At 40.5% G+C, this 72,089-nt stretch overlaps 3 protein-coding genes across 3 annotated transcripts; 1 reads left to right on the forward strand and 2 right to left on the reverse strand.

The window, feature by feature from the left end:
• Positions 1-21,271: 21,271 nt before the first annotated feature.
• On the forward strand, positions 21,272-23,194 carry LOC131641557 (uncharacterized). The gene has a single exon (XM_058911862.1). The coding sequence runs from the start codon at positions 21,272-21,274 to the stop codon at positions 23,192-23,194; it is 1,923 nt and encodes a 640-aa protein (XP_058767845.1).
• Positions 23,195-26,879: 3,685 nt separating this feature from the next.
• Positions 26,880-27,685, reverse strand: LOC131641558 (uncharacterized). The gene is made up of 2 exons (XM_058911864.1): positions 27,447-27,685; positions 26,880-27,309 (listed from the first exon to the last, which is right to left on the reverse strand). Exons 1-2 carry the CDS (start codon positions 27,683-27,685, stop codon positions 26,880-26,882), a joined length of 669 nt encoding a protein of 222 aa, XP_058767847.1.
• Positions 27,686-34,543: 6,858 nt separating this feature from the next.
• LOC131641559 (uncharacterized) lies at positions 34,544-43,503 on the reverse strand. Its single transcript, XM_058911865.1, has 2 exons — positions 43,392-43,503; positions 34,544-35,238 (listed from the first exon to the last, which is right to left on the reverse strand). Exons 1-2 carry the CDS (start codon positions 43,501-43,503, stop codon positions 34,544-34,546), a joined length of 807 nt encoding a protein of 268 aa, XP_058767848.1.
• Positions 43,504-72,089: the final 28,586 nt, after the last annotated feature.

The raw sequence follows: 72,089 nt of genomic DNA on the forward strand, positions 1-72,089 counted from the left end.
TCGAAGTTATCAATCTTTGTAGATGCGTTGAAGCTGAAATCTTCAGTAATTTCAGGTTGCTGTGAAAATTGAGAGCATTGGTAAGCCTCTTCTGGTTGACTGTTATATTCAAAGGGATCTCCCCATCCAGTTGGTTGGATGTCTTCAATCGCAATCTTTGAACTTTCAGGTGCAGTATATTTCACCATATAATCATATTTGCCACTTGGTTGTCCCAAGGTGTCCCAGACCTTTGCAGGAACAGGCTCAGTTTCTTTGCCTTTGGATTTCTCTGAAGGAGGATAGAACGGTGCATACGGTTCTTCCTGAGATATGTATCCCGAGTCATTGAGATAACATTTCCATTCTTCTTCAGGATCGCGCAGACCTTCTTCGATGCATTCTTCGATAAGGACATTAACCTCTTGAGGAATCGGGTTAAAGAACCCTCCACTAATGAAGGTTTCTTTGATCGGACGAAGGGTTTCATCTTTCTTGGTGCAGTTCGAGAACGTTGGTGAACATCCGAGTCCTGCTCCGGTTTCATTCTTGGTAGGGATCACAACTTGCCCCCAGCCAGTGGTAGTTCCATCTTTCACTACTTTCACTGCCTCTTTGTAAGAAGAGATTGATGCTTTCTTTTTGGAAGATTCTTCTTCTAAAGAGAGACCTTGGAACTGCGTTCCTTCCACATCATCAGCACTTATGAAAGAGAAATTGGATAAATGGCTCACCATCAAGGCTTGTTCCCCACTTATTGTTACCAATTTTCCATTTGTTACAAATTTTAACTTTTGGTGGAGCGTAGAAGTTACTGCCCCTGCTTCATGGATCCATGGTCGTCCCAACAGACAGCTATAAGCAGCTTGAATGTCCATGACCTGGAAGGTGATTTGAAATGTATGTGGACCAATTGTCATGGGAAGGTTGACTTTGCCGATAGCAGATTTTCGCGATCCATCAAATGCTTTGACTACTACACCACTGAACTTCATAGGCATTCCTTGGTAAGATAAACGAGCAAGAGTCGTCTTTGGCATCACATTCAAGGAAGATCCGTTGTCTACCAGCACGTTAGACAAAGAGTCTGACTGACAGTTCATAGAAATGTGCAGAGCAAGATTGTGATTTCTACCCTCCTCGGGGAGTTCTTCATCACAGAAGCTTAAATTGTTGCAAGCTGTTATGTTGGCTATTATCCCATCAAAGTGGTCAACAGTCACATCATGATCTACAAAAGCTTGATCTAATACTCTCATCAGGGATTCCCTATGGGCTTCTGAATTCAACAGTAATGAAAGTATTGAGATCTTTGAAGGAGTCTGCATAAGCTGATCCACAATTTTGTATTCGCTTCTTTTTATAAGCTTCAAAATTTCATCAAAGTCAGGATTGACATTGGTTCCACTGGATTGACCAACGTCAGTGCTTGTATTACTAATAGGAGTTTCCATAGGATTCCCCACTGGTGTATTAAAATGATTTTGCCTGGTTGCAGGGGCAATAGGCTACTTTGGAGGTAGTGGAGTGTATACACGTCCACTTCTTGTTACTCGACTCACATCAGCGATGTTCACGACAAATGAAAGAGTAGGTAAAGGAACTTCTTGTCCATTCTTTATCATTGTTGCATTGTAGTTGTAGGGAACTGCCTTGTCAGAGTCATAAGGAACAGGTCCAGGTAGACAAATGATCAAAGGAGCAATAGGAACCCTTGGCTTGTTGTAAGTAACTTCTATGCGCTCAGGCATTTCCGAGTTGATATCTGAGACTAAAAGCTCATGCGGATAACATCCTATCATGTTAACTTCATCTTCATTCCTATTTCTGTAGATCTAAATAGTACCATTATCTAGCAAGACTTGCAGATCTCTTCTCACAATAGAACATCCATGAGGATCTACACAAGATATGCTACAGGAACCGTAGTGATGCTGGCGGAAATTCTGCCCTTGACAGAGAGTAGCGTGCATTTGTACCAAATCTGCTCTTGAGAAGTTGATATTATAGACTCGATATGGACCAGGACATCCATACACCATGTTTACAACCTGCCCTCCATGATTGGGGAGCGGATTTGCTTGCACATTAGGATTCAAATTTCTAAAAGAGAGAAGATTAGATCTAACCAACCTCTAAACTTCATATTTCAAAGCTATGCAATGCTCAAGATCATGGCCAGGTGCTCCTTGATGATAAGGGCATGAGACCTCAACTTTGTACCACCATGGGAGTTTCTCAGGTACTGGTGGTGGTGCTTTAGTTTGAACAAGACCTCTTTCAATCAATGCAGGGTACAACTCTGTGTAGGTCATTGGAATCGGATCAAACTGTGGAGCTCTTTGAACACGATTCTGATTATTGTTGTTAAACTGTTGAGCCTGTTGTCGAGGCTGGTTTTGTTGAAACTGCGGAGTAAATCCCGGATTCGGTGCTGTATTAACGGCTGGTGCGATAGCAGCAATCTGTCGTTGACGATTGACATTTCCTCTTGGCTTTCCTTGGGATACCATGTCAACACTTTGTTCTTTCTTCTTTGGGAAACCACTTCCAAACTTTTTGGTTCCGCTTGAAGATCCACCTTCTTTAGTTAGACGTCCGGTTCAGACTCCTTCTTCTAGACGCATCCCCATGTTTACCATTTCAGTGAAATCACTTGGAGCACTAGCAATCATGCGTTCATAATAAAACGGACTGAGAGTATTCAAGAAGATCTTTGTCATCTCTTTCTCTTTTAACGGTGGATTAATCTGAGCAGCAGTTTCTCTCCATCGTTGGGCATACTATTTGAAAGCTTCATGGTCTTTCTGAGCCATGGATCGAAGCTGATCTCTGTCTGGAGCCATATCTGAGTTGTATTTGTATTGTCGGACAAAGGCCTCACCTAGGTCGTTGAAAGTTCGAATGTTAGTGCTATCCAATCCTGTGTACCACTTCAGTGCGGCACCAGTCAAACTGTCTTGAAAGTAATGGATGAGCAACTAATGATTATCTGCATAGGTAGACATCTTCCTGGCATACATCACGAGATGGCTTTGTGGACAAGAACTACCTTTGTACTTCTCAAAGTCTGGGACCTTGAATTTAGCTGGTATTTGTACACTGGGAACTAAACATAGCTCCTGGGCATTCTTCCCAAACAAATCTTTCCCACGAATAGCTTTGACTTCTAGCTGTATCTTGTTAAACCTTGGAGATCTTCCACAAGGTTTCGCTGATTTGTGCTATCACCTTGATCATGATAAATCTCATTGCCTTCATAAGGAACAGTGTGAACCATAGGAGTCGCAACTGTCATAGTGGGTTGAGAGAGTGCCATAGTGATCTGAGAAAAAACTACCCCCTGATTTGGAGTGAACAGTGAACTTTGTGCAGCGGGCGCTTCAGTTGTGGATGTTGGAATCCCAGAGAAATTATGGCGAAAACCCGTACCAAAGCTGAAAGGCGTGCCCCAACCTTCTGACATGGAGAAAGATGGAATGCTGAATGCAACTGTAGAAACTGGAGTAGTGACTTCAGATGTTACTGTTGCTTGACTATTGGGTGGCGGCGGCTGATTCTGTGCGGCCATTAAGGAGTCAACCAGAGTAGTGAGACTTTCCAACTTTTCCTGAAGGGTGGCAACTGTACCACAGAGCTCAATATTCTCTTGTTCAGAGTGTTCCATTACTCTTCTTCTGCTTGATCGAGTATTGTATCTGTGATCTGATTGCGAGTGCGGTCGAGAAACTTTGAGACGCGACAGCTTGACGATCTAATGGAGGAAAATCCAAAAGATAAGACTCTAGACAACAGACTCGGTATGCAGAATGATGCATGCAAAAAGAAATTTATGATTTTTCCAAACATTTTAAAGATTATTTTCTTGCAAACATTTGAACACAAACTATTCTTTTATTGAAATAATGGGAAATGTTACAACATTGGAGCATAGCTCCTTACAGAAGCAAATGATAAATAAAAGCTAAACAATCCTAAGCATCCTCATCGGATGAAGAACCAAATGCGTTGTGCAGCTTGAGCTTCAGGATTTCTTTCCCATAGTGAGCTTTCAATTCGGCCTTTTCGGTCTTCAGCTTGTCAAAAACATTCTTCCAGTCGTCAGGAGTTGGAGCGTTGCTTGTTGAGCCTTCAAGCTTTTTCTTGCTTTCTTTGATGTACCTCTTGATTGCAGCGTCTTTCTGACGGATCTTCTCATCTTTACTCATGAGCCATCCATCTTGACAGTAGAGGGTTTCCTCGTGATCTTTCACTCGTTTCTTCAACCTTCTGTTTTCCACATCAGTTTTACGAAACTTTTCTTCCCAAGCATCTTTTTCTAACCTCATCTTGGCTAAAGTGTCTTGGTATTCCTCCATAGTGTAAATGGGAATGTTGGGCAGTTGAGATACCACAGGAAACATGGGTTTTTCATAAGCATAAGGCATTTGAAACTCCTTTGCTCTTTTCTTTACCCAGCAGGTGTAGGCGTCCATGGCAGTGCAATTTCTTGCCTCACCTTTTTCTTTCCATCGGACGTCGTACCAAGCTCTCACCATTCTTGTTTTCAACCTTTGAGGATTATCCCCTTCTCGGTAGAAGTAGCCTTCCACTGTGGGACCAATGGGTTTAGTTGAATTTGCATACCCGAGTTGTCGTCGGGCTAAGACCGGATTGTAGTTAATTCCTCCTTGTGTACCAATGAGGGGTACGTTGGCGAACTCTCCACAACTGTCAATGGTTTCCGTACCACAGCGAGCCAAGGTATACCAATGAATATCATTATTAGTAAGAGACATAAGTCTTCGAGGCCAACGCAAACCTTCTCGGTTTTCCGTGAAGATAGGAGACTCAGGTAAGTGTGAAACAATCCATTTGAACAACATAGGTGCACAACATACAATGATTCCACCGCCTTGGCGATTCCTATGATGGACAGAGAAATACATGTCACCAAGCAAAGTCGGAACAGGATTTCCATTCAAAAAGATTTTTATGGCGTTGATATCAACAAAGTCGTTGACGTTGGGAAACAGAACCAACCCATAGATGAGCAAGGCTAGTATAGCTTCAAAAGCTATCATGCTACCAGTTTCGATGAAATCAAAGGCTTTCTTTATTAGGAAGTGTGAAGTTAAACCCGGGAGGTTTCCTTTGGTAGTCCAATTACTCTCTACTTCAGATTTCTTCAAGTGGATACTTGCTGCAATGACGTGTGACTTAGGAATGGCTTCCAAACCATTGAAGGGTATTTTGTCAGACATAGGAATACCCAAAAGATTGGCATACTCTTCCAAGGTCGGTACCAACTGGTAGTCTGGAAAGGTAAAACATCGGTAGACGGGATCATAGAACTGAACCAGAGTCTTGAGAAGTCCTTCATCAACATGAGTGTTCAGGATAGGCAAAAGCTTTCCATAACTTTTCCTAAAATCGGAAGGATCTTGTACAGAAGATGCTAACTCTCTTAGTTTTTCCACATCAGGCGCCTTGAAACCGTACTTTTTGGTATGCCTTTTTACCCCTTCCATAACTAAATCCTATGATGTTTGCAAAGAAAATATTCTAATTTTTTTGGAAAAATCATGTTGTTTTCATGGAAAAAGATGGGTTTTTTAATGAATGTATGAATGCATGGATGCATGGATGCCACATATTCAAACATGGTAAAGCAAACATGGTAACACAAACATGGTAACACAAACATGGTACACACAGGTTTAAAGGTCCAGCGTCACGAGCATGAGGTCAGAGAACCAAACATGGGATAGTACTAGGGGTTAATCACCTGCACAACATGTTCTACTGATACGTCAGAGTCTACATTTTTCTTTCGGATATTACCGGCTTGCACGACTGAACTTGTGAGCCAGCAATATTCTCAAGAAAAACTCGTCTGAGTGTGGCTCTCCGCATGACAACTAATCCAAGTCTACACCTGAATAGTTTCTGCGCCACAACCTAATAAGGCCAGGATAGGTTGGGGTTCTGCGGCCAACTCAGCTTCTACAGTTCAATGAAAGCAATAATGTCTTCGCTACGAAACATGCTAAACATACATTACCAACAAGGAACCTCCACTGAGCGGAAGGATTCTCACGTACGCCTGTACATGACTATACCCTCCACCTAATTCATATGTGTACTTAATCCGGGTTAGGATTTGTCCATAATGTATCACTTCTAACAGAACCACACATGTAACAGAACCAGAACCACACATGTAACACAAATAAAAACATAACAACTAGAATTAACCCTTCCTTTGGAAACAATAAAAAGATGGTCCCCAGTGAAGTCGCCATTTTTCTGTCGCGGGGAAAAATCATATCTTTTTGTGGGATGAGACACCTGATGCCTTCTTTGGGCTCGAGTGCTCATAAAAATGATTTTTCTTTTGTTTCGACCAAACTTTTTATTGTTTCCAAAGTAGGAAAAGGAAAAAAGCTGCAATAACCTTAAAAGTGGGGGAGAGATTCCGGGTAAGAGGGTTGGTTATACGAAGGGAAGGTATTAGCACCCAACGTATCTATAGTACTCTATAGGTTTCTTTGATATGTTTTTTCATTCTATGTTATTGAGAGGTTCTGTTGTGAGATAGGTGGGACCTAAGGTGTTTGTTTGATTATGCTCGCAAAGATCATCGCGATCCTCTGCATACATATCCCTTAGAGGGAATCAGAGCATCTGTAGCTCGGGGTCTACGGGTGCTAAGGTTTGAGTGGTTTGAGGGAGAAGTTTTGCTCGCCAAGGATACGACCTTGTGCCTACGTATTCTCAAAGGGACGTTGAGAAAGTCAGAGCAATCGTAGTTCCCACTTATGCTAGTGGAAGCAAAGGAAAAGAGACAAATGTCATCTCAATGTTCGATGTATCTAATCTATATCATCACATACATCTGTTTGATTTTTGTTTGAAAATCTTTTCATTATAAGCCCTGGGCCATGCCACTTATGGTGCTTAGAATGATAAAGATGTTTTTTAGCCAGCCTTGTGGCAAAAACTTTCAATGAAGTCATCCTTGTGACAAAACGTTTTGATTAATCAGCCAGCCTTGTGGAAAAAGTTTCAATGAAGTCAGCCTTGTGACAAAAACTTTGATTAATCAGCCAGTATGGTGGCAAAAAGGTTTGATTGATTAGCCAGCCTTGTGGCAAAAAAAAAAGGTTAAGTTGATTGATTGATTGATTGATTGATTGATTGATTGTGATGATATAGAAGAGATACTCCTATCATAGAGATGATAAATGTCTAATCTCCTAGGGTATTTGATTTGGATATTGGGGATGCTTATAAGAAGCCCGTGGGTCCTTGTACGAAGCCCAAGAGGAGGCTATTCGAGGGTCCTTGCATTGTAAGCCCAAGAGGAGGCTATGGGAGGGACAAGTCGTTTGTACGAAGCCCAAGAGGAGGCATGGTATAGTTGGTTTGAGCTCTTAGAGCGATTTCACCGGGAAACCATACTCTATGTCCTAACCTAAACTAGGGAGGTTCTTTGCACGAAGCCCAATATGAGGCTATGGGGAACCTAGTGTTGTACTAAGTTGAACAAGTATATATAACACGATCACAAATATGAACAAGTATGAACAAATATGAACAAGTACATGAACAAATATGAACAGTTATATATAACAAGGTGTGTGTATACAATGGAGTTTATGAAGGAAATATACCTGTAAGCATGATCCGTTTGTATGCACGGGGCTCGGGACTTATACTCGGGGAGAGGCCCATTGAGTTTATTCAAAAGCTATGTAAACAAGTATTTACAAAAGGGCTCGGGACTTATACCTACATGGAGGCCCATGGTATTTTTGGGAAGATTTAAAGAAAACCTTCATTTTTGATTTGTTATTCGAGGTTAAAAAACAAACTGATCGAGGTATCTACAAAAAAGTGCATGTACAATGAAATACCTAATTTCATGTAAAGGAATGGTACAAGTGTATGTACAAACTGATGGAGGCCCATATTGATTTTTGTAGAAAAACCCTAACTTTGATCTTGTTATTCGAGGGTTTAAATCAAATTGATCGAGGTATAAAAGATAGGTATATATACAATAAAAAAACCTAAATTTATACAAAGGAATGGGACTTATACCATAAGGGATGCCCAGGAGGTTTTGAAAATGATTTGATCAATCAAAAGATTTAATCAAAAGTTTTGAAAGGAAAACTAAAAAGAAATGATTTATCGTTTTGGAAAAACTGTGATCGTTTGTTTTAAAACAAAATTTGAAATTTTGAAAGAAATCAAATTAATTAAGATAAACACAAAGATTACCCTTAATTAAGACCTAAATGATTAGGGTTTGATCACAAAATATTTACAAATGATTAAGTTTGAAAAATCAAATGAAAAACAATATTTAAAATATTTTAAAACACTTAAAAACATGTCATTTTAAACCTATTTAAAATGTATTAAATAAATATTTTTTTTGTGATTTTTTTGGATGTTCATAAAATATGTATATTAAATAGGAAGTGTACAAAAAATGAAGAAAATAAGTGTTAAAAAAAAAGTTTGGTCCTGCCAGGGTTTGAACCCACGCCCTCACTCTCACCAGCCAAAACACTTACCAACTGAGCCACGCTTGTGGCTTGTAAGTAACACGCGTTCATCTGATTATATTTCAAACTCATTTTTCAAATTTCCTTCACAAAAAATGGCGCCAAGAACACCATCCCCATTTGAATTTGAAAATCTTCAAAACTGGATTGTTTTGATCGAGTAGATAGTCTATCTTGCACGATTTTTCACAAGGAACATGATGGTACCATTTAATTTCATTTATTTTCACTCTAAGATCATCAATTTTCTAGAAATCGTGAAGAACCCTAATTCTATGATTCAATCTGAAATCGTGTATGTGCAAGTTATGATGCAATTGATTGAGGGTTAATGATCCATATGTATGCATAAACATGATGGTAAACCAGTTTTTCATTTATGATGCATGAATGATGGAGTTTGAAGTTCAAGAGAGCTTACCTTAAAAATGCCAAAACTGAGAATCGAATTCTACAAATGAGAGGTTCCAGATGTTGTTTCTTGATCTGGACAGCTTCAATGGACCTTATGGAACATATTTGGATGATTGGAATGAACTGAAAACCTCTGAATCAATTGGTGATACCCGATCTGCAGTAGGGCTCAAGTGAGAATCAAGCTTGGTGATTTTGGAGTTACAGGTCAGGGATGATGATTGGGATAGTTCATATATGGTATATGGGATGTGTTTGGATGATTAACTTGGACAGAAATGAGCTAGAATGAAAATTGGCATGATAAGGCTAGTGATATGCATATTTGGGAAGTGAAGTAGTGATTCTGAGATTTAGGTGTTTTTGGGGTATGTGAGTGGATCAAACAACTTCCATATGATGTTTAGGAAGTGTTAGAAGCAACACTTTGCTCAGAAATTGCAAGAGATGGAAATTGCAATTCTTCCTCTTTGAAACTCATGAAACTTGCAACTTAAGAAAGAAGAGAGAAAACCTATGATTATGAGGTTCTGGTGTGATTTGAAGAGTGATTTGAACCTCTATTTATAGGCCAAGAGTTCTGAACTCAGACCTTTGCAAGTTGATCAAGAAGTGATGATTTGGCTTAAGAGATAAAATGGAATCTTTTACATTTAATGCAAAATGGTTAAAGTAACTTAACCATTGTCATTCTTCCAAGCTTCTTATCCTCTTCCATTATGATCTTCAAATCAGAAAATATCTTTCAATTATTGCTTTGATGTGTCATTACTTGCATTGGAGGCCATATAGCATTGAAACTTAGTGAAAAAATGGTGAAAATTCAAGCATAATGGTCACTAATGTCAAAATTCAAAACCATAGCTATGCTCCATATTTTTTCATGCTCTTGGTCATTTTGGAAATCTCATGTTACACACTTCAAAACCCTAATTGAAAGTTCCTTCAAGACCTTTAAGGAAATGGGTGAAAAAGATCCATGAACTTTGAAGAAAATGAGATTTTAAGTGAAATTTTCACAAGATACCAACTTTGAAGCTCCATATCTCTTAAATGGTTGATCTTTTGGAAAATCATTATATGTGACAAAGTTGTTTATTGGATCAAAATCTACAACTTTCATGTTGGAAGTTTTTTTCAGTTTGTAGGTGAAATTTTGAGTTATTCCCTTTCAAAGATTGGAAAAAATCATTGAAAAACACTTAGAAATTTTTCTAAGTATGAAAGTCAAACTTTTGACTTTTTGATTCTTGATTGATTTTCTTGTTTTTTCTTGATCAAATGACTTCATATATCATATATTGATGATTTAAAACTTCAAAAGTCATGGTTGACCAAAATTCCCCAAAAGTCAATGGTGATCTTGTACAGTTGACTTTTTCAGACGAATCGCGTTTCTGGAGATTTCAAATGAACCAGGCTATCCTCACCAAATGAGTGGTATGAATGGATCACATTGAGTTATTGGAGGACCTTGAGCCATGGTCTAAGTTGTGGCACCATGTTCTGATTAAAAAGTCAGTTGTTCAGGTGCATTAGGTTAAAAACCCTAATTGTCGACCTGATGGAATTGAAGACTGTGGATCTTGAATTGAGATACAATTTCCATTGGATATTGTCATAGGGAATATTTGAAGATGATTGAAACCTTTGAGTGATTCCCTGGAGCTTTTTAGGGTTTCCCAAATGTGATCCCTGATTTTAGTCCCTGATAGCTCAAAACCCTAATCTGATGATTTGAAATTTCACTGTTGATCAATCCTTGTGTTGGAGATGTCTTGAGTCAATAGATTAGGTCAAAATGATGTACTTGGGGTCCTGAGGTCATGTCCCAAGTCATTAGGTCAAATCCTGAGCAAAAGTCAGGAGTATACTGTCTTCAGTCAAAACCCTAGTCTGATTGATTCAAAGTCTCTGAGCTTGTTGAAATGGATTTTTGAGGACCAAATGTTGATTGTTGATGAAGATAGTTCCTTTGAGATGAAGGGAGAACAAAACCCTAATTGGTTGTTACCAGTACTGATGAGTGATTTCTTGATTAAACCCTGTTGAGCACAAGTAGCAAACACAAGCTATGCAATTTGTTAGAGATGCAAATGATGCATATGCAGATGATATGAGGTGGTATCTTAGGTCAAAAATTGGGGTATGACACCCCCCCGCGGAGGCACTACCGATCCCGCTCCTCCTCGTCCTCACGCTCCCCACCGAGGAGGCACCGCCGGCGTTCCCCCTTATGCTCACTGAAGGATAGAAAAACACTTAGAAAGGGGGGGTTTGAATAAGTGTAGTCTAAAAACTTGAACGATAAAAACAATATGCACAGTTATTTTTATCCTGGTTCGTTGTTAACTAAACTACTCCAGTCCACCCCCACGGAGTGATTTACCTCACCTGAGGATTTAATCCACTAATCGCAACAGATTACAATGGTTTTCCACTTAGTCCGCGACTAAGTCTTCTAGAGTATCCTGATCACAACCTGATCACTCCAGGAACAAATGCTTAGACACAAGCTAAGACTTTCTTAGAGTATCCTGACCACCACGTGATCACTCTAATTACAACTGCTTAGACATAAGCTAAGACTTCCTAGAGTATCCTGATCAACACTTGATCACTCTAGTTACTTACAAATTAATGTAATCAAATAAGAGTTTTACAATGCTTCTTAAAAGCTATAATCACAACAGTGATATTTCTCTTAACGTTTAAGCTTAATCTCACTAATATATTACAGCAGCAATGTAGTGAGCTTTGATGAAGATGAAGTTTCTGAGCTTTGAATTGAACAGCGTTTCAGCAAGTTAATATTCACAGAATTTGGTTCAGAGTTGTTCTACTTGCTTCTCATCAGAACTTCATATTTATAGGCGTTTGAGAAGATGATCGTTGGGCGCATTTAATGCTTTGCGTATTCCGTACAGCTTTGCATTTAATGTTTCACGCTTTTGTCAACTACCTCGAGCCTTGTTCACGCTGTGTCTACTGACGTTGCCTTTAATAGCTTCCAACGTTCCTTTTGTCAGTCAGCGTAGCCTGCCACTTGTACTTTCTTCTGATCTGATGTTTGTGAATATAATATTTAAATATCATCAGAGTCAAACAGCTTGGTGCATAGCATCTTCTTGTCTTCTGACCTTGAAGTGCTTCTGAGCGTGATACCATGAGAACTTCAGTGCTTCTGCTTCTGATCTCAAGTTCTTCTGATGCTTTCATAGACCCATGTTCTGATTCTGCCTTGACCATCTTCTGATGTCTTGCCAGACCATGTTCTGATGTTGCATGCTGAACCTTCTGAGACAAAGCTTCTGAGCGCTGATTTGTGCATACTCTTTATATATTTCCTGAAAGGGAAATTGCAGTGTATTAGAGTACCACATTATCTCACACAAAATTCATATCCTTGTTATCATCAAAACTAAGAATATTGATCAGAACAAATCTTGTTCTAACAATCTCCCCCTTTTTGATGATGACAAAAACATATATAAATGATATGAATTTGCGATCAGAAAGAGCAGACTGCTAAAGACAAATTACACAGCTATAGCATAAGCATGTGAATATGTCTCCCCCTGAGATTAACAATCTCCCCCTGAGATGAATAATCTCCCCCTGAAATAAATACTCGAAGAACTTTTAATAATAAAAGACTTCCCTGATTATTTCGGTAGAGACGATCACATAAGCTTCTGTCTTCTGATAATTCATAGCTTCTGACTTCTGCTTCCATTGGACAGCTTCAGAACTTGGATTTCTTTAGATCCCTAGAACACTCATAGCTTCTGATTCCTGCTTCCATTTAGGACAGCTTCAGAACTTGAATTTCTTTGATCTTCAGAACATTCACAGCTTCTGATTCCTGCTTCCATTTAGGACAGCTTCAGAACTTGAATTTCTTTGATCTTCAGAACATTCACAGCTTCTGATTCATGCTTCCATTTAGGACAGCTTCAGAACTTGAGTTTTCTGGATCTTTAGAACATTCACAGCTTCTGATTTCTGCTTCCCTCGGATAGCTTCAGAGCTTTGAATTTCTTCTTACATCACTTCATGCTAGATTGTATCAGAACATTGTTGAATGTACCAGAGCATCATCAGAGCATCTCTACATCCTGAAATGTTACAGAACAAAACTAAACGACAAAAGTCAGCATGAATGAGTTAGAACATAAAATGTGTATCAGAACACAAAATATGTATCAGAGCCATATAAGCCATATAGAATATATCAGATCCAATAGACAATGTATCAGAGCAAATAGACAATGATTTGGATCATATTCTATTATCAGAATTTTTGATCATTCTTCCTTCTTGCTTCTGATTCTGAAGCTTCCTAGCACTCAGCTTGCTTCAATAATCCAAGAGCTATTTCTGATCATTCTTCCTTTTTGCTTCTGATTCTGAAGCTTCCCAGCACTCAGCTTGCTTCAAGAATCCAAGAGCTTGATTCATTTTGTTGCTTCTTATGTTGTTCTTGAATCTTTGATTCCTGCAACAACACAACTTAAAAACATAGAACTTTGCAAGTTCTGTTAGTAAATGTGGAGCCTTTTTACTCGGTAACTGATAATATTAATCAGATCATTTATCATATATTTTCTCCCCCTTTTTGTCATAACATCAAAAAGCATAAAAGATTCAGATGTTAAGCAAGAGACAAAAGGAAAGAAACATAAATAACTTTTCATTGATTTCAACAAGAAGGATTACAAAAGAGGAATGCAGGAAAACAGATGCAACAAGGAAAGAAAACAACAAAGACTTAAAGACTACAACCCTAGCCTAGTCCTAATCTAAGCCAGCATATCATGAATCCCAGCGTTGTTCTTGTTCTTGCTTGGTCATCAAATCTTGAAACTCTGCATGCCTGAACAGCTCCCAGAGAAAGAAGTAAATGAATACAAGGGAGGAACTGAGAACAGTTCACCAGGAGAGATTGTATTCTCAGATGGGCTTTCCCTTAATATAGAAGTTAAGTCCTTATGGAACCTAACTTCACCCAATATCTCAAGAAAGTCTTCTTCCTTTGGACAGATGTTGATAACAACATCAAAGAAGAGATCTGATGAAGGGAACTGGGCAAAGGATTCATGATGAATGCTAGATCGATGAAGAATGAACTAGGGTTTTCGCAAAAGATATTCATAGAGAAGTGAGAAGGAGCACAAAGATTGATTGAAGAATGCAAAGGAATGGAGAAATAAATAGAGGGAATGTGGGGAAGGAAAACGTTCTAGGGAAGGGAAACGTTTGACGGATAAAAAAAAACGTAAAGAACAATAAAAGAAATGATGAATGGCATTTAATGTTGCATGACATGAGGAGAGATAATAATGACAAAAGCAAGATTTGCACAGTTACCTAAGTAGACGTCCCCTCAACTGCACGCACACTTGTCCAGAAATAGTGAACACGTGTTTACCATCTAGATAGCCAGTTACAGCTGTTTTGCTTTTAAAGAGATTCTGAATCAACTTAGACAATGAAACGTTAGTAATAACAGAATCATAATTTCTAATTGATTTCAATCAGAACTTCTTATATAAAAAAAATCAATTTCATTTCAGAAGATACTCATACATAAGATCTTCTCATCTTCTCATTCTGGGCATAAATCCATACTGATATTCTTCAGAATGAACTTAAACCTATCTTCAGCAAGGGGTTTTGTAAAGATATCAGCCCATTGATGGTCTGTATCCACAAAGTTTAAAGATATAACACCCTTCTGAACATAGTCCCTTATGAAATGATGTTTAATCTCAATATGTTTAGCTTTTGAATGTAAAATAGGATTCTTAGATAAACATATAGCAGAAGTATTATCACAGAAAATAGGAATGTTACTCTCATATATCTGATAATCTTCCAGCTGACTTCTCATCCAGAGCATTTGTGTGCTACAACCAGCAGCAGCAACATATTCTGCTTCTGTTGTTGAGAGGGCAATAGTAGCTTGCTTCTTGCTGTACCATGAGATCAGATGACTTCCAAGAAATTGACAACTTCCAGAAGTGCTCTTTCTTTCTATTCTATCTCCAGCATAGTCAGCATCACAGAATCCTACTAAGTTGTAATCTTTAGATCTTTTGTAAACTAAACCAACATTAGTAGTACCTTTCAGATACCTTAGAATTCTCTTAACCGCTGTTAAATGAGATTCTCTTGGATCTGATTAGAATCGAGCACACAAACAAACACTAAAGAGAATGTCAGGTCTAGAAGCAGTTAGATATAGAAGAGATCCAATCATACCTCTATACAACTTCTGATCTACCTTCTTACTTACCTCATCCTTACCCAGTACACATGTTGGATGCATAGGAGTTTTGGCTTCTTTGCTTTCAGAAAGATTAAACTTCTTCAGAAGTTCTTTCACATACTTCGTTTGATGAACATAGGTTCCATCGGAAGTTTGGTTGATTTGAATCCCAAGGAAATACTTGAGTTCTCCCATCATGCTCATTTCAAATTCAGCCTGCATAGACTCAGCAAACTCCTTTCCAAGTGTAGCATTAGATGTTCCAAAGATAATATCATCAACATATATTTGACAAGTTAAAATATCCTTTTTAAATGTTTTACAAAAGAGAGTAGTGTCCACTTTTCCTCTAGTGAAATCATTTTCCAGAAGGAAGGAACTCAAACGTTCATACCAAGCTCTGGGAGCTTGTTTCAATCCGTATAATGATTTCTTTAATTTGAAAACATGATTTGGAGACATGGAGTCTTCAAAACCAGGAGGTTGGTGAACATAAACTTCTTCATCTATATAACCATTTAAGAAGGCACTCTTGACATCCATCTGATAAAGAGTGATGTTGTGTTGAGTGGCAAAAGAAATTAATAGACGAATAGATTCTAACCTGGCCACTGGTGCAAAGGTTTCTGTATAATCAATCCCTTCTTGCTGACTATAACCCTGAGCAACCAGTCTGGCTTTGTTTCTTACCACTTCACCTTTTTCACTTAGCTTGTTTCTGAACACCCACTTAGTACCGATGATGTTAAATCCTTTTGGTCTAGGAACCAAGTCCCATACATCATTCCTTGTAAACTGATTTAGTTCTTCTTGCATGGCAATTATCCAGTCTGGATCTTCTAGAGCTTGATCAACAGAAGATGGCTCGATCAAAGAAACAAAACCTAATTGACATTCTGCATTGTTCTTAAGGAATGCCTTTGTTCTGATGGGATCATCATTCTTTCCAAGGATCACATCTTCTGAATGAGCTGAAGCAAGTCTAGGTGATCTTCTGACAGTTGGTTCTTCAGAAATCCTAAGATTCTCTAAAGATGCAGCAACTTGATCTTCTGATCCATTGCTTCTGAGACTGCCAGCTTCTGCAGCTTTGCTTCTTGGTTCTTCAACTTCTGATATATCAATATCAAAATCTGCAAAATTCTCAAACTGCTTTGGTTTTTCAAGACCAAGCTTATCATCAAACCTGATATTGATTGATTCTTCTACAATCAATGTTTCAGTATTGTATACTCTGTAGCCTTTAGAGCGTTCAGAATATCCAAGAAGGAAACACTTTTGTGCTTTAGAATCAAACTTACCAAGATGATCTTTAGTATTCAGAATAAAACATACACATCCAAAAGGATGAAGATATGAAATGTTGGGCTTTCTGTTCTTCCACAATTCATAAGGAGTCTTATTTAGAATAGGTCTGATAGAGATTCTATTCTGAATATAGCATGCAGTGTTAATTGCTTCTGCCCAGAAATGCTTCGCCATATTGGTTTCATTGATCATGGTTCTGGCCATTTCTTGTAGAGTCCTATTCTTTCGCTCTACAACTCCATTTTGCTGTGGAGTTCTAGGACAAGAGAAATCATGGGCAATACCATTTTCTTTGAAGAACTCCTTAAAGAATTTGTTCTCAAATTCACCACCATGATCACTTCTGACCTTTATGATTTTACACTCTTTCTCAGATTGAATCTGAGTGCAGAATTCAAAGAACACTGAATGAGACTCATCCTTGTGTTTCAAGAACTTTACCCAAGTCCAGCGGCTATAATCATCAACGATGACTAATCCATATTTCTTCCCTCTAACAGATGCTGTTTTGACTGGGCCAAACAGATCAATGTGCAAGAGTTCTAATGGCCTTGAGGTAGAAACAACATTCTTAGACTTGAATGCAGGTCTGGAGAACTTGCCCTTCTGACATGCTTCACAAAGAGCATCTGATTTGTATTTCAGATTTGGGAGTCCTCTGACCAGATTTAGTTTGTTAATCTGAGAAATCTTTCTCAAACTAGCATGTCTTAATCTTCTGTGCCAGACCCATTGCTCTTCAGAAACAGACATAAGACAAGTCACCTTCTGCTTCTCAAGATCAGAAAGATCAATCTTATAAATGTTGTTCTTCCTCTTGCCTGTAAATAGGATTGAGCCATCCTTCTGACTTACAGCCTTGCAAGACTTTTGATTGAAGATTATATCATAACCATTGTCACTTAATTGACTTATGGACAATAAGTTATGCTTTAATCCTTCTACAAGAAGTACATTAGTTATGGAAGGAGAGTTACCAAGACTTATGGTTCCAGAGCCAATGATTTTGCCCTTCTGATCTCCTCCAAACTTGACTTCTCCACCTGGTTTAAGCACCAGGTCTTGGAATGTAGACCTTCTTCCCGTCATGTGTCGCGAGCACCCAGAGTCCAGGTACCATGACATTTTGCTTTCTGTCCTCTTTGCCGCCAAGGATATCTGCAACAGAAATTATCTTCTCCTTAGGTACCCACAATTTCTTGGGTCCTTTCTTGTTAGTTCTCCTCAAGTTCTGATTGAACTTGGGTTTAGCAAAATATTTAACAGGAGGAACAGTATGATACTTCTTATTCTGAGTTCCATGATATTTCTTAGGTTGTGTCACATGCTTCTTGGTGTGTGTTATGTGAAAACTTTGTGCATGTGATGTGTGCTTAATATCATGGGAGTGGCCAAATTTAAATTGGTTATACAGAGGCTTGTATGATATTTTCATATCATCCACAGATTCAAGCTTGTATGGGATTTCATCCTCATAACCAATGCCAACTCTCTTGTTCCCAGACACAGCATATATCATAGAAGCTAGCTGACTTCTGCCAATACTTCTAGATAAGAACTTCCTGAAACTTAAATCATATTCTTTCAGAATATGATTCAGACTGGGAGTGGATTTTTCTGAATCAGAAGGAGATCCAACATTATTGGATAATTTTAAAACTTTTTCTTTTAATTCAGAATTTTCCAACTCAAGCTTCTTAGTTTCAAATTCAAATTGCTTTTTCAGCTTTTTGTATTTGATACTAAGATGAGCTTTTAATTCAAGAAGCTCTGTTAGACTGGAAACTAACTCTTCTCTAGATAGTTCAAAAAATACCTCTTCAGAATCTGATTCTGATGTAGATTCTGATCCATCATCTTCTGTCGCCATCAGCGCAAAGTTTGCCTGCTCTCCTTCAGAGTCTGATCCTGATTCTTATTCAGAATCATCCCATGTTGCCATAAGACCTTTCTTCTTATGAATCTTCTTCTTGGGATTCTCCTTCTGAAGTTTTGGACACTCATTCTTGTAATGTCCAGGCTCATTGCACTCATAGCAGACAGCCTTCTTCTTGTCAGATCTTCTGTCACCAGAAGATTCTCCTCGTTCAAATTTCTTTGAACTTCTGAAGCCTCTGAACTTCCTTTGCTTGCTCTTCCAGAGTTGGTTTACCCTTCTGGAGATCATGGACAGTTCATCTTCTTCTTCAGATTCTGATTCTTCAGGATCTTCTTCTCTAGCCTGAAAAGCGTTAGTGCATTTTCTAACATTAGATTTTAATGCAATAGACTTACCTTTCTTCTGAGGCTCGTTTGCGTCCAGCTCTATTTCATGGCTTCTCAAGGCACTGATCAGCTCTTCCAAAGAAACTTCATTCAGATTCTTCGCAATCTTGAATGCAGTCACCATTGGGCCCCATCTTCTAGGCAAACTTCTGATGATCTTCTTTACGTGATCAGCCTTGGTGTAGCCTTTGTCGAGAACTCTCAATCCAGCAGTCAGAGTTTGAAATCTTGAAAACATCTTTTCAATGTCTTCATCATCCTCCATCTTGAAGGCTTCATATTTCTGGATTAGAGCAAGAGCTTTAGTCTCCTTGACTTGAGCATTTCCCTCATGGGTCATTTTCAATGACTCATATATATCATGGGCAGTTTCCCTGTTAGATATCTTCTCATACTCAGCATGAGAGATAGCATTCAGCAAAACAGTCCTGCATTTATGATGATTCTTGAAATCTTTCTTTTGATCATCAGTCATTTCACTTCTCGTGAGCCTTACACCAGTAGCTTTAACAGGATGTTTGTAACCATCCAATTGAAGATCCCATAGATCAGCATCTAGACCAAGAAAGTAACTTTCCAGTTTATCTTTCCAGTATTCAAAGTTTTCACCATCAAATACTGGTGGTCTAGTATAACCATTGTTACCATTGTATTGCTCAGCAGAGCCAGATGTAGATGCAGCTGGATTTGTTGGAATTTCACCAGCCATCTTTTACTGAAGCGTTTTTCTCTTCCTGAATCTTTTCTAAACACGGTTAAGTGCTTGCACCTTAGAACCGGCGCTCTGATGCCAATTGAAGGATAGAAAAACACTTAGAAAGGGGGGGTTTGAATAAGTGTAGTCTAAAAACTTGAACGATAAAAACAATATGCACAATTATTTTTATCCTGGTTCGTTGTTAACTAAACTACTCCAGTCCACCCCCACGGAGTGATTTACCTCACCTGAGGATTTAATCCACTAATCGCAACAGATTACAATGGTTTTCCACTTAGTCCGCGACTAAGTCTTCTAGAGTATCCTGATCACAACCTGATCACTCCAGGAACAAATGCTTAGACACAAGCTAAGACTTTCTTAGAGTATCCTGACCACCACGTGATCACTCTAATTACAACTGCTTAGACACAAGCTAAGACTTCCTAGAGTATCCTGATCAACACTTGATCACTCTAGTTACTTACAAATTAATGTAATCAAATAAGAGTTTTACAATGCTTCTTAAAAGCTATAATCACAACAGTGATATTTCTCTTAACGTTTAAGCTTAATCTCACTAATATATTACAGCAGCAATGTAGTGAGCTTTGATGAAGATGAAGTTTCTGAGCTTTGAATTGAACAGCGTTTCAGCAAGTTAATATTCACAGAATTTGGTTCAGAGTTGTTCTACTTGCTTCTCATCAGAACTTCATATTTATAGGCGTTTGAGAAGATGACCGTTGGGCGCATTTAATGCTTTGCGTATTCCGTACAGCTTTGCATTTAATGTTTCACGCTTTTGTCAACTACCTCGAGCCTTGTTCACGCTGTGTCTACTGACGTTGCCTTTAATAGCTTCCAACGTTCCTTTTGTCAGTCAGCGTAGCCTGCCACTTGTACTTTCTTCTGATCTGATGTTTGTGAATATAATATTTAAATATCATCAGAGTCAAACAGCTTGGTGCATAGCATCTTCTTGTCTTCTGACTTTGAAGTGCTTCTGAGCGTGATACCGTTAGAACTTCAGTGCTTCTGCTTCTGATCTCAAGTTCTTCTGATGCTTTCATAGACCCATGTTCTGATTCTGCCTTGACCATCTTCTGATGTCTTGCCAGACCATGTTCTGATGTTGCATGCTGAACCTTCTGAGACAAAGCTTCTGAGCGCTGATTTGTGCATTCTCTTTATATATTTCCTGAAAGGGAAATTGCAGTGTATTAGAGTACCACATTATCTCACACAAAATTCATATCCTTGTTATCATCAAAACGAAGAATATTGATCAGAACAAATCTTGTTCTAACACTCACGCTCTCCACCCAAAAGATATCGCCGCCGAAGGTCCTATTCCCGCTCCCCTCGACGAAAACACCAGGAACCTGAGGAACCAGAAACTGGGAGCCTCTCCCCCGAGCAAGGACATCGGGGCCCCACCAAAGTTGTTGTGAAGGTCCGCGAACATTCCCCTCCTGAGGATAACCGCAAGACTTTTGGGAAAACACAAGGAAAACCTCAGCGAAAGCACAACAACCGCGAGAGACACTCAAACTCCCCCGGTCCAAGTGACGAGTAAGACTTCCGCAGCCCTTTATCGGAGGACATCCAAAGAGCCCGTCTGCCCCGAGGAATGGAGAAACCCCCAACTCTAGACCTCTACGATGGGACCACAGATCCTGACGACCACATTCAAAGCATTGAAGCCGTTATGGACTATCTTGTAGTCCGAGATCTATCAAATGTCGAATCTTTCCGACCACACTCAGAAAAAGAGCGATGACCTGGTATAGGAACCTTCCTCCCAACTCCATCCACTCCTGGGCAGAACTCAAGAATCTTTTCTCAAATCATTTCACAGCCTCTCGCCGGCAGTCGAAGTCTGAAGCAACCCTCGAGGCCGTTATTCAAGGGACCAACGAACCTCTCCGAGAATACCTCGACAGGTTCAACAAAGAGGCCGTTCAGGTGCAGACAACTGATCACATGAAGAGATACCTCCTGGAACGAGGACTCCTCCCCGGGAGTGACTTCAAGAAAGCCATCAAAATTGAGAAAGTACGCACCATGGACGCCCTCCTCCTCAAAGACCAGGCCTACATCGCCTACGAGGAAGGCGAAGCAGCCGTGAAGAAAAGCTCGAGGAGCAACGACGCTGCCCGTAGCTCAAGTCAAGACTATTCTCTCTCTCGCCGAGGCAATGAAAAGAGAAAGGACGACAGGCCCCGTGACACAAAGGAGCAAAGAGGACCGGATGGTCGTTTTAACGACTACACTCCACTAATCGCCTCGCGCGAGCGCATTCTAGCCGAGTGCAAGAGTACAGAGTTAAAAAACTCTAAGGTCCGGCCTCCGAAGCCAAATCCCACCAGACCGAGGACCGAAAAGTCAAAATACTGCAAGTACCATAAGATTCATGGGCACCTAACCGACGAGTGCATACACCTGAAAGACGCCATCGAGACTCTGATCAAAGAAGGCCGTCTCTCCAAGTATACAAAGAAAGGAGAGAACTCCCACCGAGAAGGGCAGGGGACTTCTGACGGGGACAATTCACCAGATGACAGACCATTGCAGGTTCCTCTATCCGTCACCCGACCAGAAGACTTCGTACCCTCGGTCGGAGTGACCTCCGCTCTGAGCCCATGGGAAGGATTCCCGACCGCCATGGTCATCTCTAACGGTGGAGATCCGGGCTCTCTCACGATCAGCTCGGTAAAGAGAAAGTTTGACGAGCTCATCAGCGCCAACTCAGACCTCGGTCCAACCCTCCAGAAATTCAAAGGAAAATCAGATCCGATAACCTTCTACCTCGAGGAACTCCTGGGCGGAGCACCTAACGCCACGATTCCCCTGCTCGTCCGAGCAAGGATGGCTAATTTTGACGTCCGTCGGATCATGATTGACGAGGGAAGCTCGGTCGACATCATGTACTCCCATCTCTTCAAAACCCTCAAGATGGACGACTCCCACCTCACTTCATACGTAGGTTCCGACCTTTATGGATTCAACGGAACCACCACCAAACCTTTGGGTTACGTCGAGCTGATCGTTACTTTCAGAGAGGAAGAAGCTTCCAGACAAGTCAAGACCCGATTCCTAGTGATCGACTACAAAACTCTCTACAACTGCATCATCGGGCGGCCCACTCTAGCCGAACTAACGGCCGTCCCCTCGACCGCACACCTCAAGATGAAGTTCTACACCAAAAGGGGACGAGTAGCCACCATCAACGCCGGCATCGAAACAGCCAGAAGGATATTCGACGCATCGATGAAGGGACTACAGCTGATCACCCCTCCTTCTGGCGCCAACAAGAAGCCAAGGGCCGGAGACAAGCCAGCTCGGGAAGACCTTCAGCAAACGACTAATGTCAGCTCAATCGACCTCGACGTCCGTTTTCCAAAGGAAGAACTGAAGAACGGAGAAGAACCCAAACCAAGGACAGCTCACCCCGTTCGACCAATTCCGGACGGCGACTTTGAGCTCGTTCCGCTGGGCGATAACCCCGACAAGGCGGTGAAGATTGGCGAAGACATCCCGGATCTGCCGAGGAAGCAACTCGTAGCATGCCTTCGAGCCAACTCCGACCTGTTCGCATGGAGCGCAGCTGAAATGCCCGGACTCGACCCCAAGGTTGCCTGTCACCACCTCTCCATTGATCCAACCGCAAAGGCAGTAGTTCAACATAGGCGTAGGTAGTCTCCCGAGAAAGCGGGGGCTGCCGAGAAAGCTGTAAAAGACCTCCTAGAGGCAAATTTTCTTTCCGAGGCCAAGTATTCAACTTGGCTCTCAAATGTTGTACTAGTTAAAAAATCTAATGGAAAATGGAGAATGTGCGTTGATTATACCGATGTTAATAGGGCTTGTCCCAAAGATGCTTACCCTTTGCCTAACATTGACAGACTGGTCGACAACTCGGCCGGTTATAAATTGTTATCTTTTATGGATGCTTACTCAGGTTACAATCAAATCCCCATGGCGAGATGCGACAAGCATTGCACGACATTCATGACCGAGTCGGGAAACTATTACTACAATGTAATGCCCTTCGGACTCAAAAATGCCGGAGCCACATACCAGCGGATGATGAACAAGGTATTCCAAGGAGAGATCAGAGACACCCTCGAAGTATACATGGACGACATGATCGTCAAATCCCGAGAAGACACTGACCACACCGCGCATCTCGAACGAGTATTCGAACAGGCCAGGTCCTGCAAGATGTGTTTCAACCCAGAAAAATGCACCTTCGACGTCCGGGCAAGAAAATTCCTCGGTTTCTACTTGACCGAAAGAGGAATAGAAGCCAACCCGGACAAATGCCGAGCATTCTCGGAACTCCCGACACCCAACAATAAGAAATCGATCCAAGTCTTAAACGGGATGCTCATGGTGTTGTCTCGATTCGTCGCGAAATCCGCCCAACACGCTCTCCCATTCTTTAAACTACTGCGCAAGGAAGCGACCTTCGAATGGTCCGAGGAGTGCGAACAAGCACTATCCCACCTCAAGCAAACCCTCTCGGAACCGCCCCTCCTGTCCCGACCAGGAAATGACGAGATCTTATATCTCTACCTAGCTGTCTCCAATGAGGCAGTTAGTGCGGCCTTAATCCGAGAAACCGAAGACGGGCAGAAACCCGTATATTTCACCAACAAAGCTTTGCAAGGACCCGAAGTGCGATATCAGCAAATCGAAAAAGTCGCTTTGGCACTAATAACCGCCGCTCAAAGATTGAGATACTATTTCCTCGCCCATACAATCGTCGTCCGAACCGACCAACCGATCAAACAACTCCTCGGTCGCCCGGACATGGCCGGGAGAATGCTTAAATGGTCCCTAGAGCTATCCGAATTCGACATCCAGTACGAAAGCAGGAAGGCACCGAAAGCTCAGGCACTGGCCGATTTTGTGGCCGAGATGACCTCGATCACCTCCCCCTCCTTCAGCCGAGAATAATTGGACCATCTTCATAGATGGCGCCTCCAGCAGCTCGGGGAGCGGAGCCGGCGTTATCTTGGAAAACGATGAAGGACTCATCATTGAGGTATCCTTAGTTTTATCCTTTACCACTTCAAACAACCAGGCCGAATACGAGGCTTTCCTCGCCGGCCTGCGACTTGCCGAAGACGTAGGCGCTCGGGAAGTAAGGATTTACACTGACTCCCAACTCGTCGCATCTGAAGTTAACAGCGACTACCAGGCCAAAAATGATACCCTCACCGAGTATCTCGCGCTAGTCAAAGAAAAAATGAAAAACTTTGCAAGAGCAGAAGTCGAGCACATACCCCGGGAGCATAATTCCCGGGCCGACGTCCTCTCCAAACTTGTGAGCACGAGGAAGAAAGACGGGAACAAGTCAGTAATCCAAGAAATCCTCTCGAAGCCAAGTGTGGATAAGAATGCTTCCCTAACGCAAGTGCTCACCATTGGCGAAGATCACTGCTGGATGACTCTAGTGTATAATTTCCTCACGAAGGACGAACTGTCGACAGACGCAAAAGAGGCCTCCACAATCAAAAGACGAGCCTGTTCGTACGTCATCGTCGAGGACAAACTATACCGGCGAGGATTTTCCATTCCCCTTCTTAAATGCGTTGACGCCTCCTTAGCGCTCGAGATACTGCAAGAACTTCACGAGGGGATCAATGGCCAACACCTCGGCGGTCACTCATTGGCGAGAAAGGATCTCAGAGCCGGATACTATTGGCCGACCATGCAGCAAGACACTAAAGAACATGTCCAGAAGTGCGATAAGTGTCAACGCCACGCCGACATGCACCTTGCTCCACCGCACGAGCTTAAATCTCTATCATCACCCTGGCCATTCTCCACTTGGGGAATGGACCTCCTCGGACCATTCCCGATAGGATCATACCAGAACAAATACCTGGTGGTTGCCGTAGACTACTTCACTAAATGGATAGAGGCCAAAGCGCTCGCCAAGATCACCGCCCAAAACGTCCTCCGTTTTTATAAACGAAACATGCTCGCTCGGTTTGGGATGCCACAGGCCATAATAACCGACAACGGCACCCAATTCACCGATAGAAAGTTCCAAGAGTTCGTGTCCAAGCTCGGCACCAAGCAACACTTCACTTCGGTAGAGCACCCCCAAACCAACGGACAAGCCGAGACCGCGAACCGAGTCATTCTCCGAGGACTTAAACGAAGGCTCGACGAAGCTAAAAGGGCTTGGGTCGAGGAGCTGCACAGCATACTCTAGGCGTACAGGACGACGCTGCATTCGAGCACTAGAGAAACCCCATTTAGACTGACCTACGGCACCGAAGCCGTCATCCTCGTGGAAATCCGAGAACCTTCTCGTCGGACCGAGTCACCTCTCGAAGAAGAGCTCAACGACAAAGCTATGAGGGAAGAACTCGACATAGTCGAAGAGATCCGAGCAGGGTCTTCCCTCCGCGAAGCCAAGTTAAAGCAACAGATAGCACTGCGCCATAACGCCAAAGTCATCAAATGCGAACTCGAAGTGGGCGCTCTAGTGCTCCGCAGGAATATGAAAGACTCACGCGAGGGAAAACTTGCCCCAAAATGGGAAGGCCCATACCGAGTTTACGATAAAACCGAGAAAGACGCCTACTACCTCGAGAACCTCCTCGGCGAAAAACTTGCTCGACCCTGGAATGCTGAAAAACTCAGACAATATTACAGCTAAAATCAGCTAACTTTCCCCGAACACTAACCTCACAAACAAGAAGGTGATCGGGCACGGACGCGAGTCATGGTATGGGCGCGAACGCTCCATGATAACGATAGTCGGAACTCCTTCCCGAGACAAAGAGCCGACCACACAGGGAACCCTACACCTAGATCCACCATGGCAGTACCTGCACGGCAGAACCCCAGCTCACGATGAAACCGTTCATGCCACGAGCACTTGGCCTCGACCGCGGTCTCATACTCGTTCATAGCGCATACTTGCTCTGCGCACCCAGTTCGTACCCCACACGCCTGGAAAACCAACCAAGGTCGAGCATACCCCATTAAGGAACAATATCCTTAAGTACGGTATCCCTCGCACATATTGACGACCATCAATTGTCGAGCGCGATCCCATAACAAATATTTCTAAGTATAATATCAGTCGCCCGGAATGCCGAGCATACTACAGCCACAAATATTCCTGAAACGTTAGACATTCTAAACACATAAAAAAGTCAAAACACGAACAAAAATTGCGAAACAGGAATATATTTAAAACCCAACCAAATTGGCCGGTAATATTCAGCGGTTACAAAAAATTGACGGGCACGCAGGCCCCATAACAAACCGGGAAAAGCCAAATATCCAGAAAGAAAAATAATTTGGCACGCAGGTCGAGCTAACACGGGTGCGCTGACCCAAAATAACAAAAGCAACAAGATCATTCGTCCTCGGCCGAAGAGTCGGGCACTAGCTGTCCAGCCACGATCTTGGTCGAGAGCCCAATGTTGTCCGTCTTCAACCCCGGGTTCAATAGCCTCAGTTGCTGAACTGCACGGTCGAACCCGGCTTCAGCTATATCGACGAGATCGAGCTTTAGGTTGTCAATCTTCTCAACAAACTCGGCCCTGGACTTCAGTGCAGCCACATCTGAAGACTCCTCCACCGAAGGCGCCCAAGACAGCTCGGGATTAGCGAACTTTTTCTTCTCCGCCTCCATCTCTTCGTCCTTTTGCTTCAAGAGGTCCTCAATATTGTTCTTCGTTTTTTCCCAAAAAGCTCTCAACTTGGCCACCTCGTCCTCGGCGACCTTTTTATCAAACTCCGCTTTTTTCAGCACATCAGCAGAAATCGTGCCCCCCCGGCGAGCACTTGAGCCATCTCCACCACCCTCATAACAGCAGCGCTATCGCTAGTAAGCTGTTTGAGGCGGGCAGGGGCGGTCATCCCTTCTATTCACCGAGCTTCAACCGAGGAGACCGACAAAGGATACCGCTCGAAGTACTACCCGTTCTTGAAGCAAGGAGGAAGCAAGAATCCACGATCAGGTCCCAAACTTGACGGTTCTTCATGAGCCGTCTCGGCATGGCGCATCTTCTTTGGAGTCCTCTCCCCCTCCACATTCACCTGAGGAGAACCAGCCGACCCTGAGTTATCGCTCGAGGCTGCTGTCCGGTTCTTGCTCTTTGCTCGTAGCCTCTTAGCATCTTGGGTTACCTTCGGGAGCTTATCATCCTTCATCGGCATAGCATATGAAAAACAAAACAAACAAATTAGCAGGAAACATTAACTTGAAATCCAAAGAAAAAAAAATCCTAAACACCACCTAGTAGCGCCTTAGTTTCCTCGGCGTCTTGCACGACAGAAGTGCTTTCGTGTTTATGGCCCGAGTCTCGATCTTCGCCACATCCCCCTCGTCTAATACGGGTTCTCCGGTCCTCGGCACCCACTGGGCCAAGGAGAAGCTGTCCACGTATTTGCACAGAACCGCAACGATGTCGCGTCCTTCTCGTCCAGATCTTCGTCTTCATATGTGTAATGCTTAGGAGGAGCATTGAAATGACCCTTCCACCAAAAGAAGGGGAACATGCTACAGAGCTTCGTCCTCACCTTCCCGGCCTCATCCCGCTCCGGGGTACCATCTTCACCGTGCACTGTCACCAACTTTGATAAAGAAGTGTACGCTACCCGACTATGCAGACGAATGACGTAGTAACGGTCCTTGAAATCCTTAACCGAATCAACATACATCTTGAAGAGCTTTCGGTCGGAATTCTTTAAAGAGACCCAACTAAAGCGCCCATCAAACGATTGCCTTTGGACACGGAAACAACGGTCGGACAAGGTGGTCGTGGCACCAATGCCCAGATAATTACATACGATCTCGAAAGCCCGCATAAAGGCAAAGGCATTCGGATGCAGTTGGGATGGTGCCAAAGAAAGACTGGCTAGCATAGAAATTAGGAAACTTGAGAAGGGCAGACGAAATCCGAGCTCCCTGAACACGTAATCATACATGGCGAAGCTGTCCCCATGGAAGTGAGAACAAATCCGCTCATTCACGGACGGCCAAGCCGCCTGGAAATTTAGCTCGTCGCTTGGTCCCCGGTCTTCGACCTCTCGGAAAGCCCCAACTAGAGACTTAGTAAACCGAGACACCACCGTCATAGGCTCGTCATCCACCCAGTCGAAATCAGCCTCGCAATCATAGTCGAAGAGTGGGGTCGGGGGAACATCCTCTTCAGCTCCGGGGTTTGAAAGACCCTCCTTTTCGTTGTCCTCTTCTATCACAGAGAGACGCGAGTTCTCAACCTCTATCTCCTCGACCTCCGAGCTGCTTGCAGTCGTCTCCCGCGAACTAGCCCACGAGCTAGACTCCAAGCTGGACGCCGAGCTAGACCCTGAACTGGATTCGCCTGCATGCAGAAGGAAAAAATGAATTTGACGGTTCATCAAATCCACCCTTCCACCGCAACACAAGTGAAAGGGTAGAGCGGCGAGCAGTGGAGCCCCCGGCCAAACCCCCCTTGGAGGACACTCTCGTCCACCGGCCGAGGACTCACCCCATTGAACTTAGCGAAAATTAAACAAAATGTATACCCGAGCCCTACGCAACACGATCGACGAAATTCTCGAATGCGCCGGGCGTAATTATGAATAAGCCGAGGAAAAACGCGAAGGCACCGACCAAACCTATGGGTTTGCCGAGCCAAATCATGAAGATGCTGGGCTGTAAAGAAGAAATCAACTAACTAATGACTCATTCCCGGACATCGCTTGAATAACCCGGGGAGATGAGGAAGTCTTTGAATCTCACTAAGAGAAACCGTCGACCTGGATGGTAAAAACAGCGGGGACGCATTCTGCAAATCCCCTAAAATCTACAAGAAACGCTTGAAACCATGAGTTAAAGACACAACCGTACCTGGTGATGACATGATTCTAGCAAACTGAAGTGCGAATCTTCAATGAGCGTTGTTAAACGATAAAGATCTGGAAATATCATCCTGGAGTCGAGCACGTAAGCGGAGAGTGAAAACCCCCAAATGAGAGGGTTTAAGCCCTTTTATAGGAAAAACGCTCGGAATACGAAAGGTCGCGTCGTCTGACACGTCCTCCCCTAGGCGCCGCCATCTACCCCTAGGCAATCATTACTCCATGCCACGTCAGCAAGTGTTGAACATGCGTGGTTTCTCATCTTCCCCCACGAACGGCCCCGTCCGAGCACAACCGGATGACGGGGACGATTCAGAATATGGGCCGAGCGTTAGCAAAGTCGAAGCTCCTTGCTCGGAACTCCGACTTGGGAGGCTCCTGTTCTGGACTGGGCCAAGATTCGGCCCAATCTACTTTCGGCCCACTTAACCTTGGGGGTCCAAACCATCTCATGGCCCACAAAAAGCAAACAGTGCTCATCTACTCCGTGCCCGGCATAAGCGCTCCCCGTGAGCTATCTGGTGCCTTGCTCAAGCATGCTCCTCGCGAGCACCCTCTCTACCGAGGACCCTTCTCCTTGTAGGGTTCCTTCACATCCAACCCCCCGAATAATGCGGAGTCCACGTGGTCCCCAAAAGACCGTGTCTCCCTTAAACTTCGGAGTGGTTGACCAGGACGGAGAGCACTCACGCACCTCCGATATTTCCGCCTAGGAAACCTGGCAGTCTCCTAGTTGGGCCTGGAAATCCAGCCCAGTAGTGAGATCATGGCCCAGCGCTGGGGGCTATAAATACCCTCTTTCACTAGAGGGTCAGGTATTCAATCTCTTCTAGCCTTTAGCTCGTACTTGCACTCCCTTGCTTGTTTTCTTACTTTGACATCGGAGTACCTTGTAGGTACACCCCCCCTTCACTTCTCAAAGACCCAGTTCCGAGCAGGCTGTGACGATCCTTCTGATCAGGTACGATCAAGTTACAATTAAGTTACATACACTCTCAAATATTCTTGTTTTTACAGTAAACAATTTTTCGAACTAACCAATATTTCAACCCAAAAACTAACAACTAACACTGCCATTTTTCTCAATTTTTCTCAACATAAATTCATGTTTCAGAACATAAGCTATTCCACCATTATAAAATTTCATCATTTATTCAAATCTTCACTTTCATATAACCTCTACCAAAATTTACCTTTTGAAAAAAAACATTACAACTCACAACACAAACACCTCACAGTAATTATAACACCAAATAAACAAAAAGGGATTCAATCGAAACAGAACTAAAATCACCGTCGTCGCGGTTACAAATGTGTCCTTTATTATTGTTGTTGTTGTTTCTAATTTGTCTACAGGTTATCAAACAGCATCTGCACGCAATAATCGGTGAAGAAGAAGAGGGACGTTCCATGCCGATTCGCCAACCAAACAAAATTGGACTGCATCGCAAGCATACCTGACGAAATCAGATATTCCTCGATGCTGCTCCGACTACGACGACATCACCACCATTCCTCACGAAAGCCCCCGGCCACCTCTCCAACCGCCTTCAGATCTAACAACAGCCGAGCCGCCCCGTTTGATTACGAGACCCGCAACATCGCGCCGGAGACACCACAGATCCGCACCGCACCCATCTACCAACAGCGCTTTCCGTTTTCGTCGGTGAGTCTTCTGTCGATTTATGTGTTTTCCTTTGTTTCATTTTTTCTCTCTATTGTTACTGTAAATATATGAAGAGAAAAGGAGAAGGTTAAAACGTGAAGAAAGAGACGTAGCAACATTGGTTTTAATTATTTTGTCCTTTTCTTTTATTTTCTTAACTATACTATTGCATACGATGTGTTGATATCTTGTTGGTTGGACATTGTTATTATAAAATGTGGTTATGTGTATATGGAAAAGTCTTACTAATCCCATTTTTGTTGTCACTTACCATTATTCTTATATATATATATATATATATATATATATATATATATATATATATATATATATACTTTTCACTTAGATTTTTTTTATTAAAAATATAAAAAAATATCTTATTTGATTAGTATTTATTTTCTCATATTAAAATTTCAAAAAGATATATGTTGTCTAGTTTTAATTTTTTTTTAGATTTAATATGCTAATAGCTATATTAATAAGATCTTATTTGTCTTATTAAAAAGCACCAAAAACATTTTAATTAGTCATTTTACTTTAAAGTTTAGCATGATTAGTTTTACATTTTATTTTGTTAATTGTAATTAATATTTGTAAGTAATCTTTACCATTTGTTCATGCATCATTTTATGTATATCCGTGACTAACATTTTCTTATTTTGTGAGGTACTACAATTGAGCATTGAAATATTTTGCAAGACCTTTATAAATTTTTGTATATGTTGTCTTTTATTTTCACATTTTTTAATAATGTAACTGCTTAGGGTATAAAATAGTTAAATAGGACATTTAAATTCCCGTACTTTATTTTCCCGCACGTTTTCTTAATTATGTAACTGCTCATGGGATGTAATAGCTTAGGTAAATTTACTTTTCCGCACCTCCTATTTTGTAACTGCCCTAAAGCCATGTAATAGCTTAGGACTCTTTTATTTTATGCACCATATAAACTGCTATATAACTGCTTAGATGTATGATAAGATCAAAATCAATCGTTAGCTCACTAACTTCAAGATAACATAACTGAATATAACACATTCCTTTTACTGTTCACACACTCACCTTTAGGGTAACCCTCTCTTATTGCCTTTCGATATTATGGTTAAGTCCCTCGAACGTAGGGATGTCTTAGCAAGGTTGCCTCCTATTAATATCATCATAAGTCCCTTCGAGTTGCCTACGATAAAATGATGATCGTCCATTCGAATGCTAAGACGTCCTTACTTGTTGCCTTCTATGACCATACGATGAACCTTCGATGTCCCTTACATCTAATGAAAGGACTTCCTACTAAATAATGGTGTGGATAGCCCCTTTCCCTAAACGAAAGACTTTAAGAACCAGATAGACCTTACAAACTTAGGGTAGGTAGTTCCTAATTTCTTACTCACAACAAATTCAAACAAATTACTTTTCACACCTCACTTTCTTCAGAAAACATCTTGCAAGACAAGTACTTTGTATATAGTCAAATGATGAATCATTACAAAGTCAAGTTCTTTTACAAACCGTTTTTCTAAACACACACTACACTTTTAAAACAATTCAAATAAAACAAGTGAGCTAAGCAATTAAGAGCCCATGGATAACCATGGATACAAAGGGTGCTTACACCTTCCCTTTGTATCATTGGCGGAGCCAGGAATTTTATATAGCCTGGGCAAAAAATTTAACTGAACGTTACATGTGACAATATATAAATAGTCATAGAGTGTGCTACATAAGAGAGATGAAACCTCACTTGCAAATAGTGTGCTAAATAAAATTAATAGGTACATGCCCTCTGCGAGACTTCTTTGCGGTGAATGTTCGAATAATATCAACATATCATCAAGTCATTGAACCACACATCGTTGATCTTATTGCGCAAATCAGACTTGATAATCTTCATTGCTGAAAAAGCTCTTTCAACGGATGTTGTCGACACCGGCAATATCAAAGCCAACTCAATGAGCTTGTACACCAATGGAAATACCAAATGTTTCTCAGTTTGAACCATCTTCTTAGCCAAACTTTGAACATTTTCACAAGAAGTAAAAGAAGCATGCCTTTTCACTTTATGTACATAAGTCTCAAGTTGCTCCCTTATTGTTCCACGATCATCATTAGAAAAGTATGCATGATAAATATTAGCAAGACGAGCGAGCTTATCAACATCAAACTTGGAAAAAGAGTTCTTGGGGTCAAGACATGAGAAGCAATCCACCACAACGTTACTTCCTTCACAAAACCGGTGATCCATCTCCACACATATTTTGTCAATAGCAACATAAAAAACCTCTTCACGGTAATGGTGAAGATTAGTGATAGTCCTCCCTTCTCTTCTTGAACGTCCCCGAACCTGTATTTCTTCATCCATATTTGGCACCTGAATACTTTGAGCAAAACAAAATTCTTGGACATCACTAAATAAATCATTCCAACCACTCTCTGTCAATATAGTCAATCGAGCTTTAACATCATCAACTAATTCCATAGCAAGCACAATATTAAGATCTTTTGTTTGCAAGATTTTTGAAAGTTCATTAGTGATACCAAACAAATTTAACATAAGCTTCAAAATGAAAGAAAATTTAAAGCTCTCCATTTTTTCAATCAAACCCGCCGCTTAAGATGGTCCACGTCCATCTTCATCAACAATACTAAGCACCTCTAACACGGAGGACCACATCTTTCCAAACGAATCAAGGTAGTATAATGTGAACCCCATCTAGTATCTCCGGATCTAGCGAGACTAGATGATTGGTGCAAGCCCTTTCCTTGAGATATCTCACCACTCTCAAGTTTATTCAAAATATCTTGGTGTTGTGCCTCCTTCAAAGAATCCTTTCTCTTGCAAGATGCACTTGTTGTGGTTACAATCAAGGAGATGTACTCAAAGAAATCATGAATAGATGAGCAACTACTAGCAACAGACACAACCACCAATTGCAAACGGTGAGCATAATAATGGACATAAAAAGCATAAGGGTTTTCATCTAGAATCTTTCTTTGTAAACCATTAAACCCACCTCTCATATTTGAAGCCCCATCATATCCTTTCCCTCGTATCCTTGAATTAGATAATGTATGACGATCGAGAATACTATAAAGAGCATTCTTTAGTGCCTCAGATGTAGTATATTTGACATGATGTAGAGCAATAAATCGTTCCACAACTTTCCCTTTGTCGTTCAAGAACCTAGAAAAATAAGTAAAAATTCAAATGTATTCGTCTATGTTTGAATGAAATTTACAAGTTTAAGTTAATAATTGTAGTAGTTTCAATAACAAACTCATTGTACTAACCTCAACATCACCGCCATTTGTTCTTTGACAGATATATCACGTGACTCATCAATAAGCACAGATAATTGTCTATCACCAAGCTCTTTCGTAATCACCTTGGTAAATTCATGTGCATAATAAGTTGCAAGCTCCTTTTGAATGTCACCGGAAGTCATAGTGCAATATTTTGAACCACGATCAAAAGTATCTCTTACTTTTTCATCATTAGATTTTACCTAATCCACCATCTCTCTAAAATTTCCCTTGTTTAGAGAAGTAGAGCTTTCATCATGGCCACGAAAAGCAATGCCTTGTGCTAAAAGATATCTAATACAATCTAAAGAACAAGTTAAACGGATCTTATACAATTCTTCTGATTCCCTAGTTGCTCTAGCAAAGATACTTGTCACACTTTGTCTTTGATTATTATAATCATCATTGTGCTTCACACATGAGTTGTGCTTACTATCATGACTACCAATATGATCTTTAAAGCCTTTAGATGCATGCTTCCAATCTTTAAATCCGTATTTGTTGAAGACTTCATAACCAAAGTGTTCGGCCTTCCCGGACGGCTTAAAGAGAAAGCAATAGAAACAATAAGTTGCATCCTTCGATTCATTGTATTCAATCCATGTATAATTCTTATACCATGCTTTACAAAATGCTCTTGAATACTTCCCAAATTGAGTACGAGGAAATCTTGCTAAATCTGGTTGCGTTGGACCCTTCAATATATATGCCCTCCTCACTTGGTCTTGAATATCCGGAGCATACTCATGAATTTGTTTCCTACATCCTGGATCACGCACAATCTCATTTGGATTAAACTCGTTGGCCACATTAGGGGGTGTTTCTTCTACTTTGAATTCCGGTTGCTTAACATTCACTTTCTCAATACTTGTTCTAGGAACCAAAAACCTCCTCATCTCTAAAATTTAATGAATCAATGAAACAAATTTTTAAGTAAACAATTTATAACACACAAATTGACGAGACCGAATAATTAAATAAAATAAATAATTCATAACATCAAAATTAAAAGAGAATTTTATTATTATGAATGACCTATTAAATTAACCAAAATCTTTGATACTATATTAGAACCAAAAAAAAAAAGAGTAGAGTTTCTTTTAAAATAAAAACTACAATATAAATATTAGAAGAAAAATTGAACTATCATTCATTCTAAATTAAACTATGTAAAATTGACCTATATTGAACTATATTAAAGCAAGATACGACAAGCATCATTCTCAAACAACTGCTCGGTGGCAGAAAAATCCATATATGCAGGATAAAGAAAAAGGATGAAACGAGAAAATTGAACTATGAAATTGGCAATAAATTGGAACGTGCAAATTGAACTATTGTTATAATATAATATAATATTAGTATTGTATTGTTATAATAACTAATAAGAAGACAAATTAAGAGAAGTATATTACCTGTGCTAGTGCTAGCTGGAAAGTGACATAAAGGAGAGAGAGGAATAGGAACAGGCAGCAGGGGCGCTTCAGATATAAAGAGAGGGTTTTTGCGGTACTGTTTAGTTTTGTTTTTTTAATTTTTGTTTTAAGTCATAAATAATTAATTGGGTTGGGCATGTCTGGACCATTGGGTATTCATGTGTTTTAATTTTTACACCCTTATTTTTACTAATTTTGCCCCTAGTTTCGTTTAAAAATCGGCTATTAAATTTGGGGGAATACAAAGAAAATAGGGGTTGAGCCCGGGCGCGTGCCCGGGCTTGCTGGGCTATAGAATCGCCCCTACTTTGTATAAATTACCCCCCGAACCCAAGTCTTTTTAAAAGGTCTTTCCTGTTCTTTTTACCTTTCCAAAAATTGGATAAAATAAAAGTCGGTGGCAACTCTTGCTATCCGCAACATTTAGAAAAGTCAGTTCTCCCACTGTGTTACACTCCCCAACAAAATGGAATGAATGCGACACATGACATACATCCACAAATCACATATTCACATCATGCAACAACATCATCCGAACATCGTCTAAACATCATTACTTGTGTAGTAATGCATCACCTCACAACCACGTCGCTATATTGTACCATCATACAACAATGATTCATCTCACAACAACATATATATCTTATAACAATCCAATTCGAGAAAGATTCAAAAGAGTTTCCAAATTTATTCAAAGCATATACCACGGAAAGACAACCATTAAAGCTTCACATAGGTTCAAATGGTACTTAGAAAAGAGTCACGATTCAAAAGATACGTCATTTTAAAGTTGGAACAAAATTTGTGAAACAGGGTCCGCTTAGCGAAGGGATCCAGAAGCGAACTACAAACAAGGTCCGCTTAGCAAAGGGGTCCAGAAGCAAACTACAAACAAGGTCCGCTTAGCGGAGCACTAGCAATCCGAGACAGAAGTGAAATGCAAAGCAAGGTCCGCTTAGCGGACTAGCTCCGCTTAGCGGAGGCGCGATTTTGCAGAAATTCAGTAACAGTATCAGACTTGCATAATCCCCCTCCCTTCACCCATAACTCATTCTAAACATCAATTAACCAGGCATAAGCACAAAATCTACCATCATTCATCACTACATATCAATTAAAACACGTTTCAAATCATAAATTCATGCATTTTTTCATAAACCCTAACATCTCTACACACAACTTCCATGGATACAAACATACAATCAAATCCCACCCAAAACATCATCATACATCCATTTAGCATGAAAGAATCCCACCCTTACCTTAGGTTTTGGATTTAAGACAACTCCAGCTTCAATATTGAGATTCCCCTCTTTCTCTTCACTCTTCTCTTCTCTCTTCTTCTTTCACAACTTTGTCAAAAATGAGCTTCTAAGTCTAAAACCCCTAAAACCCTTGTTTTGTTTAACTTACTGTCTTTCTCATTACTAATGGGCCTTAAATCGCGCCCTACACTTACTAATGCTACCTTAAGCCCAATAACTCTTCTAATTCATTAACTTATATTATTTACTATAAAACCCCATAAATAACACCAATTTCGCATAAGCACTTAATTAACACATAAATAGTAAAAAAAAACACATATCATAACACGACATAATTAAATAAAACACGCAAACTAAAAGCGAGCGTTACAACTCTCCCCCACTTAGAATATTTTCTTCCTAGAAAACTACCTCAAGCAAACAACTCCGGATACGACTCGCGCATCTTGCTCTCCAACTCCCATGTCAAACTTTCACCGGTAGCACCCAACCAAACGACCTTCACCAAAGCAATCTCTTTGCCTCTAAGCTTCTTCGTCTCGCGATCCTCAATCCTTATAGGCATAGTCTCCACCGTGAGATTATCTCGCATGTGCACATCGTCCATATGAATCACATGCAAAGGATCCGAAACATACTTCCGAAGTTGTGACACATGAAACACGTCATGCAAATTCGAAAGATTAGGCGGTAAGGCTACTCTATACGCCACATTACCAACTCTCTCGGAAATCTGATATGGTCTGATAAAACGAGGAGTCAGCTTCTTCGACTTCAAGGCTCTTCCCACACCAGTCATTGGCGTAACTCTTAAAAATACATGATCACCAGCTTGGAATTCCAAATCTTTCCTCCTCTTATCATGGTAACTCTTCTGCCTACTCTGAGAAGCCTTCATCTTCTCCTGAATTAACTTAACTTTATCGGTAGTCTCTCGAACAATCTCAGGTCCAAGTACTACTCTCTCACCAGATTCGTGCCAACACAACGGAGTCCTACATCTCCGACCATACAACGCCTCAAAAGGTGCCATTCCAATACTCGAATGGTAACTATTATTGTATGTGAACTCGATCAATGGAAGATAAGTATCCCACGTACCTCCCTGCTCAAGAACACAAGATCTCAATAAATCCTCCAAAGATTGAATCGTTCTCTCCGTTTGACCATCGGTCTGAGGATGATACGCCGAACTCAACCTCAAGTTAGAACCCAACGCCTCTTGCAAAATCTTCCAAAAATCTGAAGTGAACCTTGGATCTCTATCCGAAACGATACACAAAGGAACACCATGCAACTTCACAATCACACGAACATAAATCTCTACCAACATCGAAATTGGATAAGTGATGTTAATAGGTATGAAATGCGCTGACTTCGTAAGGCTATCAACAATCACCCAAATAGAATAATGTCCTCTCACGGTATTCGGCAAACCCTTCACAAAATCCATAGAAATGCTATCCCATTTCCATTCAGGAACTTCTAACGGTTGCATTAAACCAGCAGGCTTCTGATGTTCGACCTTCGACTTTTGACAAGTCAAACATGCGTACACAAACTGAGCTATGTCACACTTCATTCCAGGCCACCAAAACAAATTCTTCAAATCTTGGTACATCTTTTTAGCTCCGGGATGAATACTCAGATTACTCCTATGACCTTCCTCAAGAATAGCTCTTTTCAAATCCACATCATCAGGAATACAAATCCGATCACGGAACCTCAACACACCATGCGCATCCAACTTGAAATCACCATTCTCAACTTGATCGACTCCAATCATCGAATCAACCAATTTCACATCCAACTTCTGGGCTTCTCTGACACTATCCAAAAAATCATTGTTAATCTTCAACATACCCAATCGAACACTCTTAGGAGTCACTTCACATACCAAACTCATATCTCAAAATTGCTCAATTAATTCTAACTCCTTAACCATCATTGCCGACATATGCAAAGTCTTGCGACTCAAAGCATCGGCAACAACATTAGCCTTTCTTGGATGATAATTCAAACTGAAATCATAATCCTTCAACAGTTCTAACCACCTTCGTTGTCTCATATTTAATTCCTTTTGATCAAATAAATACTTCAAGCTCTTATGGTTACTAAATACCTCAAATCTAGAACCATAAAGGTAATGCCTCCAAATCTTCAACACGAATACTACAGCAGCAAGTTCTAAATCATGCGTAGGATAGTTCTTCTCATGAACTCTCAATTGTCTCGATGCATACGCAACAACCTTATCATTCTGCATGAGTACACCTCCCAAACCCATCTTAGAAGCATCACAATAAACCACGAACGATTCTTCCGGATTAGGCAATATCAGAATCGGTGCCGACGTCAACCTTTTCTTCAACTCAACAAAGCTCTCTTCATATGAAGCATCCCATACGAAAACTTTACCCTTACAAGTCAACTTGGTCAACAGAAGGGCTAACTTAGAGAAACCTTCAATGAACCTTCTATAATAACCGACTAATCCCAAAAAGCTTCTAATCTCGGTAGCCGACTTAGGAGTTTCCCATCTCAACACAGCATCAATTTTAGACGGATCCACGGAAATACCATCACCCGAAATGACATGAACAAGGAAGCTAACCGCTTTCAACCAGAACTCACACTTAGACAACTTAGCATACAACTTATTCTCTTTCAAGACTTGCAATACCAACTTCAAATGCTTAGCATGATCTGATTCTGATTTAGAGTAAATCAAAATGTCATCAATGAACACCACCACAAAACGATCCAGATACTCATGGAAAATGCGGTTCATGTACTCCATAAATACTCCAGGTGCATTAGTAACGCCGAAGGGCATCACAGAATACTCATAGTGTCCATAATGTGTTCTGAAAGCCGTCTTTTGCATGTCCTCATCTTTCACCTTAATCTGATGGTAACCGGACCTCAGATCAATCTTGCTAAATACACGAGCACCAACCAATTGATCCATCAAATCATCAATTCTTGGAAGTGGATACTTGTTCTTGATTGTCACCTTATTCAACTGACGATAATCAATGCAAAGCCTCATACTTTCATCCTTTTTCTTAACCCACAACATTGGAGCTCCCCACGACGACACACTAGGTCTCACAAACTTCTTCTCAAACAACTCTTCCAACTGCTTCTTCAATTCAGACAACTCCAATGCAGACATCCTGTACGGTGCCATAGACACAGGTCTAGTACCAGGTACAAGATCAATAGAGAACTCAACTTCTCTCTCAGGCGGCACATCGGGAATTTCATCAGGGAAAACTTCAGGAAATTCGCATACCACATTCAACCTTTCTATCACAACCTGATTCTCAACAGACATCGAAGCAACCAATGCGAACACTTGAACATCTTCTTTCATCAACAAACGCAACTGTTTGGCCGATAACAACTCTAAGCTTTCCTCTTCAGGAGAAGAAAACCTCACAGACTTATCAAAACAATTGATGTGAACATGGTTATGCCCTAACCAGTTCATCCCCAAAATCACATCCAAACCTCTCAACGGCAAGCAAACAAAATCAACAAGAAAGTCTCTGTCGAAAATTGACACGGGACAACTTAAACACACCAGAGAAGTAGTCACCGAACCCTTAGCCGGAGTGTCGACAACCATTTCTCCGTTCATAGAAGATAACACAAGACCCAATATTTCAACACAATCAGCAAATATAAAACAATGAGTAGCACCGGTGTCAATAATAGTGATCAAAGGAATGCTATTAATGAAACAAGTACCTTTGATGAGTGAATCCTCACTAGTGGTCTGAGTTCCCAACAAGGCGAACACCTTTCCACTAGATTGCTCCTTCTTAGGTTTCGGACACTTGCTTCCGATATGGCCTTCTTCACCATAGTTGAAACAAACCATCTCCTTATGCTTACATTCAGGCGCTTCATTTCCAAACTTACCACAATGGAAACATCTCTTGGTACCAGCAGTACACACAGTGCTCATGTGACCAACCTTGCCACACTTGAAGAACACAATACCAGCAGGAGCATCTCCCCCACTAGTTCTCTTACCCTTAACCACTTTCTGCTTACCTCTTCCACTTGGAGCTTCATAAGGCTTACCACGACCTTGTTGACTTTTCCCCCTCTTCTCATTTATCACACGATAATGAGCATTGTTGTCCTCCTCATAGATCTGACAACAATCAACCAGATCAGCAAAGATACGAATCTTCTGGTAACTAATTGCCTTCTTAATCTCCGGACGCAAACCATTCTCAAACTTAATGCACTTGGAAAACTCACCATTCGGCCCATCATAGTGTTGGTAAAACTTTGCCAACTCACCAAACTTAGTAGCATACTCCACAACAGATTTGTTCCCCTGACTTAGCTCAAGGAATTCAATTTCTTTCTTACCATGGACATCTTCAGGAAAGTACTTCATTAAGAACTTCATGCGAAACACAATCCAAGAGATCTCCTCGCCGCTCGCTTCCAATCTCCTACAGGTCTCTAGCCACCAATCATCCGCCTCAACTACTAGCATATGAGTCCCATACCGAACTTTCTGTTCAGGAGTGCAATCCATGACACAGAAAATCCTTTTAATCTCCTTAAGCCATGTCAACGCACCATCAGGATCATGAGTTCCCTTAAACACAGGAGGGTTCTCTCTTTGGAAGGTAGCCAAACTCTGAGAAGCAGCATTCTCACCACCATTCGGTTGGTTCTCCAGAGCTTGAGCCATTGCTTCCAAAGCAGCAGCTATCGCAACATCATTCGTCCCAGCCATCACAAGTCTTCACTACAACACAAAAGCAATCAGCACAAAATAACATTACACGATTGTTAGACTACACTACGACACGACTCATGGCCGAACAAGATCGACCTGCTCTGATACCACTAATGTAACACCCCAAATCTACCTCTGTCATACCCTAATTTTTGACCACCCTGAGATGTCACATCATTGACATCAAATTAAAAAATGTTTCTTGAATCGGTTTGGAAGCCATGATCGAGACTGCATTTATTCAGTCATTCTTTGCAAGATAATTCATGCTCATGGAGGTTTTCAATTTAAATGCGCCATTTCCAATTTGTGGATTCAAGAAGATTGTTTGGAATTTATTTCGGGACTTTTGGCCTATGGATTCATCATGGTGAAGAAAATTATTTCTCATGGATTATTTGGAAGATGATACAAGTTTGAAACAATTCATGGAAATTTCATCAAAAATTGCAAGAAATATCTTTTAGTCCATTTGTTGAAATATTATTTCAAGTATGGTTCAAGGACATGAATTTAAGAATTTCGAGTTCAATATCTTTTCAAGTTCATTGGTGCAAAGACATTCTTCAAATCACTTCAAGGAATTTCCATTCAAGATTTATCATGGTTCATTTGAATTTGCAAGATTCAAAATTTCATTCAAAGAATATCCAAGATTCATGATTTATACAATTTCATTCAAGGAATTCTAAAGGAAATTCAAGCATTACAAATGATGTTCTTTTACATGAAACAAGTTCTAATTTCTAAACAAATTACAAGGTTTCATCCAAAATTCAAGAATTACATCATTCCATTCATACAAAGTTCAAGTTCATGCAATTTCTAAAGTTGAAGTTTTATTGGTTACAAGAACAAAAGAAAAGAAAAGTCTCCAATGCTTTCTTGAATTCTTCCATCTTCAAGTTTACATTCTTCATTCAAGTTTCTCCATGCTTTCTTCAAGAATCCTCATGCAACATGAAAAAGAAACAAAAAGGGTGGAATTAGCAAAAGTCAAATAAACAATTCAAAAAGCCCAAAAGCCCACATGGAGGCCATCTTTTTCGAAAAAAAAGGGAAAAGGGAAAAGTCAAAAAAAGTCAAAAAAGTCAAAAAGTCAAAGAAAGTCAAAGAAATATATATATTATGTCATAACTACCACATGGAAGTTACAATGTTATGACATAAAACAAGCTTGTCGTGGAACTTGCAAGAGTTGTGAAGAAAATCTTTCCATCCCATGTGCATATTCTCCCATGTGCACAAATTTACAGAACTTGGCTGCTAAGCAAACTTAGCATGTAAGAAATTTTGCAATGATTATTTTGGGAAAGAATATTCTTTGTAATGATGACAACTTAACAACTAAGTGAGCTTAAAGACTAAGCTTAGTTGCCAAAATGACCAAAATTGTCCCTCATTTGTTCCTCTATAAATAGAGGAGAAGCAGAAAAGGGAAAAACACAGAAACTTTCTGTCACTCCTAAGTTACAAAGAAGAGAAGAAAAAAGGAGAGAAGGCAGCCAGCAATCTGTAACTTCTAAGTTACAGAAAAATTCAAAAGTAAGAAGGAGAAGAGGGAAGGCCTTCATACCTTGCTTACTAGCAGCCTTCAATGATGGCACCCATCTTCGAGCCTCCATAGATGACTCTTCAACATCCTCTCCGCAGGTAAGTCTCTTTTCCTTCACTCTCAATATTTCCATTAATCAGTGTTGTACCTGCAGCAACAACAACAGTTGCGGCAACAATAAGCCACGGTTCAGAAACACAAGGAATTTGCTCAACAACATCAACCAATTCAAAGCAACAGCAACAACGTGTTCAAAAATTCAGAATAACATAACTCAGCAACAAAATTCCAGAAGCAAGAAGGATCAAGGTCATACCTTGGTGATAAATCCAGGTAAGTCATTTCTACCCTACTCTCAACCTTGCTGGTTAATTATTGCTGTACCTGTAAAATGTTCAAAACCGAAAACAGAGAGTATATGTTATTATTGCTGTGTCATAAAAAACTTGTTGGTACCATGAGAACAAAATTGAAGAACAAACCTTGAGTTTGTCTTCAATCAAAAAGTCCAGAAGCTTTTGTTTTTGTTCACGGCGGGCAAAATCGAAACACCAAAGAAAGTTATCACTGAGCTATCATCAAAGAGAAAATAAAAAGCGAAAAATTTGAGGAAGAATATACCTGGGCTCGCAGGTATTTGAGCTTTTTCAAGCTTCTCTTCCATGGCCGTCGAGAATCACTTGTTGTTGTTCACCGAGCAAGAGTGACCGAGAGAGTGAGTCAAGTTGTGATTGTTGTTGTTACTCTATTTTCCAGAAACTTTTGTGAAGAAAAACCATGAGCTGAGTGAGAAACCGAGAGAGGTTTTTTTTTCACTGTTGATTTCGTTTAGCAAGAGAAACTCAGCGAGAGAGAGAGAGGCGACGAACCAAGTGAAAGCTTGTGTTTGTTTTCTTGTTCACAGCAAGCGATTGAGAGAGGAACCACCGAGTTTGATGTTGTTCATCGGAAAAAACCGAGAGAGAGCAAGAGCAATCGAGAGAGAAGAGAGTATTTTTCTTCTTCTGTTTTGTTTCATCGTGAGAGAAAATGAGAGAGATACAGAGGCGCTGCCTCTATGTGTTGCTTCTTAGGGTTTTCTCAAAACCCAACTTTTGTGCTAAGTTTAGGCGGATCCGGGTTCTATCTGACCCGACCCGGTCCGGTCCATGTTTTTACTCAGCTTGTTATTTTGTTTTGGGCTCTCACCCCCATTCAGCTTTTATATCCCTGGCCCAATTATTAAGTTAACTATCTCTTTTAATATTCTTTAGAAAATTGCTTTTATATATAAAAAAGATTTAGTATTTTATTTTAATATAGGTTTTAGTTTTATTTTCTAATCCTTATTAAAATACCAAAAAATATATTAGATACATATTTTTATTTATGTTTTCTAATTATTTTCTTCTTTCATAAAAACTACAAAAAATATCCTTTCTTAGATTAATTTATTTTGAATTTAATATTTTCATATAATTTTGTATAGTTAATCATTTAATTTTTTATTTGATTACTGTTGCACATTACTGGAATTTTCTCACTTTATCCGAGACTTCGAGATTATTTCTCTGTTGTTCTCTAGCTTTGTCTGTTCGTTTGGTCTTCCATTTGCTATAGAAGTCCTTAAACAATTACTGGATGATCGTGGAATGCTGTAAGCTGTAAGCTTATCCGACGTTCTTTTCTGCTGGTGTGGATGCTCAATAATTGTTGAGATCCCAATTTATTCCAAGCATATCACTTAAGGATCAAGGTAACACCTCAAACTCAGAAATCCAATTTCTCATTCTTCGAGGTAAGCCTAAAACTCATAAAACTGTTTTTCATAACAGTAATCATTTCAAATCATCAATCCACTGTTTTCACAATAGTAATCATTTCAAAGATCACAAAATCATTTTCAACTGTTTTTTCAACCAGTACTGTAAAGTACTGGGCCTCTAATAGAGTGTAAGTCCCAAACACCTTCTCTTCTTAGCTTGTTTTCAAAACTGTATTTTCAAAATCTTCTTTCTGTTTTCAAAACATTCTTCTGGTATTTGAAGGGCATTATTCCTGGTGAAACTCTTCAGATACCTATGTGACCTTTGTCCATCTTCACTTCTTCTGTTTTCAAAAACCATTAACTGTTTATCATATAAATATTCAACTGTTATCAACAAAACAACAAAAATATTGTTGAGGCTCTGTACATACTTCTTCAAAGGCCTCCACTCCATCCAGGTTAGGCTTTACAAGCTTTCAATTTACAGTCTTTATTTAAATTACTGTCAAATATAAATTGTGCATATATATTAGTTTAGAACTACGTTTGAGTATAAACCCTAGGACAGTTAAACTATATATATATATATTATAGGAATATGACCTAGGATTGAGAATGTCTTCCCGGTGAAGGCTCTTTCCTAATTAGAGATCTGTAGTTCAAACCCCCCAATATGAATTATTCCCGGTGAAACATCTTGGCAAAAACCTTAGAATCCAAAAAAATAGGACACATCCACCCAAAGAGGAATTATTCCCGGTGAAACCTCTTACCCATTTGCTTAGAGCCAAAATAAGTTCAAAACTACATAGCTTTCTCTTGTGCTATAACAAGGACCCTCGATTAGCCTCCTCTTGGGCTTTGTACAAGGACCCACAGGCTTCTTAAAAGCATTTCCAGCTTCCTCTTGAGCTTGTATACAAGGACCCATCAGGTTTCTTATAAACATAGGAACAGGTCTTTAGTCACCTTTTAGCCTACCCTGGTGAGTTTTCTTCCAATTTAAACCAGACTTTTAACAAGCCAAGTTTGTCTCAATTTTGCATTGAGTACACCTTTTGGAATGAGAGACATGGACAGTCTCTGTCACCCTTATCTTCATCAATCTTCCTTAGCAGAGTCTAGGATCCATATTTGCTTATCCTCAACATGAGTCAGCCTTCATCTTGGGCTTTAAACAAGAAGTCTCCACTAGATAATCTTTCTGCCATTCACCAAAAGAGTCAAAACCCCTGGAAAGGGTTAGCCTCCAAATCAATCCATCATTTCAATAAAAACCCCTGGAAAGGGTTAGCCTCCAAAGTCAATTAATCAAAAAGAGTCACGACCCCTGGAAAGGGTCAGCCTCCAAAAAACATGATAAAGTCAGTCTTTTAACAGACAATTTCTCCAGCTGAGTCAAAACCCCTGGAAAGGGTTAGCCTCCAAAATCAGTCTTTCAAAAATAAAAGATTCATTCTCTTAGGAAATAATCTCCCCAAATAGAGTCTCCCTAAGTAGAGTCAGCCTCAATTCTAGGCTTCGTACAGAACACCAAAAAATCCTTAGTTTAAATACTCCCCAGTAGAGTTATCATTTCAATAAATCAATAAAATTAATCAAAAAGCCTCAAGCTTGGGCCTCATTCAAGCCAGCTAAAGTCAAATCTTTCATATAGTAAATAGACATAGCTTATCTCTATAGAGAGATATTTTTACTACTCTACCACATTCAAATAAACAAACATTTCAATTTCAATTTCATTCAAAGTCTCCCATTCAGGACTCTGAAAGACATGCTCTGGCACATCCCCAGACTTGTACACTTTCCCTAATTTAGATGAGCATCTTTCTTTCATTTTAGAGGCACGATGGCTGTCATACTTGATCAACCAAGTAGACTCCCCTCTTAATGAAACATCATTTTTTTTAGCTTTTCTTTCACTTTTAAATGTTTGTGGTAGAATAGTACAAATACCTCTCTGTAAAGATGATTTCATGTCTCTTTACTGTAAACAGAGATTTAATTCCAAGCTTCAACCTTGAGCTTCAAGCAAGGCACCAAAAACAAGTAAGTTCCCTAGTTAGTTCCCCGAACTACATTAAGCTCTGACTTCCACTAGGGATATGTAGGCATGAGGTTCACAAGGAATCTCAGCGAGCTAATAAAATACCAAAAATAGTCAGTCTGTCTATCTGTCTGTCTTTCTTTAATCAATTCAATTCTCTCTCCTAACACAAAGGAGAAACTTTCCCAATCATTAGCAGCAAACACAATCACAATGACACAGAGAAGGTTCCTGTAGAGTACTACAGATATGTAGGGTGTTTAAACACTTCCCTATGTATAACCGACCCCCCGGACTCCAGAATTTCTAGCCTAGGTGTAAATCCCCACACTTAGCAAACTCCTAGGGTTTAGTTGAGATCTTTTTTCCCCTTTCCTACTCGTAGGACAAATAAGAAAGTTCGTGTGATATCGTAGGAAGAACTGAAACAAAATTCATCCCACCACGGGCGCATTCTCCTTCCAAATTTCGCGTGAAGGGTTTAGCGTGCCGTCCTCCCAAGTGAAACGGGGAGGTAAAGAAAACGACACCACAGAAAAATGGCGACTCTGCTGGGGATATAAGTGTTAAAAACCTTGGTTTTTCATCCAAACCAATGGTTGACCTGTTGCTGGTCCAGCCCCAATGAGGAATTAGGGATGCCAAATTCCCCCTCAAACAAGAGAGGTCCTGCCTAACCTCTGTGTCATATCATGTGATTGTTGCATATATATTTGTTTACTTTGTTTATTCTGTATCGGGAAAGGGCTTGATTCCCCCTTGTGGTGAGAAATCCTATACCCGGATTTGAGTGCAACATAAGATAGGATGGAGGATGTCTTCCCGGTGAAGGCCCTCTATTCTTGGTTTCCAAGTCTACTCTTGGGATTTGCTTGGCTGGTTGTGATTAACTGCGCCACTGCATTCCGAGACTGATTTGTACCAGGAGGACCTGGAAACACATTAACCCCACTTAAAGCCTTTTTTTAGGACGTAGAGCGGTGATTACGAAAGTAATTGTCACGCAGATACTACACTCAGAGAAAACTCTCTTATAGATACCAATCAACGTATCTTTAAGGTTGAGCAAAAACTCTGAGACCCCTAGAACCCGTTCTACAGGTACAAAAATCCTTAACCTTAGTTTACCATTGGGGCGAGGTTTGCGTTTTGACTTCATGACCACTATACCCTTCAACGCCATGTTTGTTTAAAACTCTTGTGTGTGCATTCATGCATTCATGCATCATTCATTAATAAACAACTAAAAACAAAAAGAGTCTTTTTCGAGTCGTTTTTCAAGGAAACTAAATAACGAACGTTTTGAACTTCATAGAAAGAGAGAAACGGAGAAAGGACTTAAGGATCTATATTATGGATTATGGAAGAAAGAAAGCTAGGAAATACACCTTCAAGATTCCCCAGGTCGAGGAACTGGGAAAGCTCGGAAAACTGGTGGTCAACCCCCAGGCTTTCAAGGAGAAGTATGGAAAACTTCTGCCTTTGCTCAATACCAACATGATGGTTGGGATCCTTCCCACCTTGGTACAGTTTTACGATCCAACGTATCACTGCTTCACATTTCCAGATTATCAGCTCATGCCTACGTTAGAGGAGTACTCTCGTCTGATTGGAATACCCGTGTACGCGCAAGATCAGTACTCCGGTTTGGAAAAGAATCCTGACGACATTATCATTGCTGCAACTACTCCTTTGAACGTAGTCGACATCAGAACTCATATGGTGAGTAGAGGAGGAATTCAAGGATTGCCCTCCAAATTCCTGTTTGATCAAGCTCGGTACTTCGTCAGCATCCAAGATATGAGCGCTTTTGAGGAAATCTTGGCTTTGCTTATCTACGGATTGTTTTTGTTCCCTAACATTAACGATTTCGTCGACATCAATGCAATTAAGATCTTCTTAATTGGAAATCCAGTTCCAACCTTGCTTGCGGATGCTTATCACTCTGTGCATTCAAGAAACCTGCAGCGAGGAGGATTAATCACATGCTGCGTACCGCTGTTATACGAATGGTTCGTTTCGCACCTGCCAAAGTCTAGCACTTTCTGGAACATGAGGGATGGCCTTTACTGGTCACAGAAAATCATGTCTCTCACTCATACAGACATTGATTGGTGTAGTCCTGACAACGACGAAACCAAGATCATCTTCAGTTGCGGAAGTTTTCCCAACGTACCCCTTATTGGAACTAAGGGAGGGATCAGTTACAATCCAGCTTTAGCCCGTCGTCAATACAGCTATCCCATGAAAAATATACCAAGTAACATCCAATTGGAGGGTCTGTTCTTCAAGAACATCGACGATCATGGCAACATGCTGAAGAAGGAAATTGTCCAAGCCTGGCGTCTTGTTCACACAAAAGGGAGAAGATTGTTAGGAAAACATCTTTGCATCTCCCTGGATCCTTACCTTCAATGGGTACGCGTCAGAGCATTCAAGCTCAGGATGCCATATCAACATCAAGAACCTATTCCCCTAAGGGAACCAATTTACCTTTTCTCCACCGATGTTGAAAAACTGCAAGCGGCATTAAACAGGGTATGCCAAGAAAGGAATGCTTGGAGGAACAAGTATCGAATTGTCAACATGGAAAATGTTGAGATTCAAAACATCCTAAGAAGGAAGGATGAGTTACTTGAAGTACTCGATCGACAAGTGACACAATCATCACTTTCTCATCATATCCCTCCTGCTTCCTGGATCATCGATCAGCTCACGTCAGAGAACGCTCAGCTCAAGAAACAGAAGAAGATGTTAGAACGTGAAGTCGGCTCATCATCAAAATTTTAGAGTCCTTTCTCTCAGTTTCTCTGTATTTCCCTTTTCAAAGTGTGTAAAAACGGCGTTTTCGCTTAGTTAATAAAAGTTTTGATGTTTCATAACGTAATTATGGTGTTTCCTTGAAAAATAATAACTTAATTGCATATCATGCATCGCTTTAGTCGTACGCACTGACACGAGAATTGTCGCGGATCTAATAGTCACTTTCCTTTCTCCAGAAAGAGAGGAGGAGAAGGAGGTGAACCAAGACTTTCAAGCTGTCTCATCCATACAACACTCGTTCAAGTCGCAAGAAAAGAATGGAAGACTTTGAGCAAGAAAATGAAGAACTCAGAGAAGAGATTAATACTCTCAAAGGTACTGTTGAAAGACTCAATAGTATGGTAGAAGCCCTGGTAGTTGCGCAGAATCAACCAACGCCAGAAGAACCACAAAGGACTGTGGTTTCCGAGATTGTTTCTACTCCTATTCCTCAGTATACCATGCCGCCTGATCGACCTTGGGGCATGCCGTATAACTTTACTCCAGAAGGGTACATACCTCCAGCTTCTGAAGCTCCAAAAGTCACCATGGATATGCGTCCACCGGAGGGTTACAAACCTCTGGAAATTGAAGTTCCAAGAGCAACGGCAATGGGTTTCGCACAACAGAATGCTGAGATACCGAGATCTGCTGTCATGGCTTCTCCACAGCCCATTATGCATACTTTTCCCCCGCAAGGCGGACAAGTATATCATCACGCTCCAAGTGAGGATGCTGGCGTGTATGAAAGATTGGACGAGTTCCAAGAACAGTTTCTGCAAATGCAGAAGGAACTCAAGACTCTCCGAGGACAAGATCTATTTGGAAAGAATGCTGCAGACCTCTGTCTGGTTCCAAATGTTAAGATTCCTCACAAATTCAAAGTACCAGAATTCGAGAAGTATAAAGGGAATTCATGCCCACAAAGTCATCTTGTGATGTACGCTCGAAGAATGTCAACTCAGACTGATAATCAACAATTGCTCATTCATTATTTTCAAGACAGCCTGACTGGTGCTGCACTCAAATGGTACATGAACTTGGACAGTTCAGAGATTCGTGCTTTTCGAGACCTCGGAGAGGCCTTCGTCAAACAGTATAAGTACAATCTGGATATGGCTCCCGACAGAGATCAACTCCGGGCCATGACTCAAAAGGATAGAGAAAGCTTCAAGGAATACGCTCAGAGATGGCGTGAAGTTGCTGCTCAAATTTGTCCACCACTTGAAGAGAAAGAAATGACAAAAATCTATCTCAAAACTTTAAGTCCATTTTACTACGGACGAATGGTTGCAAGTGCACCAAGTGACTTTACCGAGATGGTAAACATGGGTGTGCGTTTAGAAGAAGCAGTTCGAGAAGGACGCTTGAACAAAGAACCAGAATCTTCTGTTGGTCCAAGGAAGTATGGAAGTTCTTTCCAGAAGAAAAAGGATCAAGATGTCAGCAATGTCTTGCACAAAATCAAGAAGAAATTCCAACCTCAAGTTGCAACAATAACTCCGGTTGTTAACTCAGCGCCAGCTTATCAACCTCAGGTCTCGCAACAACAAATTCAACAAAGGTCGCAGCAACCTCAGCAGCAGGTTCGACCTCCAAATTACAATAATCGGGCTCCAAGGTATCCTGCCTTTGACCCCGTACCAATTCCGTATGCAGAATTGTTTCCAACATTACTGGCAAAAGGACTCATTCAGACAAGGAGTCCTCCAAATCCTACAAATAGTTCCTCACCATGGTATAAGGCTGACCAATCTTGTCCCTATCATCAGGGGGCACCAGGTCACAATATTGAGAACTGTTTCTCTTTCAAGATTGACGTCCAACGATTAGTGAAAAGCGGAATGCTATCCTTCAAAGATACTAATCCAAACGTCCAAGCAAATCCTTTGCCTTAGCATAAAGAAGCTCCAGTAAATCTGATAGATCAACACCCCAACGTCATTCAAATCTACGACATTCGTCAGATAGGGGAAAATCTTGTCAAGATGCACGCTAAACAAGCTAGGTACGGCCATGTACCACCTCACAACTACTTCACATGTGAAATTTTTCCAAAGAATAATCAAGGATGTGCCGTAGTTCAAGCTGCATTACAAGAACAAATGGACTTAGGATGGATTCAACATATCCGAGTCAGAACTGAGCATGACATCAACATGGTTCAAGGATGTCCAAGAGAATACAAAATCTACAAAGTTGAAGATCTTGAAGGATCGGTAGTCAGGTTCCATAAGACTTTAAATGGACTTGCCTACTTTGGAACGAATTTCCATCCTTACAGTAGATGCAGAATCTGTCGAAGAAATTCACGAGGATGTTTGCGTGTTCGCAACGACATTCAAAAATTGATGGATGATAATACCATTACTGTTCTTGCCAATAGAGAAGATGATGAAATCTTTACCGTATCTCCTCAAATTAATCAAGTTGAACCAATGCAAGTCAAGTATGACAGCAGGAAGACAGCAGTTGCACCACCAGTCATCTACTTACCAGGTCCTGTACCGTATGAGTCCAGCAAGGCTATACCATACAAGTACAACGCTACATTCATTGAAAATGGTAAGGAAATACCGTTACCGTCTGTTGTCAACATTGCTGATGTTAGTCGAGTCACCAGAAGTGGACGAGTCTTCAACAGAACAACAGAAAATGTGGAGAAACCTTCGGAGGAAGTACCACATAGGCAAGACAATCATCCGACCAATTCTGTTCAAGCGAAAGAAAATGATGAGATCTTGAAGTTAATCCAGAGGAGTGAATACAACATTGTAGACCAATTACTACATACTCCGTCTAGGATTTTTGTTCTTTCCCTGCTATTGAGTTCTGAAGCTCATAGGGAAGCTCTACAGAAAGTTTTGGAACAAGCTTTCGTAGAACCAAGTGTTACAATAAGCCAATTCAACAACATCATTGCCAACATCTCCGCCGGAACTAACCTAAGTTTCTGTGACGAAGATCTTCCTGAAGAAGGAGTGGACCACAATCTTCCACTTCACATCTCAGTTGGCTGCATGGGTAATACACTCACAGGAGTCCTAATAGACAATGGATCCTCTCTCAATGTCATGCCTAAATCAACATTATCAAGATTATCTTTCGAAGATTACCCTCTAAGAAAAAGTCATGTCATCGTCAAAGCATTTGATGGATCAAGAAAGTCAGTTTTTGGAGAAGTAGATCTTCCCATAACTATTGGACCTCAGACGTTCAAAATCACTTTCCAGGTTATGGACATTCCAGCACAATACAGTTGTTTGCTAGGTCGCCCGTGGATTCATGAGGCTGGGGCAATTACTTCAACACTTCATCAGAAACTGAAGTTCATAAGAGATGACAAATTGGTAACCGTATATGGAGAACGAGCTCTAATCGTCAGCAACCTGTCATCATTCTCCGACATAGAACCCAAAGAAGTTGTTGGAACTAAATTCCAAGCACTTTCCTTGGACAAAGGAAAGGAGAAAGCAGCGTCTATCTCTTCATACAAAGATGCAATCTAAGTTGTAAAGGATGATACTACCAGTGGTTGGGGGCACATTAATATTCCTACCAACAACAAGAACAGAACTGGAATTGGATTCTTTCCAACATCATCAAAAGCTATCCCAGGGATTGAGGTAGTTCTCCCAATTCAAGAAACTTTCTGCAGTGGAGGTTTTCTTCAACCTGTTCAACAAACAGTCAATACCATCGGTACGGAAAACACCGATGAAGAGGAATGGTTATCCTATCTTAACAAAGCAGGATACATCTCCCTACCAGAGTCTGATTCACCTTGCTGTTATCCGACTAATGGATCTGAAAGTAAGACTCAACCAAGAAGGGATGAAGTTACTGACAGCTTCACCACCAGAAGTCATGGTTCATCAGAAGAAGTTCCTCCTATCCCCGAAGAGACTTGGGATACATTAGGAGAACCAAGCGGAAAATTCGACTACATGGTGAAATACTCCGCTCCTGAAAGTTCAAAAATCTCTCTTGAAGATATTGTTCCAACTGGATGGAACATTGATTATGAGTACCTCTCTCGGCCAAAAGAGATGTATAACCCTTGCTATTCATCATCATCTACTGGTGAAATCATCATTGAGGATTATATCCCCAAGTCACCTTCCGAGGCTACGGATCTAGAGTTCACATATCTAGTCAATGCCATCTTGGGAGAAGAGCAAGACCAAAATACAGAAGAGGATGATCTCGAAAGTGTCTCCGACAACGAGTCTCTCCATTCAGAAGATTGGAAGTTTCCTCAAAAGAAAAACCGACATACTCCACTCAGAAATGGGTATGCTCACACCGCTCAGTCTGCTGAAGTAGAAGAAGATCGTCTGAGTGTTGCAAAGACAGTGGTTGGTAAATCAAGACCTACCACAGGCCAGCTTAAGCCTAAGGTTCCAGATTACTTAGTGCACAATGGGGTTCGCCACTACTGGACAGCTGTTGAAGTTTCAACTGTTGTTCGCACTCCTAAGTAGGAACTTTCACCGTTATTTTGTCCTCTCACCATAGCCCAGGGTGAAGAGATGTTTCATAGGGCTTTGCATTTTACTATTTCTTAGGAAAATGTCCCTCTTTGCTTCGCCCAAAGCAATAGAGTTTTGTTTTATAGGGTCTTTGTTTCAAGAAATGACTGTCAATAAATAAAAATGTCATTCTGTTCCTTCGTTTAGTTTTCCCTTTTCCTTTTTCGGAAATTGGTAATCCTAAAAAACACCCTTAAAAAAACATCAAATATTCCATTAACTGCATACACCGAGTCTTCCCTCGTTGTCTAAATAAAACTTATCACACATATGCAGATTAATCATAAAATACCCCGTTGAAACGTGCGACCGTATGACTTCTCCAAGCTTTGAGTTTCCTGTATTCGAGGCAGAGGAAGAAGAAGACGAAGAAATATCAAAGGAAATTTCACGGTTACTTCAACAAAAGGAAGAGGCCATTCAGCCATACAATGAGCCTCTAGAGATCATTAACCTTGGTTCCGATGGAAACAAAAAAGAGGTTAAGATTGGAGCTTCGCTCAGTTCAGAGATCAGAGAGAGTTTGATACAGCTGCTCAAAGAATTCTCAGATGTGTTCGCTTGGTCTTATCAAGATATGCCAGGGTTGGATACCAGTATAGTGGAGCATCACTTGCCATTAAAAGCAGAATGCCCTCCGGTCAAGCAAAAATTAAGAAGAACTCATCCGGAGATGGCCATGAAAATCAAAGAGGAAGTTCAAAAGCAGATCAACGCAGGTTTCCTCGTCACTTCAGAATACCCTCAGTGGTTAGCTAACATTGTTCCCGTTCCTAAGAAAGACGGAAAAGTCCGCATGTGCGTCGACTACAGAGATTTGAACAAAGCTAGCCCTAAGGATGATTTTCCTTTACCACATATTGATATGTTGGTAGACAGTACAGCAAAATCCAAAGTTTTCTCGTTCATGGACGGATTTTCAGGATACAACCAAATCAAAATGGCACCTGAAGACATGGAGAAAACAGCTTTCATCACCCCCTGGGGCACGTTCTGCTACCGTGTTATGCCTTTTGGACTAAAGAACGCAGGGGCAACTTATCAAAGGGCCATGACTACGCTTTTCCACGACATGATGCATAAGGAAGTGGAAGTCTATGTAGACGACATGATTGCCAAATCAGAAAATGAAGAAGATCACATACAGAATCTGACAAAGTTATTTCAACGCTTACGGAAGTTTCAGCTTCGCCTGAACCCCAACAAGTGCACCTTTGGTGTCTATTCAGGAAAACTCCTTGGTTTCATTGTCAGTAAACGAGGAATTGAAGTAGATCCAGACAAAGTCAAGGCAATTCAAGAAATGCCTTCGCCCAGAACCGAGAAACAAGTTAGAGGATTTCTTGGACGTCTGAATTACATCTCGAGATTCATATATCTCATGACTGCAACTTGCACTCCTATTTTCAAACTTCTACGGAAAAATCAAAGTTGCGTCTGGACAGACGATTGTCAGAAAGCGTTCGACAACATTAAGGAATATCTGCTCGAACCACCCATCTTGTCTCCTCCAGTGGAAGGAAGACCTTTGATAATGTACTTAACCGTCTTAGAAGACTCCATGGGTTGTGTCCTTGGACAGCAAGACGAGACGAAGAGAAAAGAGCATGCCATTTACTACCTGAGCAAGAAGTTCACTGACTGTGAATCTCGCTACTCCATGCTCGAGAAGACGTGTTGTGCTTTGGCCTGGGCTGCCAAGCGTCTCCGCCAGTACATGATTCGACATACTACTTGTTTGATCTCTCATATGGATCCAATCAAGTACATATTTGAGAAGCCTGCCTTAACCGGGAGAATTGCCCGTTGGCAGATGTTGTTATCAGAATATGACATTGAGTATCACGCATAGAAAGCCGTGTGTCATACCCCAAAATTTGCCCATTACATTTTCATACTCAAGCTCATTTTAATATCAAAGTCTCAATACTCGACTGAGTATACACTCTCCTAAACAACAACCTTCCAACTAGGGTTTTTCTCTTTCTCAAAGAAAAGTCAGGTTGTGATGCCTCCAATGGACTGCAAGGCCTCTCATATGATTCAAATAAACCTCATGCCAAGTTTTCAAGCCCATGACCTAAATAGGACCTTTAAAACAACTCCAACATTTTAATTATTTTATCTGACATTTGTTTGAATTTTATTTCAAATAAAAAGAAAATAAATTAAATAAAATGCAAAATAATTGAATCAATTCATATGGCTTTGGATTCAAGTATTGGAAGGCCCAAATAACATCTCATAAAAGTCCAAAACTTGACAAACTTGTTCTTGAAAAAAATCTCCCAAAAATATGAAGGTGTATATTATATTTTCTTCTAATTTTCAAGGGACAAAACAAGCAAATACCCAAGCCCAAATTTCGACCTACAACATCCCAATATATACCCTTATCACGTTCAGACCAGGGAATAAGGATTGCTGGCCTAAAAGTCACGTTCCAAAACTTCCAAAAAATTTCAAAGATTAGGGCAAACTCAAGAACAGATTTCCAGGCGTTTTCCATCGACCTCGTTGATCCAGTTGCCTTCCTGAGGTGTCAAAAAGTCGAGCCAAGTGATCACACAAGCCCGAAGCATCTCAGAACCACCACTTTTCGATTGCACCGGTTTGCCAAACTTTCCGAATTTACTTCTCTTGTTTCATGGCATATCAATTAATCCTATGCATATACATGTTTTAGTATTGATGTATGGTGTGGTTTAAAACTGTTTCTTTTGAAGTTTAACGCATGAATACAGAATCACCATGGCTAGGGCATGAATGAGGATAGCTTCGGTTTCGTGTATACAGACCGTTTCAAGCCACGAAAACATGACCTTTGGATTCGCAAAGTTCCATATAGTCAATCTGGGTTGGCTTTGTTTTTGTTAATCACGTTTTGTGCAGGCGCCATGTTCATGGAAATAGGAAGGAAAAATTCGCAGGTATTTACACAGCAAAAGACGCAAGTAATTCCGCAGGTACGCATGAGGAAGAAGGTGAATAGTGACCATCGCTGGTGGTGCCCTCTGATTCGCCGGTCAATGAGGACTTCCTCTTTCCGCTTGCGTGTCCCTCATGTATTGGCGGGTCAACGCTGTTCCGTGTCTCTCTCCTACTCCGATTGGCTCACTTGTGGCGCTGGGACCCGGTTTGAATTGTCTTTGAATATTGAATTTATTGTTTATATTTATTGTTTCAAAGTAGTATATTTATCAGATGATTAGTGCAGTCTGAGTGGCAAGAGGGAAAAGGGGATATGCTATAAGACCTGGGTTCGAATCCGACCCAGGCTATTTGTTTTTTAACTAATGTGTACTCACAGATCCAGCGATTCACCTTCATGCCTGTACACGGTGCACCCCATATTTTGGCCAATGGATGCTATGCTGTAGCTGGATCCAAGGAATCAAAGTGGACGCTCACCATACACCCTCAAGGACTCTGCCACACAGGAACAGAGCTAAGTCCTTCTCTTTTTTTATTTATTTATTTTATTTTATCCTTTTTAATTTCTTTTAAATTACATAACTCTTTTCTCTATTTTATTTTCTTTTTCTTATTAAATTATGTTTCTAAAATTTTTATTTACTAAATAATGTAATTTTATAATTATTTACATTTTATCAAAAATTATTTTAAGCAATAAAGGTTATTATTTTTGTACATGTTTTTTTTTAAATTAATTAATTTGAAAATTAAATAATCAGTTTTAGGTTTGTTAACCTCGATGTATTTATAAACCTTAGAATCCTCTGGTAGGTGTTTTCTATTAACGCATTTTTAAGCCTTATAAACCTTGTGGGTCACAACAAGTTTTCTTTTTAGGGTTTATACAGTTAAGGTTTGTAGATCATTCATACACTAAATTTTCTTTTCCTTATGCCATTTTTCAGGGTTGACTTTTCAGGTACACTCCGATTACGCGCCACGTCCGTCACAAAGCTAAGTACCCTCACTTTTTTAACTATTATTTTTATATTTATTTATTCTTTATTTTTAGGGTTAATCCCTTTGCCCTCGAATCTGATAATACACTCACGCCATATTTGTTTCTTTGCTCATTCCTAATGGTCAGAGTCGATGCTTCTGGCAAACCCTTGCCCTCAACCCTGTCAGGCAAATGCCAAGCTAAGTACCTTCTCCCTATTCTATTTTTAATTTATTATCCTATTTTCTTTTGTAGTTAAGGAGGTTTGCCCTCGAATTTGATAATGCACTCACTATATGTTTTCTGTCTTGTCTTTTTCCTTTTCAGGGTTTATCAATTGCCAAAGCTACGTTGTTGGTAACCCTAAACCTCATTTTATTTTATGCTTTTTATTATTATTACTTGTGTCAAACCCTGATAAGGGATCCGCTGGTTACAATTTCCCGCCCCCTTTATTGCTTTATATTATTGTGTGGTTAGTAATCTTAGGGAGTGCAAGCCTTAAACTGAATTAGAATAACTAATTAAAAGATAAATATCTGAACATAATCACGTGTGATTGTTGCACACACGCACCCTTTTGGGTAACCTCTCTGTTGCCTTGTTGCCTTGTTGCCTGTTGCCTTTGTGTTTTTGCAGAATAAGCCACGTCCCTCGAATTCGAAGATACCTCAGCCATGCTGCCTCGAATATTAAAGGTCATATGACCCTAAATGATGCTGCCTTCGATACACAAATATGACCTCGACCCTCGGAAGTTGCCTACGGAAAAAGGCTGAGGTATCTTCTGGCTGCCTACGAAATGGCTTATTCTGATCCTTACCTTAGACTACCTGCCCTTCTATGGCATGGGACAGTCTTATGGCAAAGGATGCTTCGATGACCCTTCAACCTCCAAACGAAAGGCTTCCTGCCCTCTTATGGCAAGGATAGACTCTTTCATTCTGAAAGGCAAAAAGAGACCTATCATCTGAGTTTAAGGTAATTGCCCCTAATTGCCTTGCAATGCTCAAACCTTTTTATTATATTCTTTCTCATAATTTTTCAAAAGGGCAACGCTTATTCACAAGCTAAAGTCCCTATCTTTTTCATCTACATTTTCTAAACAAACGAGCAAGCAAAGCAATTAAGAGCCCATGGAAAACCATGGATGCAAAGGGTGCCTTACACCTTCCCTTTGCATAAATTACCCCCCGAACTCAGTTTTCTTAAAAGGTTTTTTTCTGTTTCTTTTTGCCTTTCTGAACTTGTTTGGATAAAATAAAAGTCGGTGGCGACTCTTGCTTACCGCGACATTTCGATCGATAAAAAGTCAGTTCACCGTATTACAGAACTGGCGACTCTGCTGGGGATTTTCCGATTAAAAGAGGGGTTACCTTAAAAGTTTAGGATTCACTTAAATGTTTTCTATTGTTTGCTTTGTTTGTTTTATTTTTCAGGGGCGTTTTGGGAATTAACTGAAGGACGAATCCTACACCCGGATTCAAGTACACTTAAGATTAGGAGTGGCATAGTCATGGCGACCTCTTTCACATATGTGGGAGATGAGTCAATATGAAGTTCACGCTTGAGTTAGGACTCCATAGCATATGCACACCTTTCTCAAATGAGGGAGGTCTATGTATGTGTCTGTGGGTGCGCCGGAGCTCAAGGACCTTTAGTTACCCTTAACCCATCCTGGCCTTTAGGAACGTAGTGGGGGGACTACTCTTGACAAATGTTAAGAACTAGTCGCTACCCGATGCTACAATTCAGATAGGTTCTTTCTCAAAGTATCATTGCATGGTGCAAATGCATCATGTCCGAGGGTGCTTTAGAAGGGCTGACAATTCTGGATAACTTGTAGAACCCGTTGCTGAAATCTCCTTATCAATAGAAATACCCTTGGGAAGGACACCTGATCAGGCCCCATGCAAGCCTTGAGCCAAAAATTGTGTGACTTGTGTGACTTGCGTGACTTGCCTGTGTTTGCTACTAACCTCCATTTCTTTGCAGGTTTTGTTAAGATGACTTGTTTGTCCTTACTATCTCACACTACGCCTAATGCACTGCATTCACATGACATCATGACATCATAAGCATAACATAATTAACTAACCCTTTCAAGGATCTTAGGGTTTTAAGGCGTACAAATTCAGATGCCCTTATCAAGGACTAATTTTTCATCAGGGGGCAAGAGGATTTATTTTCCTCTGGCCACATGTCTTCCAATTCAGAGATTCTACACCTATCAAGGGGCAAGAGGATTTATTTTCCTCTGGCCGTATGCCTTCTAGTTCAGAGACATCATACCTATCAAGGGGCAAGAGGATTTATTTTCCTCTAGCCATGTGCCTTCCAATTCAGAGGTATCCCGAATCAGAGGCTATGACCCACTGGATATGGTGAGCTTGATTCCCATAGAAGAACACCCAAGAATCAGAATTTTTCAAACAAAGATGCTACCAAATCATTTCCAATGTTGCTAACTAAATTCCCAAAGATCCTTGAAAACATTGCATTTGCATTCACAACATCGCATAACAGGTTTCCGCAATAAGTTTCCCATTCTCTCTCGCTGTTTATTTCAGCACAACTGAAATCTCGAGCAATCATTCAAAAAATCTTCAGGCTCGGAATACCCGATCCCAGACTTTGATTCTGAACTCACCCAAGGGGCAAGAAGAATTGAAGGCACTCCTATTCTTGGGGTACAATTACAATGCGAGATGCGCTTATTATTCGAACAATCCTGGTTATGGTGTAAAGGATGGTAGACCATTGAAGCGTGCGATTAAAGATTTAATCATGACACTCAAATCAGAAAAGACCACGATAATGGAATCACGACAACTGAGTCACGACAACAGAGTCACGATAATGGAATCACGACAACAAAGTCACGACAACTGAGTCACGATAATGGAATCACGACAACTGAGTCACGATAATGGAATCACGACAACTGAGTCACGATAATGGAATCACGACAACAAAGTCACGACAACTGAGTCACGACAACAAAGTCACGACAACTGAGTCACGATAATGGAATCACGACAACTGAGTCATGATAATGGAATCACGACAACAAAGTCACGACAACTGAGTCACGATGATGGAATCACGACAACAAAGTCACGACAACTGAATCACGACAACTGAGTCACAACAGTCAATTCACTCATATGATCCAGAGGCTCAGGATAATCGAGCCAATGAATTCTAACACCACCCTTCTGACACCCCTGTGGTGATCACCGCTCCTATGCCTAGTCATGACAAGATTTATGGACGTCTCGACGGACAAACTTTTGGATCATTAGATCTACTTTCATTTGCAAGTTCTTTCCTGTTTATTTAAACATTCGACTTATGATAGAAATTATCTGTTTTAATAATTATCATCAGTGCATTGCATATGTTTGTCTTGAATACATTATGTCGTTATCACTCATTTTAAATTACATACTTTGCATATGTCTTGTGTTTATTCAACTCCTGCTAAGCTGTAAGCCTTTTAAAGGAGGATGACGAAAACGATACCGCAACTTCATACAGTATGCTTTTGAATGGACTATGTTGACGATGTACAGGCATTATTTCAATTCCTAAACAGTGGAGAAATAAGGATGTTAATCCCTCGTCAACCCCATTGAGCCTAAGAAGTAGAAGTTTCTTTTTTTTGAACTAAAACCCTTTATCATAACCTGGGGCAGGGTAGTTCTCAGTTAATTTGGCTGTGCATTCTATTTTAAGAGAATCATTCAGTACACCTTTCAACAAAGGTTTCAATCATAAACGTTCAACCGCACACATCAAAGAAGTGTTGGAGACACCAATCAAAAGACAATGACGGTTCATCAATCATCAAACAAGGCAGTCAATAGCTTTCAAAAAAAAAAATGAAAAAACATATATACAATGAAAAGCCTGCTAAGTCAAAAAGAAGACTTAGGCAAAAATCAAGGCATCCCAACCGACTGTAATCTCAGAAATAAACAGTTCAGGCAAAAGTTAGGGATATAAAAAATTAAAAAAAAAAGAAGAAAGTGAACAAATTCCTTAACAACACAATGTTGTGACTACCGAAAGGAAAAAGTGACTGCCATCTCAAAAGTTCTCTTTGTTTGCGAACCATCAACATTATCAAAGGTACAAATCTAAAAGTCTCTTGGAACCTGAATGCATAAGTTGAATTAACTAAGCTTAGGATTGAAGATCATCACGAAGAGGGGGTGGGTACAATCAAATCTTGAGCCTTTATCTTTTGTTCCTTAAACCGTGAACCAAGCCACATTACAACCCTTGAAAGTCCTAACTGAAGCATGGTTAGTTCAAAAGCATACTGTTACCAAAAGGGTATCCTGACTCCTTAAGGTTTACCACAAATGCCGAGTTGATATCACGTTTTTACAAACATCACATTGTTACAAATATCATGTTTTTACAAATATCACGCTTTTTACATCTCCTGTTTTAAAAATATTTTCAAAAACTCAAGACAGACGTATGCATTGCATCTCATGAATTCATTATTAAACAAATTCTGCTACATAATTTCAAACGTTAGCAACAGAAAGAACTTGCACATGGAACAACTAATGACTGAAAGTTATCCCGACAGACGATATTACTCCAAGAAACCATGTCTCTTACGTATACAAGGGGCATGACACGTTTTGCTCAATCAATCTGGGGCAATCCAGTCAAGTTTCCGAGAATCTCTCAAGGATGCCAAAATAATCAGGGGCACGCATCCAAGAAGATCTAAAGCTACTCCCCAATCAACGTGAGACATTGTCATGAGCCTATGATTACTGGGGGCATATCGCCCATAGTGAACATCTCATAAAGTCTTCGCGAGGCGAATCTTTCCAAAGTTCCTGCTAACTGGGGCAAATCTATGCAAGTCCAGTTCAACATCTTGATCAATACTCAGTGGCGTGTCCTGAATCAAGTAGTAAGTTGCTATAATCACTGGGGGCAATGTTCAAGGCATCCATGCTTCTCCACAAAGTCGACTTCACAAGATCATATCCCCACAGAGTAATCATTAAGAAGATATCTTTAAAACGCTCCCGACAAAGACATGGCTCCCCAACAGAGTTTATATCTTCAATACTACCGGTTCTCCAACACTTTGCTCTTCTCCAACATAGGTTACTAATACTTTTGTCCCCAGTCAGGGTATATCAGGTTAATGATCATCCCCAAGCGGAAACCATAAATCCCCAACTGAGCATCTCCAAGAAAAAATCAAACATCAAAATCACAGAGACCTGGAGATTTATTCTCTCGACTAAGACAACATAAATCATGTTTGCATACCATAAATCATAAACATAGTCATACATCACATACATACTGAACTCACACATAACATACAAAGCTTCTCATTCATTACATAAACGCATGCATCATGACATAAGAAAACTAACCTCTACTTTTCAGGATACTACTATCTCTATTTACAAGAGTTAAGTCGACACCTTTGACGGTTCCTTAACGACACACTTCAGATATAAGTCGATACCTTTGACGGTTCCTTATACAATCTACCTGCATATCTGAGTCGATACCTTTGACGGTGCCTCAATGATATGCTTCAAAGTTAAGTCGACACCTTTGACGGTTCCTTAACAACACACTTCAGATATAAGTCGACACCTTTGACGGTTCCTTATACAATCTATCTGCATATCTGAGTCGATACCTTTGACGGTGCCTCAACAATATGCTTCAAATTTAAGTCGATACCTTTGACGGTTCCTTAAATAACCCAACACAGATTTGAGTCGATACCTTTGACGGTTCCTCAACATTCAAAAAAGGGAAGACAACAAAAGCAGAAATTTTGCAACAATCCATACTCCAACAACTACCAGATGGCATCTACAAGCCCATCTCCGACAAAAGTCCCTACTTCAGCGAGGGCAAATTTATGGGTATTCTAGTGTTCAATCCTCTTCTACCCTCAGATCCCGACAGGCATACATGCCAGTCTACATCTTCAGATATAAGAAGATTGAACAGGGGCAGCTGTCATACCCCAAAATTTGCCCATTACATTTTCATACTCAAGCTCATTTTAATATCAAAGTCTCAATACTCGACTGAGTATACACTCTCCTAAACAACAACCTTCCAACTAGGGTTTTTCTCTTTCTCAAAGAAAAGTCAGGTTGTGATGCCTCCAATGGACTGCAAGGCCTCTCATATGATTCAAATAAACCTCATGCCAAGTTTTCAAGCCCATGACCTAAATAGGACCTTTAAAACAACTCCAACATTTTAATTATTTTATCTGACATTTGTTTGAATTTTATTTCAAATAAAAAGAAAATAAATTAAATAAAATGCAAAATAATTGAATCAATTCATATGGCTTTGGATTCAAGTATTGGAAGGCCCAAATAACATCTCATAAAAGTCCAAAACTTGACAAACTTGTTCTTGAAAAAAATCTCCCAAAAATATGAAGGTGTATATTATATTTTCTTCTAATTTTCAAGGGACAAAACAAGCAAATACCCAAGCCCAAATTTCGACCTACAACATCCCAATATATACCCTTATCACGTTCAGACCAGGGAATAAGGATTGCTGGCCTAAAAGTCACGTTCCAAAACTTCCAAAAAATTTCAAAGATTAGGGCAAACTCAAGAACAGATTTCCAGGCGTTTTCCATCGACCTCGTTGATCCAGTTGCCTTCCTGAGGTGTCAAAAAGTCGAGCCAAGTGATCACACAAGCCCGAAGCATCTCAGAACCACCACTTTTCGATTGCACCGGTTTGCCAAACTTTCCGAATTTACTTCTCTTGTTTCATGGCATATCAATTAATCCTATGCATATACATGTTTTAGTATTGATGTATGGTGTGGTTTAAAACTGTTTCTTTTGAAGTTTAACGCATGAATACAGAATCACCATGGCTAGGGCATGAATGAGGATAGCTTCGGTTTCGTGTATACAGACCGTTTCAAGCCACGAAAACATGACCTTTGGATTCGCAAAGTTCCATATAGTCAATCTGGGTTGGCTTTGTTTTTGTTAATCACGTTTTGTGCAGGCGCCATGTTCATGGAAATAGGAAGGAAAAATTCGCAGGTATTTACACAGCAAAAGACGCAAGTAATTCCGCAGGTACGCATGAGGAAGAAGGTGAATAGTGACCATCGCTGGTGGTGCCCTCTGATTCGCCGGTCAATGAGGACTTCCTCTTTCCGCTTGCGTGTCCCTCATGTATTGGCGGGTCAACGCTGTTCCGTGTCTCTCTCCTACTCCGATTGGCTCACTTGTGGCGCTGGGACCCGGTTTGAATTGTCTTTGAATATTGAATTTATTGTTTATATTTATTGTTTCAAAGTAGTATATTTATCAGATGGTTAGTGCAGTCTGAGTGGCAAGAGGGAAAAGGGGATATGCTATAAGACCTGGGTTCGAATCCGACCCAGGCTATTTGTTTTTTAACTAATGTGTACTCACAGATCCAGCCATTCACCTTCATGCCTGTACACGGTGCACCCCATATTTTGGCCAATGGATGCTATGCTGTAGCTGGATCCAAGGAATCAAAGTGGACGCTCACCATACACCCTCAAGGACTCTGCCACACAGGAACAGAGCTAAGTCCTTCTCTTTTTTTTATTTATTTATTTTATTTTATCCTTTTTAATTTCTTTTAAATTACATAACTCTTTTCTCTATTTTATTTTCTTTTTCTTATTAAATTATGTTTCTAAAATTTTTATTTACTAAATAATGTAATTTTATAATTATTTACATTTTATCAAAAATTATTTTAAGCAATAAAGGTTATTATTTTTGTACATGTTTTTTTTTTAAATTAATTAATTTGAAAATTAAATAATCAGTTTTAGGTTTGTTAACCTCGATGTATTTATAAACCTTAGAATCCTCTGGTAGGTGTTTTCTATTAACGCATTTTTAAGCCTTATAAACCTTGTGGGTCACAACAAGTTTTCTTTTTAGGGTTTATACAGTTAAGGTTTGTAGATCATTCATACACTAAATTTTCTTTTCCTTATGCCATTTTTCAGGGTTGACTTTTCAGGTACACTCCGATTACGCGCCACGTCCGTCACAAAGCTAAGTACCCTCACTTTTTTAACTATTATTTTTATATTTATTTATTCTTTATTTTTAGGGTTAATCCCTTTGCCCTCGAATCTGATAATACACTCACGCCATATTTGTTTCTTTGCTCATTCCTAATGGTCATAGTCGATGCTTCTGGCAAACCCTTGCCCTCAACCCTGTCAGGCAAATGCCAAGCTAAGTACCTTCTCCCTATTCTATTTTTAATTTATTATCCTATTTTCTTTTGTAGTTAAGGAGGTTTGCCCTCGAATTTGATAATGCACTCACTATATGTTTTCTGTCTTGTCTTTTTCCTTTTCAGGGTTTATCAATTGCCAAAGCTACGTTGTTGGTAACCCTAAACCTCATTTTATTTTATGCTTTTTATTATTATTACTTGTGTCAAACCCTGATAAGGGATCCGCTGGTTACAATTTCCCGCCCCCTTTATTGCTTTATATTATTGTGTGGTTAGTAATCTTAGGGAGTGCAAGCCTTAAACTGAATTAGAATAACTAATTAAAAGATAAATATCTGAACATAATCACGTGTGATTGTTGCACACACGCACCCTTTTGGGTAACCTCTCTGTTGCCTTGTTGCCTTGTTGCCTGTTGCCTTTGTGTTTTTGCAGAATAAGCCACGTCCCTCGAATTCGAAGATACCTCAGCCATGCTGCCTCGAATATTAAAGGTCATATGACCCTAAATGATGCTGCCTTCGATACACAAATATGACCTCGACCCTCGGAAGTTGCCTACGGAAAAAGGCTGAGGTATCTTCTGGCTGCCTACGAAATGGCTTATTCTGATCCTTACCTTAGACTACCTGCCCTTCTATGGCATGGGACAGTCTTATGGCAAAGGATGCTTCGATGACCCTTCAACCTCCAAACGAAAGGCTTCCTGCCCTCTTATGGCAAGGATAGACTCTTTCATTCTGAAAGGCAAAAAGAGACCTATCATCTGAGTTTAAGGTAATTGCCCCTAATTGCCTTGCAATGCTCAAACCTTTTTATTATATTCTTTCTCATAATTTTTCAAAAGGGCAACGCTTATTCACAAGCTAAAGTCCCTATCTTTTTCATCTACATTTTCTAAACAAACGAGCAAGCAAAGCAATTAAGAGCCCATGGAAAACCATGGATGCAAAGGGTGCCTTACACCTTCCCTTTGCATAAATTACCCCCCGAACTCAGTTTTCTTAAAAGGTTTTTTTCTGTTTCTTTTTGCCTTTCTGAACTTGTTTGGATAAAATAAAAGTCGGTGGCGACTCTTGCTTACCGCGACATTTCGATCGATAAAAAGTCAGTTCACCGTATTACACCGTGAAAGGAAGCATTCTAGCTGAGCACCTGGCTCACCACCCACTCAATGGTCATGAATCAACCAGTTTCGACTTTCCGGACGAGGACGTCATGTACCTCAAGATGAAAGATTACGACGAGCCACTACCAGACGAAGGACCTGAGATAGGATCCCAGTGGGGCTTAATCTTTGACGGAGCTGTCAATGCTTATGGACGAGGAATTGGGGCAATCATTGTTACACCTCAGGGTACCCATATTCCATTTACTGCCAGATTAACTTTCAAATGCACAAACAATGAGGCCGAATATGAAGCTTGCATCATGGGTCTCGAAGAAGCCGTGGATCTAAGAATCAAACACTTGGATGTATACGGAGATTCTGCTTTGGTCATCAATCAAATCAAAGGAGAATGGGAAACACGCCAACCAGGGCTAATTCCTTACAAAGACTACGCAAGAAGATTATTACCATTCTTCGATAGGGTAGATTTTCATCACATTCCTCGTGAAGAAAACAATTTGGCTGATGCATTAGCCACACTCTCTTCCATGATTAGGATAAATCATTGGAATGACATTCCTCGGATCAATGTTATGCGCCTGGATAGGCCCGCTCATGTGTTCACAGTAGAAGCAATCATCGACGACAAACCGTGGTATCACGACATCAAGAACTTTCTTCAAAAGCAAGAGTACCCTCTTAAGGCATCAAAGAAAGATAGGAAGACTTTGAGAAAGTTAGCTTGTAGATTCTTCTTGAATGAAGATGTTCTGTACAAGAGAAACTTCGACATGGTTCTGCTCAGATGCGTTGACAGAAAAGAAGCAGAAATACTCATGAGAGAAATACATGAAGGTTCCTTTGGTACTCACACCAATGGACATACCATAACAAGGAAAATACTGAGAGCAGGATATTATTGGCTGACAATGGAGTCAGATTGCTACCAGTACGCAAAGAGGTGTCACAAATGCCAGATCTACGCCGATAAAATTCATGTGCCACCATCTCTTCTCAACATACTCTCTTCCCCTTGGCCTTTCTCCATGTGGGGAATCGACATGATTGGAATGATCGAACCAAAAGCGTCCAACGGACATCGCTTCATCTTGGTAGCCATAGACTATTTCACCAAATGGGTTGAAGCAGCTTCATATGCAAACGTTACAAGACAAGTTGTCGTCAGGTTTATCAAGAATCACATCATCTGTCGCTACGGCGTTCCTAGCAAGATAATCACTGACAATGGGTCAAATTTGAATAACAAAATGATGAAGGAGCTTTGTGAAGAATTCAAGATTGAACATCACAACTCATCTCCTTACAGACCAAAGATGAATGGAGCTGTAGAAGCAGCTAACAAAAACATCAAGAAAATCATTCAGAAGATGGTCATCACTTACAAAGATTGGCATGAAATGCTCCCGTATGCTCTTCATGGTTACCGTACATCAGTGCGTACTTCGACTGGAGCAACTCCTTTCTCCCTTGTATATGGCATGGAGGAAGTCCTACCTATAGAGGTTGAAATCCCATCAATGAGAGTCTTGATGGAGGCAAAATTAACAGAAGCCGAGTGGTGTCAAAGCAGATTCGATGAACTGAACTTAATCGAAGAAAAGCGCATGACAGCTTTATTCCACGGACAGCTATATCAACAAAGAATGAAGAAAGCTTTCGACAAAAAGGTTCGACCTCGCACCATCAAAGAAGGCGACCTTGTACTCAAAAGGATTCAATCTTTTCTCACAGATTCGAGAGGGAAATGGACTCCCAATTATGACGGCCCCTACGTGGTCAAGAGAGCTTTCTCAGGAGGAGCCTTAATACTCACGACTATGGATGGAGAAGAATTCACCCGTCCTGTGAACGTCGATGCAGTCAAGAAATACTTCGCCTAGATAATTAAAAGAACAGCTCGCTAAGTTGAAAACTCGCAAAGAGCGACTTAGGCAAAAAAGAGCGTCTCGGTGAATCGAAAACCCGAAAGGGCGATTCAGGCAAAAGTTAGAGACATAAAAAATAAATAATCAATCCCGGTAGACTTAAAACCCGAAAGGGGTAATTTACGCAAAAGTTAGGGATATATGGCAAGTAACTGTGTTCAGGACAAACTTGATCATTCAAAATCCATAGCGGAGTATTCATCAGCAGTAGGTCATCTTCTACAAAGCACGGATACAGCGCAACTCGGAGTGGAAGGGAAAGATAACGGTCGTCACGTTTCATCGTAGCCCTTTTCCCGAAAATTACCAATTTCCAACTTTGTAAATACTCCATGGAATCAAGCATTTGGCTGATTACCATTCCATATATAATTATTTGAGCCTTGTGCTTTTCTTTGCAATCTAGTCTTATTCAGTTTTTTGAAATGCATTTTAAATTTAAACAGTCATTTTCTTGAAACAATTGTTTTCATAAAATAAAATGAATTTACTTGCAAAAATAAAGGTGAAATTTCTTTCTAAGGTTTACAAACAGTAGGAAGAATGCAAACAGTTGCTCCAAGAACGGTTGAGACTCCGGGAATCAAGATTTCCCCATGAGGTCGCTTTGCGAACATCTCCCGATGACGGATCTTTACTTCAATTCATATTACTCACTTCGGACAGCGGACAACTGATAACCAGATATTCCCAACAGAGTTCGAACTACAAGAAGAGGACATCTTCTGATCAACAAGAATTCAAGTCGTATCATAGGATTTTACATCCGCGACAATTCCATTCACATTCACTTTACATTTTATCATTGTCATAATATTCATGCATACATTACATCATAATTGCATAGTCGAGTCAGGCTTTGATCATGTGAATGCCTAAGTCATTAAGGCATGAACTCAAGTTTCCCCTGCAAGTTCCGGAGAAGCTTTTTCCTTCGAGACAACAGTTCATACACGAGGATCTCCCCAAGCAAGTCAACAAATGGTAGTCTCCCTCAAAGAGATAGTTTGTTCACTTTTGGAATTCCTCAGCCGAGATTCTCCTGCAGAGCGACACTCGACAGTTTTCTTCAGATAAGATAGTCTGTTTCGCATTTTGGAATTCCCTACAGGGTCGATAAGCGGTTCTCTTCTCTAAGAAATATGGATTCCTCGACATAATTGACAAGTGGTAGTTTTTCCTCCTGAAAAACAGTTTGGTATTTCCCCAGCAGGGTCAAGAGATGCCATTTTTTCGTCAAAGAAAATAATTCAGAATCTCCCAGCAGATTGACAAATGATTCCCCAGCGGGATCAGTGAATGGTAGTCTTTGTCCAGAAGATAGTTCATGATCCCCAGCGGAGTCAACAAATGGTAGTCTTTCCCCAAGGAAAGACAGTTTGTCTGTTAAACATTCAAGAGGACAATAAATGTTGGTTTTCACTCCGAAAACAGTTCGTCCGCCTTCAAACAAAGTCATTAGCCCCTCAAAAGAGCGCGGGACCATGTGACGATCCTTCAAAAAACGTCAAGTCAAAAGGGAAGATGGTGAAGTTTCTTTATTTACCATCAAATGGTATCTTACCTCCAAGTGCTGGTAAGAAGTTTGATGAGGAAACAAACCTTTTGAAGTTTCTTTATTTACCGTCAAATGGTATCTTACCTCCAAGTGCTGGTAAGAAGTTTGATGAGGAAACAAACCTTTGAAGTTTCTTTATTTACCGTCAAATGGTATCTTACCTCCAAGTGCTGGTAAGAAGTTTGATGAGGAAACAAACCTTTGAAGTTTCTTTACAGCCGTCAAATGGCATCTTATCTCCAAGCGCTGATAAGAAGTTTGACGAGGAAACAAACCTTTGAAGTTTCTTTACAGCCGTCAAATGGCATCTTACCTCCAAGCGCTGGTAAGAAGTTTGACGAGGAAACAAACCTTTGAAGTTTCTCTACAGCCGTCAAATGGCATCTTACCTCCAAGTGCTGATGAGAAGTTTGATAAGGAAACAAATCTTTGGAGAATTTATCTTTATCTGAGATATTGTCCAAACGCAACTAAGACCAGTTTCGAGATATGGACATCCGAAACAAGGGGGAGGTTGTTTACCTTTTTCTAAGTATCAACACTTAGTTAAAGAAGATGGATTACGCATCCTACACTGCCATCCATTCGCCAGAGTCCACATCAAGTATTTCTACAGGAGTTTGTCTCCTCATCCCCCGCCAAGTGCGACAACGGGATCAAGTCATGCAAAGATTTTATCAATTACAACATCTCAGGAGCGCCCAAAATTCGGGCATTCCTCGATATTTAAGTCTCTTTTACGCAGGAGAGATCGAGATATCAATCTCTCTCCCTCCA

This window comes from Vicia villosa, unplaced genomic scaffold (assembly GCF_029867415.1).
Source record: "Vicia villosa cultivar HV-30 ecotype Madison, WI unplaced genomic scaffold, Vvil1.0 ctg.003839F_1_1, whole genome shotgun sequence".
In the NCBI taxonomy this organism is placed as follows: Eukaryota; Viridiplantae; Streptophyta; class Magnoliopsida; order Fabales; family Fabaceae; genus Vicia; species Vicia villosa.

Excerpts from the sequence above, each read along its gene's own strand:
- LOC131641557 (XM_058911862.1), top strand. The coding sequence starts at position 21,272 with ATGACCTGGTATAGGAACCTTCCTCCCAACTCCATCCACTCCTGGGCA.
- LOC131641558 (XM_058911864.1), bottom strand. The coding sequence starts at position 27,685 with ATGCCGATGAAGGATGATAAGCTCCCGAAGGTAACCCAAGATGCTAAG. Across the intron at positions 27,310-27,446 it reads CCTCCTTGCTTCAAGAACGG|TGCTCGCCGGGGGGGCACGA; the intron begins GTAGTACTTCGA and ends AGATGGCTCAAG.
- LOC131641559 (XM_058911865.1), bottom strand. The coding sequence starts at position 43,503 with ATGGAAATATTGAGAGTGAAGGAAAAGAGACTTACCTGCGGAGAGGAT. Across the intron at positions 35,239-43,391 it reads GAAGGCTGCTAGTAAGCAAG|AGATGAGGAGGTTTTTGGTT; the intron begins GTATGAAGGCCT and ends ATTAAATTTTAG.